The 72089-nt window shown below is 32.2% G+C and overlaps 5 protein-coding genes, 2 long non-coding RNA genes and 1 other non-coding gene across 13 annotated transcripts; 4 read left to right on the forward strand and 4 right to left on the reverse strand.

The window, feature by feature from the left end:
* The first annotated feature begins 3509 nt into the window (after positions 1–3509).
* Positions 3510–5243, forward strand: LOC118043248 (uncharacterized). 2 transcript variants are annotated; one of them, XM_035051147.2, is made up of 4 exons: positions 3510–3666; positions 3748–3818; positions 4050–4275; positions 5005–5243. In XM_035051147.2, the coding sequence occupies exons 2-4, from the start codon at positions 3767–3769 to the stop codon at positions 5060–5062; spliced, it is 336 nt and encodes a 111-aa protein (XP_034907038.1). In that variant the 5' UTR covers positions 3510–3666; positions 3748–3766; the 3' UTR covers positions 5063–5243. The 2 variants fall into 2 exon arrangements, with proteins under 2 accessions (XP_034907038.1, XP_073267999.1); XM_073411898.1 differs by lacking the exon at positions 3510–3666 and having other exon boundaries at positions 3673–3818.
* Positions 5244–13074: 7831 nt separating this feature from the next.
* LOC118043252 (protein TIFY 9) lies at positions 13075–16028 on the forward strand. The gene is made up of 6 exons (XM_035051160.2): positions 13075–13363; positions 13471–13660; positions 13750–13837; positions 13969–14077; positions 14184–14241; positions 15535–16028. The coding sequence occupies exons 1-6, from the start codon at positions 13258–13260 to the stop codon at positions 15569–15571; spliced, it is 588 nt and encodes a 195-aa protein (XP_034907051.1). The 5' UTR covers positions 13075–13257; the 3' UTR covers positions 15572–16028.
* A 1926-nt stretch (positions 16029–17954) lies between these two features.
* Positions 17955–18952, reverse strand: LOC118043258 (uncharacterized). The gene is made up of 2 exons (XR_004686613.2): positions 18788–18952; positions 17955–18539 (listed from the first exon to the last, which is right to left on the reverse strand). It is a non-coding gene; the product is annotated as an uncharacterized lncRNA (long non-coding RNA).
* Positions 18694–18777, reverse strand: LOC118043498 (small nucleolar RNA SNORD36). Its single transcript, XR_004686652.1, has one exon. It is a non-coding gene; the product is annotated as a small nucleolar RNA SNORD36 (small nucleolar RNA).
* A 3963-nt stretch (positions 18953–22915) lies between the features above and the next one.
* Positions 22916–25939, reverse strand: LOC140955188 (uncharacterized). The gene is made up of 5 exons (XM_073407088.1): positions 25631–25939; positions 25034–25528; positions 24520–24970; positions 23429–23644; positions 22916–23334 (listed from the first exon to the last, which is right to left on the reverse strand). Exons 1-5 carry the CDS (start codon positions 25937–25939, stop codon positions 22916–22918), a joined length of 1890 nt encoding a protein of 629 aa, XP_073263189.1.
* Positions 25940–28870: 2931 nt separating this feature from the next.
* On the forward strand, positions 28871–35743 carry LOC118043264 (uncharacterized). Its single transcript, XR_004686614.2, has 3 exons — positions 28871–31680; positions 32558–32618; positions 34959–35743. It is a non-coding gene; the product is annotated as an uncharacterized lncRNA (long non-coding RNA).
* A 20307-nt stretch (positions 35744–56050) lies between these two features.
* Positions 56051–65114, forward strand: LOC118043272 (uncharacterized). Of its 2 annotated transcripts, none has more exons than XM_035051185.2 (4): positions 56051–57288; positions 57460–57510; positions 57663–57735; positions 64858–65114. In XM_035051185.2, the coding sequence occupies exons 1-4, from the start codon at positions 56420–56422 to the stop codon at positions 65014–65016; spliced, it is 1152 nt and encodes a 383-aa protein (XP_034907076.1). In that variant the 5' UTR covers positions 56051–56419; the 3' UTR covers positions 65017–65114. The 2 variants fall into 2 exon arrangements, with proteins under 2 accessions (XP_034907076.1, XP_034907085.1); XM_035051194.2 differs by having other exon boundaries at positions 56052–57288; positions 64861–65114.
* Positions 65115–65267: 153 nt separating this feature from the next.
* LOC118043284 (uncharacterized) lies at positions 65268–70084 on the reverse strand. 4 transcript variants are annotated; one of them, XM_073405469.1, is made up of 3 exons: positions 69071–70083; positions 66019–66067; positions 65268–65825 (listed from the first exon to the last, which is right to left on the reverse strand). In XM_073405469.1, exons 1-3 carry the CDS (start codon positions 69991–69993, stop codon positions 65808–65810), a joined length of 990 nt encoding a protein of 329 aa, XP_073261570.1. In that variant the 5' UTR covers positions 69994–70083; the 3' UTR covers positions 65268–65807. The 4 variants fall into 4 exon arrangements, with proteins under 4 accessions (XP_073261570.1, XP_034907097.1, XP_034907112.1 ...); XM_035051206.2 differs by lacking the exon at positions 66019–66067 and having other exon boundaries at positions 69071–70084; XM_035051221.2 differs by lacking the exons at positions 65268–65825; positions 66019–66067 and adding an exon at positions 66083–66366.
* Between the last annotated feature and the right edge of the window lie 2005 nt (positions 70085–72089).

A 72089-nucleotide genomic window follows, 5' to 3' on the forward strand; every position in this document is an offset into this window, starting at 1 on the left:
TGCACATAGTCCATTATAAATACATAATGTCCAACAACTATGTGACAGGCACTAACATCTTTGGGGAGGCTACAGGACTGAGCCCTCTCGTTTTGTCCATATTTATTTAATTCAATCCACTAAATTTAAAATAGATTCCTAAAGTGTTTCTGTTCATTTGAATCGATACTTGATCATGTACGTATGGTCAAGTTCTAATTTTACCTTGTATTAAGCCTTCTCAATTACATTTGTTTTCCCTCTTGGGCTTATTTCCCTTCAATATGGGTTCCATGAGGCTTGAGCGATCTGCTGGGTGTTGACCAAAAGATGGGCCTAGTTTGGATATACCAAGCTCTTGGGTTGGACTAAAACAAAGAATTTCCAACTCTAAAATCAAGCTCTTAATCCAGACTCCAAATAACTGAATTTCCAATTTGTATGGGAAAGTTGGTCTGAGAAACTATCTTAATTTGGAAATGTCACAGTTAGATAATATTCATCTGACTGAAAAAAAATTACAACATATTTTGCAGATTGTCAATAAAATGAAACAATATTTCTAGAACTAAGAGGAGAAAAAGAGCTGAAAAATGAGAACTTTATGGAATGTATCATTGCTATCTTATTTTCATCCTTGCTCTAATCAATGTGAAAAATAAGTTCAGAAAATTATTCATTACTCTCTTTGATGGTAGTTCGATCTCTTCATACAAAAAAAGACCTTTTTTGTTCTCGAGAAGATATAATAAAGTGATTATTTGTGCTGAAGTATAGTATCTTAGTGCAATTGATGCATCAATGTATCTTGATAATTATTTAAGACTGGATATAGCCTTTTATGTTGGCTTGTTAACAAGATGTAAAACTCGTGTTAAATAGCAAATTCTTAAAAAAAAATTAAAAAGAAAATCTTTATGACAAGATGTGAGAAAATCCTCATATTTAAGGATTGAATTATATTGATTGTTAATGTTTAGTGATATTATGAATGTATGTATTGGAATGCTACAATGTGAAATAATTTGGTTGATTTTTTGTTGTGTAAATTGAATTCAGAAAATAAAAATATAGAAACTAGTAAAAGAATTGAGTTAGTGTCATGTGTTAAATGATATTTTATACTTAAAATTATTTAATGAGACGATAAAATGGTTTTTACATGGATGTGATTCATGTGAAAATATAATGTTTAGAATATTGGGTTATGTTTAAAATACAAATGTGGAGATATAAAAGTATAAAAATCTATAGATTGTGTAAGTATTTAGGACTATTAATGATGTTGTGATGTTACAAAATTAATTGGGATTGAGAAAAATTATATATGTAGTGTCTTTCTTGACAAGTGGTAGAATGGAAAATGAGAAAACATCTAGGTTAGATTCATAATGATAATTATGAATGGAAAATTTTACTAATAAAATATATACGTGAAAATATGGGACAAGGTGAAATTGTAACGAGATACAATAAATGGTTGGAAAAGAATAATGATATGCTTGATTAATTTGGAATAATGACTTAAAATGGTTCGAGATACTAATTAAAATATTTTTTTTTTGAAGTCAGGAAAGGCATTCAAGGTTGGATCGTAATCAACGAAGCACATTCATTTCTTTTTATTCTATTTATTTATCATATATAAAATACATTTATATGTAGATTTATTACTCATGTATCTTTTAACCATTAAATAGAGGTTATTTCAATTTAATTGGATAGAGAGATCTTTTGATTTTTTTTATTATGTTTTGTTTTCTCTATTTATTTGCCTATTAGTTATTTATTTTAGTTTATATTAGATTTCTTTTTTAAAATAATTTCTATATCACTATATATTTTTTTATTTTTATTTACCATGACTTCATAATAATATGTCAAACATTTACATAGAACTATCTTTTTCATTTTTTTTATGGACTGATCATAGAATTGATGTGGGCTGAACTATTCAACTCAAATGCAAAGCTCATGTATCACAATAACAATATCACAATAACAACATTGCCAATTTTTTAGGATGTTACTAGAATAGTGATCATTGCTATGCCACACATTGGACCAAACCATTTCTAACATAAAAAATTAATACTCAGGTGATGGTAGTGTTCATAAAAAAACATGAAAAATCTGAGAGTCATGCTATTTACTTGACCGGATCCAATAAATTTGATTAATTTAATAGTATGATAAAAAAAAAAGACAATGATAATAGATAAATAAAAAAAAACCTGAGATAATCTGAGTTAACTCGCTAAACTCATGATCCGACACGTGAAATTGGGATAGCTTTATAGAAAAAAAAAAAAACAATGAAACTCAATTTTTAAAAAACTAAATATTAAATGATGAAATTAAAAAAAAAAAAAAACCTCAGTTAACTCAAGCTAACTAGCCAAACTCACAACTCAGGTCCTAAGATCAGGATCGCCTTTTAGAAGGAAAAACCTAAAATAATCATGAAGTCAAATTTTCATCAACCAAATGTTAAGGCATGAAATCAAAAATGAAAACTTTAATAAAAAAAATTATCCAAAACAAAAAAAAAATAGCAATAAAAAAAATAAAGATCAGATTTAACATAAAAATTAAATTAAATTAAATATTGAGGGGTGAAATTAAAAATTAAATTCAATTAATAAAATTATTCAAAAAAAAATAAATACCAATTAAAAGAATGGGGATCAAATTATTATGGACCAAATATGACATATAAAAAAATTAGAAGGATGAAATTAAAAAAAATTCAATTTTACAAATTACTTTAAATAAAATAAATAGTAATCAAAAGAACATTGTCTAATTGTGAAGGAAAAACAAATTGGATGGATAATTTGAAAATTTAGAGAGTCAAACATGTAAATTAAAAAAAAAAAAAGAATAGAAAAAAAAAAAAGAGGCTATCGACACCAAATTAAAAGTCAATAAGCTAAATGTGTCGTCTAGGGAAGAGGGTCAGACTGATATGATTCTAACAACATCAAAAGAGGTCATCTTTAGTTGCAGCACGCGCTACCTAAAAACAACGGAGCAATGTATGCATCGCTCGTGCAATTCACATGTTAGCCAGTTTTGGTCTTATATTATATTTAATTTTTATTAAAATATCAAATCTCCTTCGGTCAATTTAATTATAACTAAAAATAATAATAAAAAGTAAAAAAAAAAAAAACCCTCTAAATACCAATTATATAAATTTTACTTCTAAAAATAATTTATTTATTTTACCGTGCTTTAAAAACTTAGAAAAACAAAATTGTCCCCAATTATTCTAAATGATAAGTAATAAACCTCGCCAAAAAATTATATTAACCTCAATAACTAGTCCATTGATATTTTTGTGAATAATTATACTATTTCATTCCGTAGTTCAATTAGTCTGTATCCATAGTAATTCACTATCCCTTTTGGTTTTTTTTTAATATATGAAAAAAAGAAAAGAAAAAAAAGGCGCTTTCCAGAATAAAGACGTGGTATAATTATTGTAAGACTATTAGGTAGAGCGCAATTAACAGAGGGAGAGGGTAGATAGAGCAACGTATTTTCTTGGATGGATTGGTATTTTGACTCTTGAATGTTAGTTGTGGTTGATGGGATGAAAGAGTGATCAAGGAGTACTTAAGACGTTAATAAGGCCATCAATCCATGATCAAATCAGTTTTTTAGCGGGAAAGTCCCTTCGAGGTAACCGCTACCCCCAGACTTTCTAAATGAGTATTTATTTTGTTTCATATTGGCCTACCCTCTCTGCATCCCTATCTGCAGTGTCAATACCTCAAGCGAAATGAGTGGCCGTCACCACCACCATCACAACGACCATTCACCACCGCCACCGGGTAAGTCTCCAAGAGTTTACCTTGTTTTAATGTTTACGTTTCATTCAATTTTCCTTTTTACAGAATTCATGTGTCTCTTAATGGTCTAATCATGATGGAACTTCTGTTATCCCTTTACTTGATATACTTTACAGAACTACTTAGCAATGCTTGTTTGACTTAGCTGTATATGGATTAAAGAAAATACGGCTGCATATGCAATTTTTTGTGATCATATTTTGTGAAATTCAGGGATTCCACCTCCACATCCTCCCCCAGATTTTCCGCCGCCGCCTCCTCTGCCGCCACCAGTGCCACCACCGCCTCCACCACCAGTGCCTCCACCGCCTCCACCTGGCTATCAAAGCTATTTCCATGAATACCCTGCACCCCAACCTCCTCCTCCACCCCCTCACACACACCTTGTCCATCATGATCATGATGACAGTAGTGGTTGCTGTTCATTCCTAAGAGGGTGGTACGTGTGATATCTGACGCTATTAATTTTTGGCTCCACATCTTTTAAAAGCATGATTATTCGATTTGTTTCTTGTTTTACAATTATCTGGAGTGCATCTCATTTGGGTTTCAGCTTCCATTGAAATTAATTTTCCCCGTGTTATTGAGCCCTTGGAATTTGTTACAGAAAGAAGTGATCATGTCTGAATTGGTGTTACTTCTTAGAGGGTCACTTGTTTTGTCTGATTAATATATTTTATCTGTCATTGACTTAATGCTACAATTGAAAACTGGTAATCTAGCTAGAACCTTTACTGGATCGAAATATGCATGTGTTTAATCTTTTGTAGAAGGCACTAAGCCAGCCTGTTAAAATTGACCAGCATGTACATATGGGGTTATGGCTTAGTGGTTAAAGGGACTTGTTTCTTTCCTCCATACCAGGATTCAAGCCCCACTTGTGTACGCCTGTCACCCTCGCGGTGTCTTACATGCTCACTAGGCTTGCAGGATGTTCAGTGAGCCTAGGAATTAGTTGTGGTTCTCGCAAGCTGACCTGGACACCCTGGATTAAAAAAAAAAAAAAAATTGACCAGCATGTAAAGCAAATGTGCAATTCAACCTAAATCCTCCTAGTGCTTGTTAGTTTCGATCTGTCCACATACAAGAAGATGATTGAAATTCTTTCTTAATGATTTGTAATCTCTAAATGTATCTTTACTTCTTTTCTTACCTCCGTACTTTGCAGTTTGGCTTGTCTTTGCTGCTGCTGTGTGTTGGAGGAGTGCTGTGGCTGCTGCTTTTAGGCCTTTTTATGTGTCTGGTCTTTTACATTCATGGCATTTGGTTACTATGTACTTTATAATCTGAGGACTTTCCTTAACATTATCCATTTAATGGAACATGAATCTTTAACTTATTGAATGAAATGTGCTAAGACTTTTTCAACCTTCAAAACTGGAGAGCTAGCATGCATATTTACCTTTATTTTCTGGTGTCTATTTTAACTATTATGTTTCAAAGTTGATTTTGCATATCATATTGTAGAGCAATGACTCCAATAATTCTACCCATCTATATTTCCTTACAGTGTAGTTAAGCTATTGGTAATGTTCCTGCGTTATAACAGCAAGTTCAGAATGTGTGGATTGTGTGGGTTTTGCACACTAGAATACATTGCTTACAAGTAATGGCAGCTGCCTGCATCTTTATGGGAATTTTTACACACGGATCGTCTCTTTCACATTTGTTTCGTGGATGAACATTTTAGAGTTTTTTTTTTTCTTGGATTTATTGATGTTCGAGACAGCCCTCCACAAAGCTCCTCCATTCTGATGATTGAGAATGAGTGAAAAAACTTGATCATTCAAGGAAGACGACGAATTGTTTGATACAATCGGTTCCATCTAATTGTCAGCTACAAGGCAGGGGCAGAGAATGCTAACCCTTTAACTAGTTATTTGACCATTAGATTTTTATTTTTTGGCTTGATCTTTTAGGTCATTCGAGGTGTAATGATGATGAAAATAATTATTGAAACTTCAAAAGAACACCCACTGAAAAACCGAAAGATTTTTTTATCAATTTCACTGTTTATGCCCAGGAAAAAACTGGGACTTCGATTATCGACTTAAAGCTGAAAAAACTGGTGATCTAGCCAGAATCTCTCGATAAGCTAAATGTGGAGAGGTAAATCAGACTAATTTAGTTCCGAAGCGCAGAGCTAAAGAGTCTCTCTGCTTGCTTGTTCTTTGTTAAGCTATTCCCGCTTGTAATTCATTTTGTTTATATATATATATATATATATATATATATATATATATATATAATATATATATATATATATAGATTATGACATGTATATATTTATTATCATTCTATTTAGCCTTTTTTTTAGTTTTTTTTTAAATATCAGTTATTTTCATAAAAAAAAACATGGATATATATTTGTTAAAATATTTTTAATATATTACATTTCATTGGTTATCTTATATTTAGAAAGTACAACAATGTAGTTTAATCAGGTATTATTTAATATTTTAAACATGTATAGCATAACATATTAATCAATTATCAAACATTGGTTTTACCTTTAAAAGACAATACCAACAACCTAGTACAACACGACAAATACCAAATAGACATGCATTTTGGATTCACATCTTAATATAAATAAATGCTAGCGTGTGATTATTTATTTAATTACCTCTAAAAGTCCACCCCAATCCCAGTTGAATTATAAATCTGGCAAACGTGAAATGGTAAGCTTTCAAAAATTGTTTTTAATAAGGTAAGAAGAAATTAAGATTCATAATTTGGGAAAACAAAGTCTGATTCCAGGAATCTATGAAATTCCAAAAAACTAGGAACGGATGGCACATTAAAACAATCAACGGTGACTAGACGTTGGTGACTTGATTAATCTCCCACTCTTCTACCGGAATATTAAACAGTACCAGATACCCCACCGGAATCCCTCTACTCTACTCTGACTGGAACCACAACCCCTTGAATACCCCCTCAAACTCATCTCTGAAACCTTAGAGGTGTGCTTGGCGCATGCAAATCTGATAAAGAAGGGTTTTACACAATAGCAATCTGGCTTCATGACAACAACCCTAATACTCTAGCCTGCAACGTTCCATCCACAGAAAATTTTGGTTATTTCAAGGATTTTCCTGAAACTCTTTTACCAGCTTTTAGAAGGATCTTCAAGAGTGAGACAATGGAAAGAGAACGAAGAAGAGAAATGTTGGGCCTAAAAAGTCTACATCATCAAGCCTAAGAGAGGGGCAAAGATGGAGAGAGAGAATGCAAGGATTGCCAAGAAAGCATAGCGAAGAAGGTTGTTGACATCTATAGCCATGACCTTGATTGTAGGTTCTTATACGAGGGTGTGTTATAAAGACTGATATGCAACACTTGAATTATAGACCGATATGCCTCTTTGTAAGGTTCTTCAGTTGCCTCAGGTGTATTGATGCTAGTAGATGGGATTATATCCTATACAACCAGGTTGCTTATTGAAGTTTATGTAGCTTGTTGTGAAACCTGCAACAATAATGGAGAATCAAATGATGAGGTCCTTTTAATCATGTAGTTAAGTAATTTCAATAAAAATAATATTTTAAAAAAAAATCAAGTTTAAGAATCTTGATCCAGAGAATTAATCTGTAACTAAAAACCATCATCATAACAAAGAACATGCTTACTGTAAGGCTAACTCATTTTAAGCAAAGGATTTTAGAACATTAATGAATCTTTACTACACTTGAAAATTATTTTACAGCCTATTAAAGATTCTTGTAGAACTTGAAAATTTCATATAACTTGTTCTGATCTATATCGCAAGGCTTTCCTAAACTTCGATTGACCTTGAATTTTACCCCAACATATAACAATATGTGGGAAAATTTGGGTAAATTGTTAGCGCAATCCAATTATCGAATTAAAAATTATGATTATTGTTATAAAACTGGATCGTATACACAATTATGCTAAAATCTAAATTTTCTTGTTCAAACCTTTCTTAGATCATATCATATTGTATAAGAGAGAAAACAAGAAAAACAAATAGATTTAATGTGATTCGACAATGTACCTACACCCACAAAAGTACGAAGCTTTTATTTCACTATCTGTCAAATTAGGATTACATAATGTGCATTTATAGTAAACTCTTCTTTTTCAATTTGTTCATTCCTTTCAGATTTCTTCAATCAAGTTCTTAATTGTTCATCAAATTTCAATATTTATGCAATTAAATCATTGATATGATCAAATTAACTCTTTAAAATTACAAATTGACCTCTAGACTTTAATTTCTTCCAATTAAAGTTTAAATTGACTTCAAATATAATATGTTCTTGTAATTAAGTCTCCAATAAAATTAATTAAGCCTTCTAAAATTCTTATTGAGTATTCACTTATCCAAATTTGTATTTCTTTACTCCAAATAAAAATATTTTCATCAAACGGGTCCTTTGTTAATTAAAACTAGGTTGTCAAATTTATCAATCTTATATATATTGTCCTCTAACTTTTTCACTTGTTATTTTGATCTTCAACCACTAACTTGGGCAATCTTCTAGGTTTTCTTTATGTATATCTTCTTGTATTTTGGATTTTGTTTTATATTTTTTGTTTTTGCTTTTCTTGATTTTTTTGTGGGGTCAAAAGTGGATAACAACAAGTGGTCATAGATAAAAACAAGTCAACCTCAATGCCAAACAGGCATTAAAAAATAATTGTTATATATAAAAATGCTAAATAAATAAAAATAAATCACTAGAAGGGCTATTAATGAAAATATAAATTTAAAAATTATTAAAAAAAACATATAAAAAGGTATTAACTAATAAAATAAAATAATAAGGTTGGGCACTGTTTGGCTTGGTAAACCAAGCTGAGCGTCTGGCCCATGAGATAAAGGTCGGTGTGGGGCTTTTATTTTTATTTTTAAGTTAATGTTGTTCGCCCTAAATTATTTTGGAAAAAAATGGACAATGCGTCATCTAGAACTTCCATGGTGGCCAAAAAAATAGGATCCCTATTTTTTCACCTAGAAAAATATTTTCAACTTATTTTTGACTTGAAACATTTATTTTTATGCACTTTCAAGGTAAATTGTTTTTTTTAAAAAAAAACCACATAATTTGAACCCGCTCATCATATCATTTGGGTTATCAAAATTGTTGTCAATGACAATTTTTTTCTCTACATCGGAATTTGAGGAGCCATTCTCTCCTCCATTAAAAAAAAATAAAAAATAAATAAAATAAAATTTAATACTAAAATCAAAATTTTTTAAATTAAAAGGATTGGTCACTTGATAACTAAAAAGGATGGGGAATTAAAATAAATTTTTTGAATAAATTTCAAATTTGTTATCTATGTTTATCCAATGTTTTCATCTCAGTCCTTTGTTTTTTAAATCAACTCTACCTCCAAAAACAATATGCAATTCAATTCCAATATGGATTCAAAATAGCTTAATTATGTAAAATAAAATTCCGATAAACAAATTGAATATTTTTTTAAAAAAAGTGTGAAGCAGTGAACATTAATTAATGCTACAATGAAAAGAGAATCTCTTTTAGTTTCTTTTAATATATATACAGACACACACACACATTAAATTGAAATAAACCATTTCAATTTAATACCAGCATGCCATACCTTCGGCCAATAAGGCTTTGTATTAATTATTACCTAGGATGCCAGTATTTCGCCGAATTGCTGGCATAGGTGGACCTACCGTTGCCGTCACGCTTAAAAAATTTTAGAGCCAACAATAATGAGATCGAGACCGGTGAATTTAAACACGTGGGTTAAATATCTCGAGAGACTCAGTCACGTGCCCCCTGTGTTTGTACTTGTTTGCGTTCACGTTACTTGATATCGCTGCCCATTGGGGTCAATCTTCTGACTAATTAGTTCAAAGTTCAAACCACCGAATTTTTTTTTTTGTATTTGTTTGATTGCATGATTGTATTTATTTTTTAAATAATTTTTTATGTTAATAATATTTTTTTATTTTTTAAAAATTATTTTTAATATTAATATATCAAAATAATTTAAAAATACTAAAAATATATTAATTTAAAATTAATAAAAAAATAAAAAAAATTAAATTTTTTTTAAAATATAAAAATAAACAGACCCTTCAAATATATTTTAGCGATCTTCTGCCGAATTTTCCTAGTAGCCTAGCCCATTGATTGGCCATTCAACGTGGATCATGATTTATTAATTCTCCATATCGTCAAATTTCAATTGCGTGGAAAGCTTAGCGTGTAGACTATTATTATCTGGAGACTACTTCAATATGTTGAGAAGAAGAGCAATGGATCGAAATTGGGAAGACATTATTGACTTGTAAGTATAATAATTATGGCTTTTTCTGTAAGCATGAAAAATATGGCATCCACCGGAATTCTAAATAGAAAAAAAAAAAATTCATCAACTTGCCCATTATGATGTCTCTAGTATCATGGTGCGGTGTTTTTTTTTTTAAAAAAAAAATATTTGAAAATAAGTTAAAAGGATTGTTTTTGGATTTTTAAAATTATAAATTAAAATCATTAAAAAATATTGATTTCATTTTGTTTAAAAGAACAAACATACTTTTAAAAAATACTAAAAAAACAAAAGTTGCCGCTATCTGAAACAGTATCTACTATCTAGATCTCCTTTAAAGCCACCCATGGTAAAATGTTTGCCTTGTTTTCAATGTTTTGGATTACTTTCGGTGGAATAATCCCTTTGTTTTGTTTTAAATAATTTTCTGACTTCATTAAAGGTATAGAAATTTGGTTCGGTGACAATTTTCTCCCACCGATATCTGAAACACGCGGTCTTAAATGCCCCCCCGCCAATTTCTCCTTCGTGTTGGAAAGTATTTTTCTCATATATATATATATATATATATATATATATATATAATTATGCAAATTATCTTTATTACATTAAATTATTATTATTATTAACAATCAACATTATTTGCTTTCTGCTTCCAAGAATAAAATCTTATGATGCTAAAAGAGTACATTTTATTAATTATTTTTTTGAACCCACTTTAAAAAAAGATAAATACAAGAATGAAAAATAAATTATAGTTAGTGATATTCTTATTATTTTTGTTGGGGTATAGATTTTATTTTATCTCTTTTTTTTTTGTATTTTTTAAAATAGACTTTCAGTAATAACTAAAACATACCCTGAATAATAACTAACTAGTTATATGCCACGCGCGATGCTGCAGGTCAATTATTTTTTGCATTTCAAAAATAGCCAAGATCTAAAAGTGTTAAGTTTTTTTGTAAAGTTATACATAAGAGTCTCAATTTTTGTTATATCGTCTGATCCAAGAGTAATGTTTATAATATTAATAATAACATTAAACTTGGGTTAACCCTTAGCATAAAAGTGTCTGGACTACAATACCAGATTCAATAGTATTGGACGTAGGTCTGGCTGCAAGGTTGTGTCATAAAAGTGTGAAAATTAAATAGATTAGTTAAAAAAAAACCAACAGGAAGAAAAAAACAAATGAATTAATTGGGTTAGCCCTTCAAACCAGGTTAACCCGTCATACCTTGAATTCGCATCATGAAAGTTTGATAATTAAAAAAAAAAACAAATTAATGGGTTAACCCAAAATTAACTAGGCTAACTCGTCAAACCAAGTTAACATGTCAAACCCGGAACCCGTGTAATGAAAGTTTAATAACTAAATAGAAAAAAAATTTAACATTAACAATTTAAATTAAATAAAAAAATAATTGAAAAAACAAAAGGCATCAGCCTTTTCATTGTGAACTGCACTGTGCAGTCCACAGTCAAATGCATAAAAATAATAAAAAAACAAAAAAAACTAAAGGCATCAGTCGAAAACTACTTAGAAAAAAATTTAATATTAATAAACTAAATTAATTAAATAAAATTAATTAAAAAGAAAAAAGAAAAAAAAACTAAATATAAAGAAATTTAACATTAACAAACTAAACTAAACGAAAAAAATAATTAAAAAAGAAAAAAAGTAAAAAAAAATTCAAGTTAACTTGTCAAACAAAGTTAACCCGGGATTCGTGTTATGAATGTCTGGTAACTAAATAAAAAAAAGTGAACATTAACAAACTAAACTAAACAAAAATTAATTAATTAAAAAGAAAAAAAATCCGGGTTAACTCGTTAAACCATGCTAACCCGTTAAACCCAGGATCTGTGTCATGAAAGTCTGATAACTAACAAAAAAAAATTTGAGTTAACCCGTTAAATCTGGAATGCGTGTTATAAAAGTTTGAGATATAAAAAAAATTTAACATTAACAAATTTTTTTTTAAACAATATCCATTAAAAAAAACAAATAAAAAATGAAGAAAAAGAAAAAAAAAAGAAAAAAAAATTTGAATTAATTGGGTTAACTCTTAAACCAAGTTAACTCGTCAAACCTGAGATTCGTGTCATGAAAGTTTGATAACTGCATAGAAAAAAAAATTAACGGGTTAACCCATAATTAATTTGGTTAACCTATGAAACACAGGTTAACCCATAATTAATTAAACAAAAAAATTAATTAAAAAAAAACCATAAAAAAAATATGGGTTAATCCGTTAAACCCGAAATACGTGTTATAAAATTTTAAGATACAAAAAAATTTAACATTAACAAAATTTTTTTTTAAAAAATATCCATTAAAAAAAACAAAGAAAAAAATAAAGAAAAAAAAGCAAAAAGCAAAAAAAAAAAAAACAGCAAGGATCAGTGTTTTTAATGTGGACTGTACAGTGCAATTCATACAGTAAAATACTAATTCCTTTTTAGCTATTTATAATAGAATTCCTTTAGTTTCCGGATAAGCCGCTCAAGGCTCCAATAAGAACAAAAAAGCCAATCCATTTAACAATGGCTGAAGTAACATCCTACCCAATCTACACACAGTAACGTCAGTCGGCAAAATAAAAATCAAGAGCCCAGTAAAAACCTAATTTGCACAGAGCAACGGCAGTTGGCAAAAGAAAAATCAAGAGCCAAAAAAAGAAAAGAAAAGGAAAACGACTTGTAGCGTCGGAAAATCGAAATCCAAAGAAGGGAATCAACGGCTAAGGTGGGTCATGCACAGGCTTGAATATGCCACCAAACGACAGCCTACACTTACGTATAATAGTTGGGAGCGGTACCCTTTATTGCTGGCACGGAAACCTCGTGGAAGATGTGTGCCTTTTTTCATGGGGCTGCCGACCCCACCATCCCCTCCCTCTCTAGAATTGTCTATGCTCTATACGACCACGCCTCTCTCTACCAAATCTCGTGCATTTTTCATTACCCTAAGACCTAACCAAAGCCACTTGACCTCTCTACTGGCCCCCCCTCCCCTCTCTCTCCCGCCCTTGCATTTAAGGTTCAAGACATTTACCAGCATTTCCCATTTTAAATACCAAACCTTTCGTCCCAGCGTGCTCCGGAGTATCTCAGCAGCTTAGAGAAGAGGAAAAAACAAATGTCGAGAGTAGCAGCTGTTGAACTCGATTTCTTTGCCATGGGTAAAGAGAACCAGTCGTCACCTTCCAAGTCCAAGTTTCTTAATCGCCAAAGAAGCTTTCGAGGTCCGTTTTCCGTTCCTTTGGGTTTTTTCTTTATTATGATTCCTCATTGCTGTTCTTCTGTTTATGGGTTAAAGCTGATTTTTGCTATTTCTTTTTGGGTTTTGTAGATATTCAGAGTGCCATTTCGAAAATAAACCCTGAGCTTTTAAAATCCGTGATTGCCTCTGGTTCTGCTGCCAACATGACTACTCCGGAAAATGGCAATCAGTTCTCAAACAAGTCATTCTCTGTGCCTTCCACTCCTAAACAGGAACAGCCTTCATTTCCTGTTCTCCCTCTCCATTCTCCTCTCCCAAGGTACTCAGCTATTTTGTCCACCGTGTGTACTCCTGGTGTTTAACGGTATTCCCGGCATGAAAATAATGTGTTGCTCTCTAATATTTTAGGCCTAATATGATGATCCCTACCGAAACCGTTCCCATGACTATTTTCTACAATGGAACCGTTTCCGTTTTCAATGTCCCTCGAGACAAGGTGTGTAGAATTATACTCTACTTAAACATTTGGATTCTTTAAACTCTGATATCAATGCACACCTGTTGTTTCTTGTTTATTTCTTTTATAAAGTGATGAATTTTTTTAAACGAGATTAAATTATTATTCAGGCGGAGAACATCTTGAAGCTTGCCGAGAAGGGAATTTCCAAGACCAGTGCTGAACCAATGACTGATCCAAAAACTGATCAACAACAGCTTTTTGATAGCCTTGATGGAGGTTGGTGCTCGCTGATTTTTTGTTACTGTGTATAATTTGCGTGGCGTATTTAATTTTTCTAATGGTTAATGCTGATAACGGATGCATTTACTGGTTTGCTGAGCAGATCTGCCAATTGCCAGGAGGAAATCACTGCAGAGGTTTTTGGAGAAAAGAAAGGGGAGGTAGATTCCTTTTTTTTTTTTTTTTTTCCCATAGCTTGATATTAAAATAAAAGTGGATTTTTTCTTTCTTTTGCACACATCTTAGTTTGCTTTCAATTTTGTTTTTAGATAAATTAATAAATGCTTGGGATGAAATGTATTTTATTATCTCTTGAATAAAGATATTTAGAATTTTAAATGTTTATAGCTAATGATGTTTGAGATGGTGGTAGATTTTATTTTTTAAATTGTTTTTTATTTTGAAATAATTTGTTTTTATATATTATCACATTAAAAAAATATAATAAATACAAAAAAATAATTAAAAAAAAAAACAAATTGATAAAACAGTGGCACAACTACAGCTAGAAACTATCTCTAAAACACAAATATGAACAAGTGTATTCGGTAATGTTATGCATGATATTTTTAAAAAATTAAAAATGTATAAAAATAATTTTTATTTTATTTTTAATATCAAAAACATCAAAATTATAAATAAAAAAATTAAAATTACATCAATTTAATATTAATGACCTTTTAAAAGGTTTAGCTATTAATGTTTTACATGTTTAACATCCTTGAACATATCATCCTCAAATGACCTTTTAAAAAGTTTAGCTATTAATGTGAAGTTAGTTGTACATCTATATATGTGATTATCTGGGTGTAAACAAAACAGTAGGCTTCTTTCAACAGGAATGATTTATCATTCAGTAATGATGGAGTATATTTTAATTAACATACAAAGCCACAAATATCGTATTTTATTAACCATGTAATTTTTATTTATTTTTTGCAATTTCTGAAATTTGTTATTGCATATCGTCCAGTCACTTAAATTATTGAATTGATACAATAGCTTAACAACCAAATAAATGAGAGTTTAGTGGCAAGGGGTGAATTTTGCACACATCTTGAATTTTGATCATGGATATTAAAATTAATTTTTTTTTTATTTTAATGTATTTTTAAATAAAAAATATCTTCAACAATCAATATTATTGTCTAAAGCATTTCTTAATCAATTATGAACAACCCAGCCATTAACCTTAATATCAAATTAAAGGATGTTTAAAAATATAATAATGATTGTTTTTTGCTTCAAAATATATTAAAATAATATTTTTTTATTTTTTTAAAATTATTTTTAATATTAACCTACCAAATTTTATTTTAATTTTTTAAAAATATAAAATACACGAAAAATGCAAGAAGACAAGGAAGGGTGAGATAGGAATGGGCAAAAGATGCTGTGCGCTTCTGTCAGAAAAGCAATATAATAAGTAGCACGCGGTTTTGATGTTTTGGCAGGTTGACTTCGGTGTCCCCATATGTTTGCAACACCTAAGGGGCGTTCTTAATGCCGGAAGACCATGAAGGGCTCCTACTGATTCTAGGCTAGGCCTCAAAGGCAACAAGAAAAGAAACGTTACCAGAATAAGTGTGTTTTCTCACCTTGTCTGCCTCTAATTGGCCTTCCTCTTTTGGCGGATGGCGATGAGATAGGTGGTACTAATCTACTGATAAATTATTATTATTATTATTATTATTATTATATGGGCTTAGTAGGGTCCATATTTGTTTTCCGGAGTCACGTTTTATTAATTGTCCTTGGCTATCAGGCAAAACACGCTCGTTGCTCACCACCTTCGTTGTAGTTTCCTATGGTCTTCGTGTCTTTTCGAGGCTATTTTTTTATTATTATATTTAAGAAGCTTGAAATCACATGTACACTACTACTGACTCTTTTATCGTTAGTGGGTTGTTTGATTTTCTTTTGTCTAAGAAGATTCAAATCACTTGAACACGTGTCTTCGTTAGTGGGTTGCTCATCACCTAGATTGCTTTTGACCGTGCATTATTTCTATGTTTGTTTGTTTATTGGATAAATTGTACAAAAGCATGTGTTTTTGCGTCCATTGTTTACTTTTGCTTTCATTGCACTTTAATTTATGTTTGAGCATTGCTTTTACATCACGTGGTTATCTGGTCAACTACCTCCGATTAAATAATTATTTGGCGATTTTTTAATATGAATAATTTTACGGTGCCGTGAGAAACTCTAGAGATTTCTTCATATTATTGATTTGTTTGGTAAAGAATCTTATGTTTATACGTTTTTTCCAAAGTGACCTAGAAAATAAGATTTTAAGAATTTCTTACAGACATCCTTAAAAAGGATAAGTTTTCAAATCTTGAAACTCGTGAAACTAACCTACTCCATGACAATTAAGTGTATGTTTAGTATTTTCGAATTTTCTTGGCTGTAATTTAAAAATAAAATTATAAATTATAGTTTTTTTATTAATTAAAATTTTAAGAGATTTTTTCATGAATTCATATAAAATTATAATTATAATGTATGTTTATAATCAAATATCTTCAAGTATAACACACAGCGCTATCAACAGCCTCTCCGGAACCAGTGTTTCTTGTCCTGTAATTTTCTTCTTCTTGGAAAGATCGGAGGGCCTGCATTGGTCAACATCAAGTCTTTTTTCGTGGACCGTGCAGGATAAAGGGAAATAAGAAAACCTGCATGTTAAATGCGCATCCCATCATACATTTTTATGTCTACATCTGCCGTGCGTTAGGACTTAGGTAAACAACATTGATGCCAAGCAAGCCTACTTCGTTTCTGGTTACCTAACTGGCAAAAGCAAGAGGTTGAGTGCCGACAGATACAAACGTGATTACTTTTGGACGAGGCTCCTAGTTTCTGTCACCGATCACCGACTCACCGTGATAGCTAACCGATACATCGGTAAGCTACACGTGCCATCATCTAGGAAGGGAGGGTTCACCGAGATGATTCCAGCCACGTTAATGTGACTATCTTTGACCGTCGTAATTAAGCGTACACCAACTCAAAATAATAAAGTATAGTGCGTGGCCTGTTATGTGAAATTCACGTCCAACCAATTTTATTTTTTTAAATTTTATTTTATATTTATTAAAATATTAAATTGCCCAAACCCAACTTTGATTAAAAACTAAAAATATGATGAAAAGTTCAAAATAAAAAACTATAGACACTAGTTAAATAGGTTTTGTTTTTAAGAATAATTTATTTGTTTTATTGCACTTAAAAAATCTAAAAAGTCAAAAAAGACTTCAAGCACTTGTTAAATAATTTTTATTATTAAGAATAATTTAGTTATTTTATCATGTTTTAAAAATATAAAAAAACTTTATTATTAGTTAATTTGATAATAATTAATAGACCTTACAAAATAAATGTATGAATTCAGTCCATTAAGAGGAATAAAATGATTATTATACCGTTTCAATTTATTGTGCAATGAGTCCTTGTTCATGATTCCTTGCAGGTTATTTTAATGCGGTTTCTAAGAAGATTGGTAAAATTGACTTATTAGATATGGGTTAAATTTGATAAAAATAAAAGATGATGGTGTTATTAAATGATGGATATTTCTTAAGAAATTAACCCTCTCAAATTTGATTATATATTTTTTTTTGTTAATAAAAAGTATTTTCCAATTGATAATATGTTTTTATTTTAATTTCATGGTTTCTATTTTATTAAATTCAATTCTTTATTTTTCCTCTTAACTTTTGAATGATAGTAAGATGCCTCGTAAATATTAGGAAGAAATTTAAATTTATATACAATTTCATTAACATTCCTGATATAAATAGACAGACGAGTGGGGGGATTGAAAAGCAAAAATAAAAGATGCAAGAACTGACACGAAACCAAAGATTTAAGGTGAAATTAAGAAATCATTTACTCCATTTAATTTTATTTTCTTTCAAAAATACCATTCTGCCTTGCAGAGGAATCTAGTAAAGCTACTACAATTCAACTCTTCCTTGTTCCAAACACAGGAACTTGTCACAAAATTGAAATTAATTCTCTTATAATTGTTTCCATCTCGTAGATGGATTTCCAGTTCTAAACCGATGATATCGAAGCTTATCAGAAGCCCAGCTCAGTGCCCATTGACATCAAGCCCAGTTCTGCTTCCATTGACATAACAACTAGCCACAAGACACAAACCTGTGACTTCACTTTTTAGTTATGAAAAATAGATTATTTTTACCGAGTTTCATGATAATTTCGACTCATCCATGAAAATAAATCCATGTTTGAACACAGATAGCCAGCCAGCGTTATGATCAATTTATCTATGGTTAAATTACAGAGCGAGATCCATCATGAGTCAAGCAGATTAAGATCCTTACTTTCAAAAGTATAGACAATCATCGGTAATTTACCGCAACCAAACTGGTCAGTGCATGGATTTAAAGCCTGTTTTCCATTAAACGAGCGCACACCCTGTCTTCTGTCGAACCTGGGATCAAATAATTAAATAAATGACAAGAAAAAAAGGCAAAAATACTGGAAAAAAGGGGTAGAAACAAGCAAGAAAACTAATTTGATTCCCTTTTTGGAGAGAGGGAGGGAGTGGGAGAAATAAACTCAAAACTGGAGTGAGGTTGATGAAAAGAGCATCAGTTTTAAAAAGCTCGAATTTTGAAGCGTCATGGATTAATCAGCATTCAAAGTATTAGAAATTTCATCATCTGCTCAGATCCTCACCTTCCCCATATTAAATCAAAACCTCGTAAAAGAGAGACAGGCAGCTGAATTACACAAGAAGGGATCAAATCAGATAAACAAACATAAAAGAAAGAAAAATATAGAACGAGATCTTGTTGACCCTGAGCATATTAGCCTACCAGGACGTGTGTAAGGTTGCCATAAGGTGCTTTATATAGAGTATAGACTAGGGAGGATCCAGAAACCCTAATCACCAAACCAAACTCAAAACCGACGCCGTTTGCTTTTACAACTTGAACGCCAGCTGTTTACAGGCGCCTCGACATGTCAGCTTGAGTAACCTGATTCTTAACTTTTTATCGTCTGAAGCCTTTTTTAAAAAAAAAATTAAAGTAGTGTTCCAATTTTTTTAAAAAAATTTATGTGAGGCGTTTGAGTTAACTTGTATGTATTTTAATTAATTTTTATAGAATTTAAAATTAATAAACCTATAATAATAATCAATATTAATAATTTCTAAACTTGAACTTGAAATTAAAAAAAAAACCAATAAAATTTTTAATTTCAAACTCTCGCTTATAACTTAGTAACTTAGTGTTCCAATATCTCCATTGAATCAGTCGAGCATAAAAAGTATGTCCGTCGATTGCCTCTTTAAGCTACATGTGATGGAAAAACCCTCGAAATCAGCCCTGCTTTTGTGTCATTTATTTATTTTTATCCTTGTATTTTAAATTTAGTCAATTAACTCTTGTGTTCCTTAAATTCATTTGATTAACTTTCATGTTCTTTGAATATGTTTGATAAATTCAATAAATAAATTTTATAAAATTCTTGTGTTAAATGTGCATGCTAACTGTGTGGCATTAAACACTTTCTATTATGAGATGGTTTTTATGTTTATGCGGAACCTATATTACCATATAAATTGTCTTAACAGTACTTTATTAATATATTAATTTATTTTTCTAAAATAACTTATTTGATAATATAGGCCTTATAAGAATATAAAAAAAGTTTATCTCATAAGTAAAAAATATTTAACAATATCTAATCCTAAAGTTGAGATTTGATATAAGTCGATTATTTAGGTTAATTCGTTGAATTCATAACTAATAAAAATTAATTGAATAAATTTAAAGAACACTAGGATTAATTGTCTATATTTAAAACAAATGAATGAAAATAAATAACTAACACAAATACATGGATATATTCAACGATTTTGCATTGCTGATCTCATAACATGGCAAGATGTCAAGTTATCATACCGATGAGATAATAATACTTCTGTAAGTTAAAATTATTAACAGTGAGAATGAATATTTAGTTTATATGCATATAATTTTATATATTATGGCAAGCTTATAATTAAAACTAAAAAATCATATAAAATTTATAATATACATATTAAATATATATCCAAACTTGCACAAGACACTAATATACAATCTTTAGCATGGATGTTAATCATGTAATATATAAAAAAATAAATTATATCAAATAAAGGTATATCCCCGTCAAATCACTAAAATATTATTAAGTTTTGTTGTTGTTAAATATTAATTCTTTATCTTTAAAGTTATATTCCTTCTTATTCAGTGCAAATATGATATTTGTAATAAACCTCTCAAAATTTCAATACCATCACTTGCTTAGTTGCATTTTTAAATAAAATCTAGAAATATAAGAAAATTGACTTAAATATATCTATATAAAAACTAAACCTAAACTCTAAATTAGAAGAAAAATAAAGTCTAAAAATTAGAAAGGAAAAACACTAAAAATTAAGGTGAAGAAGAGCCGTAAAATCTAGCAAAAAAGTGTATAAAACTCTTTCTTTAACCGGCCTCCTTTTATAGTAGATTTTGAAAAAAAAATTAATAAAAAAATAATTCCCTTTATTATTAGCTTTGATTATCCATCATAAAATCATAATTAATTTTGACAATTTTAGCTTTAATTTTGACATTTTCTAAGTTGAAAAAACTTCCCATAAACTGTTCAAGTCATTGAAAAAACTTATCAAACTTTGTTCTTGGACAAGAAATGCTAATGGATTGGCAAAAAAATAATTCATTATATGTTAAAAAATTATTTTTATAATAAATCTAAATCCAAGTCTAAATAGGTTAGTAAAAATCAAATCCAGACCTAGAACCTCGAGGTCTGGGGCTTGAGTCTTAATTAATATGAGTTCGTGTTTTGGGTTAAACCCATACTACCTTGTTAGAGTTCATTTGTGATTATTTAACTTTCTACTATATAAACTATAAGAAATCTCATATTTTTTTTAAGTGGAATATAGTGCTTTGGCATGGGTTTCATATAGACATGTTAATCAATGGTTCTTTTCAATCAATTTATTATTTATTTATAATTTATTTTAATTATGATAATATTTTATGTTTATGAAATTTTATTAGAGAACAATTTCCAATAAAATTTTAATCCTAGAAAGTTTTACATCAAATATGTCTATTAATTATGTTTCATTAAAACTAATTCCAACAACTTTTAAGCCTCAACACTTTAACTCTTACATTTTTTTTTAACATATAAGCTCTTGAAGTTATATGTTTATTAACTATTTTCACTTTTAAATAGGGTTCAATGGAGCATAGTTAGCTACTTTACTAACTTTTCTTAAATGAAAGAAATTATGTAATTCGAAGTGGCCATTGAAAAAAAGAAGAAGCAAGCTCTTGCATGATCTATGAGTCTGTGCGGGTACAAATACAATATATGGTTTGCGTATCGATGAGCTTTGCAGCGGGATGTTTATAAATATAGATCAAGTTTCTGTTATAATATCAAATATCTTGCACAATTTAACTATGAATAGTCAATTTATTCAATAGTGTTACTTTGGCTTAAATAACCATTACAACTTGGAATCATGGGAAAAACAAACCACATCTTCTTAGCCGAAGATTGTGGTAACAGAAAATCACAAAATCATAAAACAATGACTAAGTCATATTCAGCACTAACAAACTATCTTACTAGCTCCTAAAAGACAAGAGCTTTATTCTAACTAAAACAACTGGTTTCCAACATATCCTCCCCTAAACTGTACTTGCTAACAAGTCAATTTATATTCTTGATACTCTGCACTCCCAGCAGATTACATAGCCTTGTAAATGATTATAACTTTAAAGGTTTTGTCATGATGTCTGCTACTTGCTCACGAGTACCACAATGAATTAATTATACATCACCTTCCTTTACCAGATCACGTAAAAAATGAAATTTCATGTCTATGTGTTTTGTTCTTCCATGGAGAATTAGATTCTTTGATAACTTTATAGTGGAGTTGTTGTTGCAAAAAATCTTAACGCATTTACAAAAAGAGAAACCAAGACTGTTGAGCACTCTTTTCATCTAAATGCTATGGCATGCACATGCAGCAACAACTACATACTCTGCTTCAGTTGTGGAGAGTGTCACCACTGGTTGCTTTCTTGAGCTCTATGCAACTGCTCCTTTATTTAGAAAAAAAACATAACCAGACGTGCTTCTTCTGTCCTTTACATCGTCGGCATAGTCACTATCAGTGTAGACTTTGAGATCATCTTCAAAATTCTCTGCACTTCTTCTACAAAACACTCCTGAGTTGGTAGTTCCCTTCACATACTTGAGAACCCTTTTTGCTGCTGCCATATGTGAGGTTTTAGGATCAATCATGAATTTTCTTAACATGCATACAACAAAAGTAATGTCAGGTCTAGTCACTGATAGATACATTAAGCTGCCAATTATTTGCTTGAACAAGGTTGAATTCTCATTGTCTTCTCCATCATCTTTTATTAATTTCGTGCCTGGCACGATAGGATTTTTTATCGGATTGCAGCCTCCCATTCCAAATCTTTCTAAAATTTCCCCAGCATACTTCATTTGACATAAATATATTCCTTCACAGCTCTGTTGAACCTCTACTCCTAAGAAATACTTCATTTTTCCCAAACCACTCACGTCAAATTCTAGTTTCATTGATTCCTTGAATTTCTCTCATAGCTCCACATCATTTCCTATGTAGATTAAATCGTCCACATAAAGGCTAATAATTAAGCATTTACCTCCATCTGCATGTTTAAGAAATAGTGTGTGTTCATGACTGCATTTCTCAAAGCCTTCCTTCATGAAGAATCCTTCAATTCTATTATACTAGGCTCTTGAAGCCTGTTTCAAACCGTAGAGAGCTTTTTTAAGTTTCAAGACTTTATGCTCTTCTCCTTTGCGAACATAGCCTTCTGGTTGCTCCACATAGACAGCTTCCTTTAATTCCCCATGAAGAAATGCACTCTTGACCTCTAGCTGGAAAACTGTCCATCCTTTCTGTGCTGCTAGAGCCAAGATTAGTCTTATGGTGTCCCAATGAGCTATAGGTGTAAAAACTTCACTGTAGTCGATCCCATATTTTTTAGCATATCCTTTTACTATCAGGCGTGCTTTGCATTTATCTACCTCTCCTTTTTCATTCAGCTTGGTTCGAAAAATCCATTTTATACCAATTCTCTTTATCCCTTCTGGTGGAATTACTAGCTCACATGTCTTATTCTTTTCTATAGCTTTCATTTCCAAATCTATAGCTTTTTTTCATTTTTCCTGTTTTACTGCTTCATCAAAGTATACTAGATCATCATGTACTATAAAAAAACATTGAGTTGTTAGGAAAACCAGCTCCATGAACATAATCATCCATCCATCTAGGTGTTCGTTTAACTTTTCCTTTAGATGTAAAAGAATTATTTTCCTCTGCTTTATCATTTGCTGGCGCAGCAAGACCATTTGCCCTTGAAGTGTCACCATTTTCATTTTCCAGTACCTCAACATTCTCCCCTGATGCAGTATCATCATTTCCACCTTCTATTTCAATATCATTTTCAGCTCCCTCTGTACCCAAATCATCTCCTTATACTGATTTCTCATCATAATCACTAATTTCTCCATCATTATCTGTATCTTCCCATGTAAAAATATCACTTACATCATCATCACTCTTCTTCCAATTCTAGCCCTTATTCTCATCAAACATTACATCCCTACTAACAATCACCTTTTTAGTCTTAGGATCATAAAGTTGATAGGCTTTAGATTCTTCACTAACACCTATAAACACACAACTATAACTCTTCTAATCTAACTTTGTCCTCCCTTTGTCATGTATATGGCACATTTGCAATGCAGTTGAAAATTCTAAAGTACTCAACATTTGGTTTGTTTCCACTCCAACACTTTTTAGGAGTTTTTTCTTTGACATCCACAGTTAGACTCCCATTTAACACATGCATTCCCCATCGAACTGCTTCTGGCCAGAACAATTTAGGCATTTCCTTCTCTAACAGTAGGCATCGAACCATATTTAAGATAGTTTGATTTTTATGTTCTGCAACTCTATTCTGTTCGGGAGTGTAGCAGCAGTAAGTTGCCTCTTAATGCCATGATTAACGCAAAACACATTGAATTCGTTGGAAGTAAACTCTCCTCCCTTGTTTGTCCTCAAACAACTTATATCACATTCTGATTCCTTTTCCACAAACCTTTTAAATATTTTAAAATGGAAAAAGTTTCACTCTTTTCAGCTAAGAAATAAATCCAAGCCTTTCTACTGAAATCATCTATAAAGCACAATAAGTACCTTTTTAGACTGTTTAATGTTGGAGTGATTGGACCACATAAATTTGCATGCACTAGTTGAAGTCTTCTTGAAGCTCTTCATTGACTCTTCTTGGGAATGACTGTTCGATGTTGTTTGCATAATGATGCACCGTGCATGCTGTGTTTTTTTGCTTTGAGTTGAGGAAGGCCTTTGACAAGTTGCTTGCTCTCCAAGGTTTTGAGACTCTTGTTGTTCACATGGCCATAACGGTGATGCCACAGCTCTGATAAGTCATCCATACTTGTTATTAAACAGTTTGAAGGCTGAGTAATCATAGTGGCTAGTAAAACAAACATTCTATTTGCTGCCATAAGAGTTTGCATAATAAGGCCTTTCGTAGGATGATATATTTTACAAGCTTTATCCTTTATAACAATAGTAAGTCCCTTCTCTTGAAGCTGTTCAATGCTTAATAGGTTATTCTTAAGCTCAAGAATGAAAAACACATCTCTTACTACTTGAGTTAGTCTTGTAGTCACAAGTTTAACACTCCATTTACCCATCACCATTAGTTTTGCTCCATTGCCCAGCTTGACTGAGTGTCTGAACTGCTCATCCATCTATATTAACCAATCTTTATTTCTTGACATATGATTAGAACATCTTGAGTCTAGAAACCAGACCTTTTCTTTGCTTGTTTTCTTATCCTGAAAGTAAGCCATTAGCAGAAGTTCTTTCTCTTCATCCATCTCAGCATAATGTGCACTCTTTTCCCAATTAGGACACTCATTATGAAAATGTCCTAGTTTGTGACATTTATAGCATTCCACAATAGCTCTGTTGAAACTCTGTCTTCCTCTACCACGTCCACCTCTCCAAGCTCTTCGTCCCTTTCTTCCTGCTTTGTCTTCATTAGTAACCTTAAGAACTTGCTCTTCTTCTTCTTGACTCTTCATCCTTTGCTCATGCACCAGAAGACTGCTCTGAAGCTCATCTATAGTCATTGTAGTCATGTTGTTAGATTCTTCAATTGAACAGACCACATAGTTGAATTTGGAAATCATTGATTGAAGAATCTTTTCTGTGATCATTGTTTCATTTAGATTTTCACCATGAGCCTTCATTTTGTTGGCTATGGATAAAACTCTAGCAAAGTAGGCATTTACAGTTTCTCCTTCCTTCATGTGAAGAATTTCAAAATCACAGCGTAATGATTATAATTGTGCTCTTTTAACCCTTATTGAGCCTTGAAATTTTTGTTTCATGGAGTCCTAGATTGCCTTTGAAGAGCTTTTGTCATGAATGGTTTCAAGCATGTCTCTTTCAATTGCTTGATATAAAATTTTCTTTGGCTTCAAATCTTTTAACTTGTTTTCTTCATACTCCTTCCTTTGAACATCTGTGAGTGGACGACTTTCTGATACTACTAAGGAGAAAGACGGTGCTTCTCCTGTGAAATCCACCATGATGCCACGATCTACAACATTCCAATACTTTTTGGAACAAAACAGATTCTCCATCAGTTCAGCCCAATGATCATAGTGTCCCACAAACTTAGGCACATAGCCATTGCTGCTTCCTTCTGTCATTTTAAAGAAACACTCACTCAAATCTTTCTTTTCACTCTGGTATTCACAGTCAGCCCTTGTTAAGAGGCTCTGATACCAATTGTTATAATATCAAAGATCTTGCACAATTTAACTGTGAATAGTCAATTTATTCAGTAGTGTTACTTTGGCTTAAATAGCCATTACAACTTGGAATCATGGGAAAAACAAACCACATCTTCTTAGCCGAAGATTGTGGTAACAAAAAAATAGAAAATCACAAGACAATGACTAAGTCATATTCAGCACTAACAAACTATCTTACTGGCTTCTGAAAGACAGGAGCTTTTTTCTAACTAAAACAAACTGGTTTCCAACAGTTTCAGCGTTGACTCTTATTTTAAAAATAATCTTTTTCATTTCTATACATTTTAAATAAATAAAAAAATGATATATATCATGTTTAAAAAGTTTATCAATGTACAATTATTGGTGAGGAAACTTCGTTGGCAGATAATGCCTTTTAAGTAAGATGGCTAACGAGGAGGAGTTTAGTGCGTTTTGAGTAAAAATATATTTTAGATTTTTATATATTTTATTTTTTAAAAAATATTTTTATGTGTTTTTTCTTTATAAAATATTTTATAAGAAAAACTAGTCAATAAAAACTATTTTTAATTTAATCTTTAAACTTAGTTCATTTTATGAAAAATATTTTTAGCTAATGGAGTTTTGTAAAATATTTTTACAAATAGTAATTTACTTATAATATTATCTGACTTTTTCGGCCACCATCTTCATCTCATCACCACCATCTCCTTTTTTCACCTTCTTTTTTCTCACCATCATCATGACTAACTCCTTCACTATCACTGTTATCTCACCATAACCACCACCTCATTTTTCATCTTTTCACTACCATCTTCTTCATCAATATTATCATTATTTCACTACCATCATCATTATTAAAAATATATTACATGTAAAATATTTTACACAAACCGACCTAGAGGAAATGTAAACAATCTTTAACATAGAGTACTTAGATATGTAATACACTAACTGCATTAAAGGATTTTAGTGTGGAAAAGGCTTTTATAATGAAAAGCTATCGAGTTAAAATTAAGATAGGGTTTGCTTTTGTGGTCTATTTGTTTTTTAAAAATATTTTTAAAATTAATTTTTACTTGTAAAAGTATTAATTGATTTTTTAAAGTGTTTTTCAATGATTTTTGATATAAAAAATTAAACTAAAAAACATTATTTAAATATATTTTTAATTAAAAAACACTTTTAAAAAAGGATTTTCTGTCACATTACTGTTGGGATATTGTCACTTATGTGGCAACATCTATAACCCATCTTCTAGAAGAAGATGACTGCCATTGTCAAGGAAAGAAGGTTAGCTTGTAAGAGTCAAAGAGGGTTGTTGGTGCAGCAACCAAAAGTCACAAAGTAGGTAGAGGTTAGGTGGTCATTATTGTTGACAAATGAGTAAGAGGAGCTGCCATTGAAGCCTATAAATAGAGACATCACTTGGAGAGAAAAAGGTAAGAGTTGAGAGAGTGTGTGAAGAGAAGAGAGGAAGAGATAAAGAGGAGTGGCTGCCAAGAGGAGTAGCCCTGCTGCCACATGCAACAGTGTGTGAGAGCAATGAGAGTTGAGTTTGAGACAACAGTGTGTGAGAGCAATGAGAGTTGAGTTTGAGTGAAGTGATCCTCCTCCTCCATATGTGTTATAACCCTTTCTCTATTTATCTCTAATAATATTGGCTCTTCTCTCGTGGATGTAGGTTGTTTACTGAACCACATTAAATATTGTGTCAGTGTACTTAACCTCCAATGAGCAATGATCAGAACATCACTGGTCGAATTCCCTAATAATTACTTAATACTCTACAATACTGACAAATGAGTCAAAACTCTTAAATAAGATCATCGAGGTGGCATTTATAAAGTTAATGAGGTATCAGAATCAATGAAATTATGACATTTGACATTTAAAAATTTGGTTGTCACAACCAATGAAATTGTGATTTTTGCAATGATTTTGGTGTTTTAGGTTTGTAACAAGCATCTTGTAAAGAATTTTGTTTATAATCTCTTCGTCAAAGAAAGGTTAAGAACTTAATTTTAAAATCCTTGACGAATCTTGCATTGATCCTTCCAAGTCACACTCACTCTCACATCATACTCTCCATTGATCCTACCCTACATGCATCCGAAGCTCACAAATAAAGGTTGATTCCTCATGATTTCTTCAAGTAACAACAAGAGAGTTGGTTTAAAAGATAAGTTAGGAATGTGAAAAATTATCTCTTAGAGAGAAATAGAAAAAAACAAACACGAATAACATAAGAGAGGAGCAAAAATATTTACTCAAGATGCACACCTTCTCACTTTTGGAGCAGGCGCGCACCTACTAGTCTTTGGAGCAGATGCCCGCTTGCTCTCCCTTGAGCAAGACACACTCTCTTCTCTTTTATGTGAAAAACTTACGTTAATTCTCTTTTGATGATTTCTTTTTGGATATTTGCCATGAAATCTTTTTACGTGAACAAGCATTCAATCATGGAGAATGCTGAAAATATATATAGACAACTCTTACTTGGAAATAAATTTAGAAGAGTGTAAGTTGGTATAAAAAAGGAAAGAAACATGCACAGAAGGAAGGATACTGAACTCTGTGAGAAGGTAGGAAATAGATGTGCAAAGGCATGATTTTAGAGAGGAGGTGTGCCCTCTCTCAGTAAGGAAGCAGGATCGCACATGAGTTTTAAAAATATGTTTGGTATAAAAAATTATTAAATTAATATTTTTTAATATTTTATGATGATTTTAATGTAATGATATTAAAAATTAAAAAAATATTTATTTTAATATATTCTAAAGCAATTTTGTTTTTGTTAAATACACTATGTACTAATTAAAAAATTGCTCAGTAAACATCTTAATAAAATGAGGCAGTATAATGGAGGGGGCCGAAGAACGAGGTGGCCCAGCACGGCACAGACCACACAGTACGTTTTGCCAAATGGCATGACAAAACTAGGGGTCGGAACTCAGTCACCCGCATTCATTTCAAAACGCCGGGTATCTCTCCCTCCACCATAGCCGTTTAACAAAATGCTCTTCCTTCCATTTACCATTTTCAATTTTTTTGTTAACAAAAAAACAAAAGCGCATGATCACACTGCTTCGCTCTAAACACTACAATTTTCAATTCCAAATCAGTGTAAAACCAACACTTACAAATACGGTTCTTTACTTCAAAGCTGTATCCAATAGGGTGACGACACCACAGGAAAATCTCTCCACTGTGAGAATATAAAGAAGGGAAATTTCTTAGACTTGTGTGCGAACAACGTTCTTTTAATTTTGTATGTAAAATACGACTCATAGGCTGATGCAGCTATGCTGTTCGATGAAATGCCTGAGAGATATATGGTGTCGTTTGTTACTTTGATTCAAGGTTATAATCAGCGTTTTAGATCTTACGATGCTATCTGGTTGTTTTCTAGGTTTCATGGAGAGGGTCATGAGCTTAACCCTTTTGTTTTTAGTACTGTTTTGAAGTTGCTTGTTATTGCTGAGTGGACTGAATCGGGGTTTGGTGTCCATGCTTGTGTTTGTAAGCTTGCGCCTTTGTGGGTACTGCTTTGATTGATTGTTACTCTGTTTGTGGGTATGCTGAATGTGCAAGACAAGTTTCTGATGCGATTGAATGTAAGGATATGGTTTCTTGGACTGGGATGGTAGCTTGTTATGCGGAGAATGAGTGCTTTGAAGAGTCTTTGAAGCATTTTTTTTCTGCAGATGAGAATTGTTGGGTTTAAACCAAATAATTTTATTTTTGCGAGTATGTTGAAGGCTTGTGTTGGGTTGGAGGTGTTTGATGCTGGAAAGGCTGTACACGGACATGCTTTTAAAACATCTTATGTGGAAGAACTTTTTTTCGGTGCTGAATTGATGGACTTGTATATTAAGTCTGGAGATGTTGATGATGCTTTACGTGTGTTTGATGAGATGCCTAAAGGTGATGTGATTCCTTGGAGTTTTATGATTGCTCAGTATGCTCGAAGCGAGCATAGTGAAGAGACCATCGTGTTGTTCTGCAAGATGAGGCAAGGTTTGGTGCTTCCTAATCAGATTACGCTTGCTAGTTTGCTGCAAGCATTTGCGATCTTGGTGGATTTGCAATTCGGGAAGCAAATCCATTACCATATAGTTAAGGTTGGTCTAGATACAAATGTATTTGTATCCAAATGCTCTAATGGACATGCATGTAAAATGTGGAAGGGTGGAGAACTCAATGCAACTGTTTGTGGAATCACGAATTTGTACTGATGTGAATTGGTATAGGGTGATTGTTGGCTGTGTGCAGGCAGGCAATGGTAATAAGGCATTGAGTTTGTTTAAAGATATGCTTGAATGCCAAGTTCAGGGATCGGAAGTGACATACTCTAGTGTGCTCCAGGCATGTTCTGGTATTGCTGCCATGGAACCAGACAGACACAGTCATTCATTGCTAGTGATAACTATTTATGACAAGAACACTGGTTGGAATTGCTTTGATAGATATGTATGCCAAGTGTGGAAGCATTAGAGATGCATGTTTATCGTTTAACATGCTAAGGGAATGTAATCAAGTGTCATGGAGCGCTATGATCGCAGGATATTCAGTGCACGGGCTATGTAGGGAAGCTCTAAAAGCTTTTGAATTGATGCAGGAAACAGAGTGTAAACCAGACAAGGTAACTTTTGTTGGTATCCTGTCAGCATGTATCAATGCAGGACTTTTCGATAGAGGACAAGCTTATTTTAAATCTATCATAGAAGATTATGGTATTGAACCATGCGCAAAGCACTACACGTATGGTTTGGATTTTTGGGAGATTGGGTCATCTTGATAAGACTGCTAAGCTGGTCAAGGAAACCCCATTTGAGCCTAGTGTTATGGTGTGGCGGTCCTTACTCAGTGCTTGTGTCGTTCATATGATGTTGAACTTGGAAGAATCTCTGCTCGGCGTGTTCTTGAGATAGAACCAGAAGATGAGGCAACATATGCATTATTGTCAAACATATATGCTAATGCAAGGAAGTGGGGAAATGTGGCTTCCATTAGGAAAAGCATGAAAAGGAAAGGAGTCATGAAAGAACCGGGCCTAAGTTGGATTGTGAACGACGGCGGGGTTCATTATTTCTCTGCAGGACACATTTCACATTCTCACACAAAATGATTAAAGGGATGCTGAAGTGGTTGTACGTGAAAGCCAGGAATGAAGGTCACGTTCCTGATTGTAGTTCTGTTTTGCTTGACGTGGACGATGTTGATAAGGAACGGTGGTTGTGGGTCCACAGTGAAAGACTAGCTTTAGCATATGATCTAATTAGAACTCCATCCCTATGCCATGTTCACATTATAAAGAATCTCCGTATATGTGCTGGCAGTCATACTGCAATAAAATAAATGTCAAAGATTGTGCGCTGAGATATCATTATCAGAGATAGGAACCATTTCAATCATTTTCAGGAGGGGATTTACTCTTGTGTCGGCTATTGGTGATTGACCTGCAAATATAGATTTTGATTTTTTTGGAGCTAGAATTTACATCTCTTTGATAAAGTTCCTTATCATGGTGGTTCGCATATTAGAAGGAGGACTAAACTTTCTGCTTTATAGCCATGAAAGCAAATCCATAATAATTTATGTCCGTGCACTGCTAAACTCTGACCACTAAAATGCATTTGTGCATCAGCCATATGTCAGCTCAGCTGCAAAAGGTACAAAAATAGCGAAACAACCTCTTCTAACTTTTTATGATACAGTTTAGTTTGGGAGTTCGATCATAAGATTTAACTTCTAACAAACACACATGTTCCGAAATGCAAACAAATGTTGCGTGAATAATCTGTTTATTTTTGGTACCACATTCTTAAAATTGCTAATTGCTTTGTTGGATGATACTATTTTTGGCCTTTATACTTCTCTGTGGCCTCTAGCTCATATGCACAAAGTTAATTGTGTGTGGATTCAAGGAAAATGAGATCGATCAGAGAAATTAATGGTCAGTTAACTCTGCCAGTTAAATCCATGAAATAGCATAATTTGTTTTTTCTAGAAATATGTGGGAAGGACTTAATCTTGCACAGGGACTAGTTCTAGTGTATCTCAATGGATGTTTTTTCTATTAATTACAATGAACTGCGAATTTTGTGCACTGGCAATTTTGTGTGCTAATTTATGTTGTAAGAATTGGCAGCTCAACAAGATGCTCAAATTTGTGGAAAAGTTTTGACCTCTTATGCTTTCAATAGAATCATCTTAATCAACGAGAGTTAGGAGGTGATGTTTAATTGAGCAATTTGGTAGTCATGATATTTGGGTTTCAGGTAATGGTATTTTTGGAATGCAAAGGGCTTTACTTCTAATAAATTGAGAACTTCATTTATTATCTTAATTGGCTGACTGGATTCAAGCAGTATTTTTTGCATTATGATTGGAAATGTTATCTTTAATTTTGCTTATCATTTTCTGCACAAAAGTGTCAAAGTGTTGAATTTTCTGTTTTATTTTCTTAGAGCTCAACAAGAAAAAAAGATGTTAGAATCTGATATTGTTATTTGGAATGTTCATCATTGACCTCAAATATTCTTGCAGTTTCGGTATTCACAAAGGATGGATTCTCTCCCCTAGAAAATGAAGTGTGCGAGGTTTGGAGGTATGGCTCTATAAATACCCGTTAATATATTAATTGATCTTCTTGAAGTGGTGTTTTTTTAATTTGGTTTAGGATAGTTAGCAACTTCTGAACTCTGTATTGAGTGATTGATTTGATGCATCCCCAATTATTCACATCTGCTGGAGAAATTTTTTGCCTTTGAGAAGGATGTGGCTTTATAAAAGATGTGCGTGTCTAAGTGCCTGATGGATCCTCTTGGATTTTCTTGCTGATCATCCTATTTTGACTAGTCTAGCTGATGAAAGTGCCTCTCAGCTGTCTTTGCTGAGGGACTATATACTTACACAAACACCTTAAACTTGCACAAGGGTAAGAGAGTGAGCTGCCTCTTTTCTCTTGAAATATGCTTCAACTTTAGAATTTTGGTTTTGAAAGTGTTTATCTTGTTTGCTTTTTAAAGTTGTTATTGATCATCAGAACTTGTGAACTAACATTGAAGCTTGGTATTTTGATGCACTGCCTTGATATATGTATATGATGCATCTTCCAGGTTTCATTAGGGTAACTGTATCCACTTTCCTTGTTGACTTGATTTTGGGCCATAAAAATAAGAAGAAAAGGGAAGTATTATCACTAAGCAAGTTTCATGGATGGAGATATTTAATCATTCTGGTGGTTGGGATTTATATGTATACAATAATAAGTTTTTATTGAAGCTTTTGGACTCAGACTGCCTCTCATTTTTGTTCAAACATAATAAAGTTGGTTTCAAAGCACCGCCTTTGATGGTCTTTTCCAAAGCAGCTATGACGATTTGCAACTAGAGTTTTTTCTTCCAAACTTTTGTTACATAAATATGTTACCATGGATCGTCCATGTTTTATGTTGGTTAAATCATCAACTTTTGATTATTGAAGTTGCGCTGGAGAGACTTGGTTGAATTAAGTCATTATTTATTTTGTGCAATAAACAAAAATGAAGAAATTCCCCAGCACTGTATGTGTGCGGGCATATTTATGAATTAAACAGTTATGGCCCATATGAGTATTGAAGGGAAAAAGAAGAATAAGAATGTGAATAACTTTCTCTTATGCTATGGAATTTTACTGATTACGGTTTTTACTATATCTTTGATATTCTCTGTTTCTTGCACACTTCTTGCTTCTTCTTTTTTCCACTTTTCTAAAGAGGTTATCGCTACTCAGTTGGAAGAAATAGAAAGGGATGAGAAAGTCAGATTAAAAGGTTTAAAGGGGAGACCTGCGTGCTGTTAGAATCAAGAAAAGTAGAGAAGATGTCTGTAGAAATAGATTTTATTTTATTTTATTTTTTTTTTGGGGGGGGGGGGGGGCATGCTTAATGTTGATGGTAGTGATGAAGATGTAATGTCAATGGTAGCAATGAAGATGAGTGTGCAGTTAGAGGGAGGGAGGGAGGAAAATGAAAGAGAAGAGAAGAAAGATATAAATTTGTGAAAGTTAATAGCAAAATTCAAATTTATAGGATAATTACGAAGAATTTGAAGACACGGGAGCAGGATATAATTAGAAATGAAAAGGCTAATTGTCTTTTATTGTGGTGGCTGCAAAATAGTTATGTGTAGGTTGGAGAGAGATTAAGAAGTAATTAAGAACACAGCCAATTGCCATGCGTGTGATACTTTGTGGAGGCCCTGTAAGTACATTGTCCACATACCGTGTTTGCTCAAAATTTCATAATCATTGTTGCCAGTACAAGGAGTGACTAGAATACTACGTATTCCAAGTGATAATGTGCTATTGGCTTTTTCCGTTGTATGTTTGGATTTGTAATCATAGTTCTTGACAAGCATGCCATTCCCATGAATTTAGCATCATCTATCATTTTCATACTCTATTCAAAGTTGTGGGCAATGGGAAATCTTTATTTAAATCTAGTCACAAGTTAGATAATGTTTAGATTAAGCTGAGAATATGGTGCTCGTTGGCCACAACATTTGTCCTTGGGATCCTTGCTCATGCTTCATTCAGATCCTTCATTGTTTAAATTCATTATGGATGATATTCGTGATATGTCACTCTAGAGTGTGAATATTGGCAATTATTATTATATTGCAATTTGCATCTGAATGTTTCATGCTTCCACTCGTACATGATAGGAGGCATCATGTCACTTTGGAAAAGTTCTGGGTATTGGAATCCTCGGTGCACTGCTTTGCACTTCTGATTTGTTAGTCATGTCCCAAATAAATCTCTTGTCATTATTGATGTTTTGACTCTTGAGATCCCTTCTCATCTTTCAAATCATGTTATAGCACATAGAGAATGGTGAAAAAATGCCATGATAACAAGTTCATTACATCTCAATTTCTTACTTGATGAAATGGCTATGGTAATGCAGATGTTTCCACATTCCCATTCACAGTTTTGTGGTTGATTTTGGACTTGGAATTATCTCCCAAGAGAGCTATCTTTTGTAACTTGCCCCTGCCTCCATTGGTTGAACAGCTCAGTTCTGCTAGCATCATGTGGGTATATCTAGTGCTGCCATTTTTACCTTGTCCAGAACGGCTACTACCATTACTCGTGCATTTGTGTTCCTCTGCAAAAGCTAATGGTATCCGCTGTGCTTTGTTCTCTCATCATGAAGACAGACAGAGGGCTTTTCAAATATGTGCTTCACATTTAAAATTATAAAGGTTTCCATCGTTTGTCCCGTAGGCATCAAATTAGATTGGTGGATATCAATTCCAGAAATGTCAAGGCAGCTAGAATTTTATTTTTTTTGTTGAAAGCTTGTAATGAACTGGGTTTTCCTTTTTATTAATTTTAGAGCAAACTTCTAGCTCATTTTGCTTGACAAAGTCTCAAGAGAGCACTGGTTAAACTTACAGATTAGGGAAACCATGTTGGTGAATTTTGCTTCAGAATAGAATTGACAAACCAACTATAACGATTGGATGTTCCATTTCTCCCACTATCTCCTGGTTTAAACTAATCATGTCAATGGATACATGAATTACAACTTGACTTGGTTTCAATTTTGTCTTACTAACCATAATTTTTTAGTCTCATCTATCTCACAAGAGTGCGAAAGTGGAGTAAAGCTTAAATCACATTTATATCCATAACTTTGCAAGATTGAATAGAGCGTCCCTGTTTTGGACTAAATTTCTCGAGACATTTCTAAATGATAAAAAGTAGGAAGCTATCCTTGTTGGAGAGTTCGTGAAAACGACCTCACCTTGCTTTCAGAATTAGCAAGGACAGACACAAACTGACAAGTAATTAAGATTACCACCGAGTAAAATGATTCCTCGATGACTTCATATTAGTTATTTTAAAGCATATGATTGATAACCCAAGAATTTTAATTTCATCTGTTCCTTGATTGCTCTCAGTTTGACGTGTTTTTTCAGGAAATTGAAGTGACTCAGAGAGACCATATGTTATGGAGTGGAATATATCTCACTGCAAGATATTAATCTGGTCCTTCTCTTTCAGCTTGTGGTCTTGAGGGATGCTTTATAGTAAACGTCCTGCTCCCTGTGTCTCATGGCTAAAGCCGTCTGAGAGTCTCAAATATTGAATGGATAACAGCCTAATTATTATCCTCACAAGATTACTACTATAAATAACTAGCCATTCTGGCAAGCTTACCATCGGCCACCAGAATAATTAGAACATGGAAAAAGGATGCACCATTTCAGGAGCCATGTGCAGGCTGGTGGTCCTGTAAGCTGCCATTAACTAACAAGGCAAGCGGAGAAAACATTCACAGTTTCCCTGTTTGTTTCTCCTTTATGGAAACCTCTTTAACGCTAGCGTGGGCTATTGGTGAACTTATCTATTAGCCCACTCTATTTCTCTCACCGCTACACCATCAGTGTAACGAAGCTTCACAATGGCAACAGTATCTACATCATTTTTTGAGATGGCCCAAGGGTAAAATCTGACAATTCATGATATCCACACGAGGTCTCATACTTAACAGTTCCCAGCATTTGTTTTGCCTCTCCGGTGTGCGGAGGGTGGAGGGCTAGCCACACACCTTGAGACGGAAGTGTGTTCATTGAAGTACCAAGAATTGAGATGGTTCTTTCTCCGAGTAGCATTACCCTCGGAAGCCTGCTTTCACCTCAAAAACAGCACTTGCACAAGAGATTGTATATGTTTGTATGGGAATAACTTGAAGGAACTTCCTTCCTTCCTTGAAAACCACTTTTAATTAGCTCTTGACCATGCTCTGAAGTTACATTACATGGACGTAATCAAGGGAAGAAAAAAAGGGAACAATTGACAGATAACATCAACCCACTGGAGTTCTCTTGCTCGTATATTCTTCATAGACATAAATATAACTCTTGCATTGACTTGAAGTCACAAACGAAATCAAATGTTTTAAAATTGCAACCATCTAATATTTCTGCCTTGCACCATGTAAACGGCCAAGCCACTTGTGTAAGTTTTAACTATAAAAAATATAGTTCAACTGATTAAGTTTTAGTTTTGTTTTTTAAAGATTACCAATTCGAGTCCATTAACTTTAGGGTCACTGGAGACTTATATAGTCATTAACTTCAGAAATCATGGAATTAATCAAAATACACACAAGCTGACTTAGACATCTATATTAATAAAAAAAAATATACCACAAATTTTATTTCTCACACTAACATCTCATGCCATACAATTAAGATCTTAACCTTATAATCCAAGGAAGAATAATAAAAAAAAAGGGCGTGCTGACCTCTTACTTTTTCCTGAACGTTTGCACATTGTGTATTTTAATTATACGCAGTTGGATCATTGATTGACCATATCAAAGATGATCCATCTCATCAAAGAACCTATTATTATAGCTAGTGGGAGGCATACACGTACACCATGCTATGTCACAAGACAATGCTATGAGAAGGTTGTGCACCTCCAAAGTGCGGAGCCATCTTGGCAAAGACTCCCGCTGCCACACACAGAGACATTTTATTTTTCTTAGCTACTTGTAAGTTTTTATTTATTACATTTTGATGATAAATCAAACGTCGACGTGACTCAACCATGACAGATCCATTCATGTTCCAAAATCATTAATAAAGCCAAGATCATATTCCCTCCCCCACATGAACTAGGATATGCATGGGCCACCCTCTGCCCACAAAGTTCAAATATTGCACATAGAAACAAAATGTAATTTTGATATCTCGGCACTCTACTACCTAGTTTTTTTTTTTTTATTTAAAAAGAAAAACAAAGTACATGTATTTGATTAATTAACCTCGTAAGGTGTGTGCTCGAAATGAGGATCATTCATTAGTAAAAGAGGAGAAAAACAAAAAAAAAAACAAAAAAAAAAAAGGACGGTGGCATAATATATATACATATAAAAGCGGAGAAGAATACGTGTTGATTAAAGTGGGGACCACAATGGAGCCCCCATGAACTCCGGCTTTGCACGCGCAGTCAGGGATTTGGGACCCACATAGAAGCAGGCCCACGCACATCCATGCAAAAATAAAAAAATAAGAAAGTAATACTAGGAAAAAAATAAGAATTAAGAGCGTGGAATTTTATGGACCCTCATGGCTACTTACTCTGTTTTTTGCGTGGGGAAACCGAGGCTGCATGCTCCTTATCCTGAACCATCAGTCACCCTAGAATAATATATAAGAATCCCTTCTCTGGTAGTATTTTTATTTTTTTAAAGTAATAATTGTTTTTGAGGGTGGTGGTCATCATCATCATTGTTTGTTATAAACTTGGAAAGACGCAGAGCCCGAGCTTTCAAGACTGAGTTTTAACGGTGCGGAGCACTGAACCCAATACAAAAGGTATTTCTCTGAGAGCTTCCTCGCACAAGAACTGTACAATGGTTAATTAATCAGTTTGCATGTTTGATTCTTTTCAGGGACTGATTTCCTTTGTTTATTTATGAGAAATGACAGAGGAGGTGCATGGATATTTGCTCATTATGTAGAATATAATTAGCCTAAATCATCTAGGTTTTATACCTGTGTTATAGGCCTCTAATTACCCACTCCAATATCCAACAAGGGATGTCATCATGAATTCTACTTGCCTTGCTGGTTGTTGTTATGTGCATGGATGTTCATTAACGTAGAATTATACATATATTTATGTGGAAATTGATGATGTTAGAGGGGAAAAAGGTTAATTATGAATGCCTAGAGGTGCGTATGGTACATGCCTACATGGTTTTGATTCATGCTTGTAACTGAGACTATTTTATCAGCTCAGAACTCATGTGATTACAATCCACCGGTGAGTACTTTTGTGTAAAAAGATTGTTAGATCTCTTTAATTTACAAAAAAGGGTGAAATTTATATATATAGATAGATGATACTTATTATATTAGATGTCACTTTTATTTGAATGAGAGAACAATATATTATATGGAAATTGCTTTATAATTTTTTTCTTTATGCATATAGCTCGATAATGATGCTAGTCTCTAACTTCTAGATAGAAAAAGACAAATTGAAATAATGATATAATTGAACGATGATAATTAGTTTCCAATTGATTATCAAAAAGCTAGACAACCTTAGATGTTGTGATTTGATGTGATCTTTGGTTTTGTATGTAAAAATTGCAAAAATCACTCACATCTAACATATATAGATTCCTGAACATTTGCACATAAAAACATGTATTGTTGTTAGAAGAAGGGAAAAAAAATGATGTTCTACCTTTTTTATAATAGGAAAAAGGCCAATGGTTTTTTTAAGTCACTTGTTAAGAGAATAATTATCAATGGTTTCTGATGGTTTTTTATTATAATAATTAAACGACTTTGAAGTCATATATGTGTTTTATCTACTTAACATTACTTATGAATTAACTGTCATTGGATCTCTGACCCAACTACTATTAGCAATAGCTTTCTTGAATGTAATAGCTGATTATATATTGCCCAATTCATTTAATATTTGACTAACGTAAACGTTTATAATCTCTTCAAAAATAGCTTCCTGAGATATATATTAGAAAATAATATAAATTATATTATAGGATTTCAATTAATAGTTTAAATTATTGAGTGCTTTAGATGATTTTTTAGTATAGTATCATAGTGTTGTTGATTAAGTAGTTACAAATTCAAATCTCACCAACTCCACCACTATTTTATTTGATAGAATTTAAGCACAGGGTAGTGTGTGTATGTGTAATTTTTAAACACAAATAATTTTTAATTGAGGAGGTATATTAAAGAATAATATAAATTACATATTGGTTCTTCACTTGAAGGAGTTGAGATGGTTCTTTTACAACATGTTAAACAAGTCTTTTAGTTAGTTGGATCTTTTATGAAATAATAACCAATTAAAAAATAAAAAATTTTAAGCATAGTTTTTAGACCCGGTTCGGTCCAAGGGTCGGGTTTTGGGTTTTGACCAGGTCACCAGGTCGTCTAGGTCAATTTTTTTTTTAAAATCAAAATGACGTTGTTTTAGTAAAATTAAAAAAAAAAAAACAAAAGTCAACGAGTTGCAACTGGATTTTTGACTGGGTCTTACTAGTTCAACCGGGTCATTGAGTCATACCAGGTTTTTCTTCTCCTGTTTTTTTTCAACCCGACCCAGTTCCAACCCTAAGTCTCGGATTGACTCGCTGGGCCAAGCTGAGTTTTAAAACTATAATTTTAAGTGTCAAGTTATGGTTCAACTAACACCGAAGTTCTTTAAGGATTCAAGTTCAAACACTTTTATTGTAAAAAAGAAATTTAAAACTTTTAGCAGAAACATTCCTCTTATTAAGTAAGGATTTTACTTAATCTTATATAAATTTCCCGAGCTCTAATCTAATAAAAAAAAAAAAGTGTATTGGTCTCATATTTAATTACGTTTTTCCTACTTCACTGTAATTTACTTGCTTGTAATATTTTTTTTTTCTATTTTGTTTACAAAGCTGGAATATCCATTTCAAAGTGGGATACGGAGACACCCACTTTGATATATATGGATTGATTTGACATAAGAACATCAAATGTGGATTCTATCCCCAAGAAAACATCCTATGCAGGAAAAAGAAAATAAAAAGGAAATTGCAGTAGAAGTAGTGGCATCTGAAGACAAATGATTATATAGTACTTTTCCTTTTTGTCCGAAATTGGTGCGATCGAGCTGGGAGCTATTGCCATCATATTGTGCTTAGTTTGTCACTCAGATGAAGTGACTAATAGGGATACGATGCTATTAATTATCATATCATTGATCCAGGGGGAACAAGAACAACCATCCATTAATAGGAAAAAAAAAAAAAATCTTGTTTTATGAGTTTGAGAAAAGTCTGCACCAACCATTCAAATTGAAGGTGAAATGATGTGAACAAACACAAATGTTTTATGAAAAAAAAATATAGGTCGCATTCAGGGAGAAAAATAACTCTGTTATCTAAAAATATTCCAATAAAAATAAAATTTTATGTTTGAATATGATTTTTTCTATTTACAAAAACTAAAAAACATGTGTTTTGAATTGTTTAACTTATATTTAGGAGTTGGTGTAAAAAAACATCCATAAAAAATATATTTATTTACAAAATAATATCTTTATATTTCAAATAATAACTAAGAAGCCCATTCTTTTCAAAACACAATCCCATATAAACAAAATTAAAAAAATATAATAAAAAAGAGAAAAATCAGAAAACCTAGCCTTCATTATTTTCCATCTTATTAGATTCCCCTCTCTCTCTCTCTTACATGGTCGCCAACCACTTTAACCCAGCTCTCCTCACAATGACAACCATAGTTACCGAAGGCCGATCACCACTTATAAATCTCTCCTTCCAATTGAAGCACACGAAAACACAACTTTTCTTCATGCTGATAAGCCCTTTATCTTTCTCTTTTATGTTTACGTTTCAAATGTGAAGACGGAGCTTTGTTACGTGCCCAAATCCCATGTTACTATCCCAAGTCTTAATAGTTTATATCTCCTAGCTATAAATCGCGATAAGTGATATATCATGAAAACAAACACGAATCAACTTATCTTAAATAAAATATTTTAAAATAATAATAATTATTGTTTTAATATAATGAATTTGTTATCCATAAATATCTAAAAACCCAGTTAGTACATAAAATTAGGTTGCATCTCGTTTTCTTTTCTATTCTTACCTGTTTTACATGTTCGTCATCTTGATGACCTGTACGATAGTAATGTTAATGCTAAGAGAGGAGGAAAACCAAACTTAAAACACTATAAGGCAAAAGATGAATCTAACTATCACAGTAAAAGTGAGGGGGTTAACTTATCACTTTTTGCATGTAATATAAACGACCTCAATTCTAAGAAAATATTAAATATTGAGCTCCTGATCTCTAAGTAAAAATCAAGAAGTCACTTTCAATGCACACACGAGTACTAAATTTGAGAGAAAAAATTGTCATAATTGGACTACTCCAAAACTTGGATCATATAACTCTTTTATAAAGTAAGTTCCTGTTTATTTTTGTATTTTAAAAACGTTTTTAAAAAAATTTAAAATTTTTAATTTTTTTCTTTGTTTTAAATTAATTTTTTTGATATTTTTATATCATTTTAATATGCTAATGTTAAAAATAATTTTTTAAAAATAAAAAAATTATTCTAATACATTTTAGAGTAAAATATACTTTAAAAAACAATCATACACATTCTCAAACATATTTTAAATTATTTCGCCAGCAATTCATTGGCTTCATTGAAATCCATATTGAGATTAGCATTATTGATATTTTCTTGTTTAATAAATATTATCATTTATTATATGTTTAATTTAGTTTTTGGTAAAATTTATTGAAAAATTTCCTTGGGAAAATTTATAGTTGTAATGGTGACACGCAGGAGCTCAGCAAGAGAAATTTAGAGTTCTGAAACGGAAAGAGGGCGTCGGTTCTGTAGGGGCTGAAGAAGAAATTTAGAGCTCAGCAAGAGAAAGTGGGAAAGAAAAGGAGGTGGAAAAGGTGATCCGCAAGTCAATCGTAGTGTAATTGCAAGTACCCTTTTCGTCATTATCAAAGATGGACGTAAACAATGATGACAGGGAAGAAAGAAAGTGGTTGATGTTGAAAAAAAGAAGGAAATAAGCAAATCTCTGAACCAGCCCGCCAAGAAAAAGAGACACACATGCACATGACTATCATAGTGTTTGCGCAGCCGTGGAATATTTTTCGAAACTTATTCTTATTTAATTATATAAAAACTAAAATCGATATTTATAAAGAAAGTTAAGATTCTTGAAAAAAGAATATTTTTCAGTCAAAATTGAATTCTCTCGTTCATGTATTTCTCTTTTGTTTTAACAGTAACATGTATTTCTCATTAGTAGCATGATTTATTAAATAAAGATTAATAGAAAAAAATTTATTTATCAAAGTTCTAATGAATTGAATTATAGAGAAACAAATGCCTCTTTTTAATAAAAACTTATTCCAATCTCATTGATCTAATATAGTCGTGGAATTTGACAGGTTAATTAAGATTATTTTTAATTATTAATTTTTTTTTTCAATCTTATCATTTAATATTGAGTTAAATAGAAATTGGGTTTTATAATTTATTTTAATTTATTTTTTATGAGATTATTTCAGTCTCATAATTTAGATCATGTATGTATATTAGTTTTCTATGAATTTCAAATACAGTTAAGATAAAAATTCCCTACATACAATGCTACAAAAGAAATCCAAAGCAACAGGCTTAATTATGGTTAAAATTAGGAATTAAAGTTCTCCTATACTTCTCTCCAAAAGCGCCATCAATAACGTCATATATATAGTGGCCAGCTGTTTCAAGTTGCCAAACACTTTCTAATTAAGCCATGATAATATTTTATTATAATCTCTTGATTAATTTAGTAATGCAATACAATTATAATTAAACAACAATGTAATTCATATTTTAAAATCCTATTTGAATTAAAATAATTATCTATGATACCAGAATATTAATAAATGAACAATTATGAATTTAAATTTTATATTTTAATTAAATTTATTTAATAGCACAAATTAGTGTGATTAGTTTGTGCATTAAAAATATATATTAAAAACAAGGTTATAAATCATGTATTGAAACTTCATTTAATATAACCTTTTTTTTTTTAATGATTGTTCGATAATTACAACCTTTAAAAGATAAAAATTAAATGTCTAATACTGCAAAGAAGTCATATTTATAACACGTATACCTTTTCTACCAGTGATTTTTACCTTCATACCTTTTCTACCACTACAAGAAAAACACGTATTACGTACTGATATAAAATCATTTTGTAATTTAAGAAATTTTTTTTGATAAATTGGTTATTCATGAAATTCAATCCATTGATAATAATATATCTATCTGTAATGTTTCTTCTTTTTCTGCCTCCATTAACTGACAACATCAGTTCCATTAGTTCAATTGAAAATTCATCTCTCTGCCATGATTTGGAGGGAAACAAAAGTATCAATAGATTTTCATTAAGAATTTCAATTTATAATTAAAAAAAAAAACTGAAGAATAGCAATCATAAAAATATTAAAAAAAAAAACATTTTTGTTACTAATTGTCAATAAGTCAAATTTCAAAAGCTAAAAAAATATTTATGATTGTTGACAAATTTTCAAAGAATGTGATACCCATAGGTGCTGTTTGTATATGTAATTGAAAGTATTTCCATTAAAAACACTCGGAAATAGGTTTCAACAATTTCTGCTGATGTTTAAGAAAAACTTATGGCGGCAATTAGTATACCAATAGAATCATTGATGGAAACATGTTGTTGCCAAGATGCTTGGCAGGGATATGCATTTCATCGATGATTCTATCAATAACTTTTTTTTTTAATGGTATTTCTAATGGAATATTTAGGTAAAAAATATTGTAACCCATTTTTTATTGATAACTCCGTCAGATCCTTATTTGTTGATGAAATATTTCATCGTATATCCCATCGAAAATGCAATATAATTGCCAATATAATATTCTATCGCCGATTTCATTGCCTATTTCATCGAAATGTGAGTGACTAATTTTAACGAAATCACTATTAGAAGATTTTGTTGGCATTTTCATTGAAAATTCCAAAATCTTTCGTAATTTTCTAATGAAATATAACCTAAATTTGTTGATGGAAATGTCAACGAAATAAACTATTATGTTGGTGATTCCGCCAAATTATCACACTTTTTAAATTCTGTTATAATCCCAAAATGCATTTGTGATTATAATCCTTGAAACTCAAAACAATAACATTAATATGAATCTTGTTCGGCAATAATTATATTAAAATGATTTCTATAAACAAAAGTTATATTAAAATGAATTCCATAAAAAAAAAATCCAAACAGATTAAAATCTTTAAAAAGATGATAGGGAAGGAAAATATTCTAAACCTGAAGCACTGGGAGGGGGAGGAAAACATAAAGCGAAATATGCACGTATTTCCTCCCATTTTCTATCATTTTCTTGTTCGACTTATGCTCTTATTTCTTCTTTTATTTGTGTCCTCACTTTAGTCATTTGTTTCTAAACTCTATCTCGGACCATCTCATCAATGACCAATGATGTCTAGCTTGCACTAAATTGTTGTGTACCTACCGTTGAAATAGTATAATCCACCCTTATATCTCGTGTCGATGCCATAAGTATAACATAAACCTGATTTCTATCGGGTCCACTAGTTGTTCCAGCCTCCAACATTTTAATATTATCACTTAAAAAAAAATTTCCACAAATTTCCAACTTGAGAATAAAATTGAAAAAATCCAATTGATACCCATTAAATAACTCATCACTTATGAAACCTATATAGAATATTGATGATGATAGTTATTAATAATATAACTAGCAATTCAAAACTCAACTAAAAGTGAATTCATAATCCAATAACTAATTATTATTTCTATATTAATTCATTTTTGCATCAAAATGTGAACTAAATAATAAAATTAAGAGCAAATAATCATCACCTAACCAATTATCTATTATTTGTTCAATTCAAGATTATGCAACCTAAATTAAATACATTTTAATATTATCAATTCCATAAAAAATTAATTTCCGTAAATTTCCAACTTGAGAATAAAATTGAAAAAATTTAATTAATATCTGTTAAATAACCCATTATTTCTTCAAAAAATTGATCATTATAACCCCACACTTGCATTTATAAAGGGTATCTTTAAGGAAAGATAATGGGGTAAACTGACTAAAGGAGTATTTGTTCTATATATTGAAGTAGTTATTGAGTTTTATGACAATTATAAGTTTGTCAATTTTGATGACCACTTCATTACTTTCATTGTTTAAGGTCAAACCCTTGAGCTATCTCCTACTGTCATTGAAAAGTTATATGAGTTACCTGAAATCATATATCCTAGCTTTATCTATAAGGGAATAAGAGCCCCTTCCAAGACTCGAATGAGTGATATGTTTGTTGGCTCTATATGATCAAAATGGTTTGTCAAAATAAACTGCTTATACACATTATGTCACCTCCTTACCTATTATTAGCAAAAATTATGCCAACAAACCTGTAACCTATTGCAAGACATACTAAGTTAACAATTGAAAAAACTCAGTTCATGCATGCTATTGCTATAAATGTTCTTATTGATGAAGCTACAACTGAGAAAGAAGTGGGCATGCCTTTTAAAGGGTTGATAATTAGGATAGAAGTCATGGACAAAGTACCCATTACATGACAGTAAGCCAATAATCAAGATGTATGGAAAGATCTTAGTTCTAACTCTTGTGAAATTTGAAGTTGTGGGAAGTGAAAAGAGGTCACATCTTAGAGAGTTTACCTTCTATCTTCCCAAAACTCCTCAAGCCAACCCCTACTCCTCCTTACAATAGAACAATTACAAGTATTATTAAATATGTTTAAAAGTTTTACTAGGAAGTGGGAACATAGGATTGATGTAGTTGATAAGTTGCTAATAGATATGAACCAAGATATTGTGTATGTTAATAACAGACTTATTCAACTCAACTTGGACATCGAACAAGTGCATCAGTTGTTATTAGTGATGATGAATATGATAGGTGCCAAACCAAGAGGGAGACAAAGATGCATGCAAGGAAGAGAAAGCAAGCCAGCTAGCTGTCAAATTTGTATTTTTATTGTTCTGTAATTTTTTTGATTTTTTAATTAGCAATTAATATTGAATATTGAATATTCTAGTCTATAACAGCTAGGATATTTTTTTTTTTTTTGTAGCATAGAAACCTGTATGTTGAATACTTGATACGCTTTGAAGTTGATGCATGTAGTTGTATAGCAATAGATGATGCATGATAGTTGCACTTTGAACATATTATAAACTATTAGGATGCAACATGCTACATGGAGTATTATTTGAATATGTTATGAGCTGATTGCATGAAACAGGTTAGGAACTATTAGGATGTTGTTGTATAAATATTAATAATTGCTCTCATACTATATACCACTGTTTCAATTGTACTTGCATGAATACTTTAAAGAAGTATTTTTTTATGATCAAACTATCTAAACTACTTGCATGATAATTCATCTTTATTATGTTTTGTCATAAATCAACCAAAAAGGGTGATTGTAGATGTCAAAATGATTGGCTTTGATTGCTAAATGATTATTTGCATTGCTAAAGATGAATTTGTTTAGATTGTTAATTTATCTAAAATTAGATAAGGAATGAGTCAAGCTTATCTTTTAGGATATAACATGATTATTTATGTAATTACTTAATTTGTTTGGATAAATTATATAAGAAGTTCAGATAGAAGATAAATACAAGTTATTTGAAAAGAACTATTAGACAAGTGTTTTTATGAAACTCAAATAACAGTATTGTTATAACTCATTTTTGAGTTATTCCCTAACTCACATTTTTTTTTGTTCAAAAAAACAAATCCAAAAAAATATTATCAAAAAAAAATTTGATAGTGAAAAAGGATGTCAAAATGCTTAAAAAATGGTCAAAAATTGGTCGAAGAGGTTTAAAAATACAAAAATTAAAATTTGACAGTATTTTATTGATTGATGATAGCCTTGTTGACAAAAAAAATTCAATTTGAGGAAGAAAAATCTAAAATCAAATGTTTATGGACTCAATTAAATTTTATTGAAGGTTTAATTGAATTTATGGAGATTTTGATTGCAAGAAAAATTTATTTTGAAGTTAGTTTGGGCTTTAATTGGAAGAAATTAAAGTTTTGTGGTCAAATTATAATTTTTTAGAGTTAATCTGGTCAATTCAGAGGCTTAATTGTATAAATATTGAAGTTTGATGGCCAATTAGAAACTTAATTGAAGAAATTCGAAACCAATGACCAAACTGGTCACACTATTATAGTGTGAAGAAGAATCTCAAGGAGAATTGTTCACTGAATAGTTGAAGAGCTTGTAGACTCCTAGATGGAGTTTCTATATTAACTGTTAGGAACTAAATGTTCCGGTTAGAATGAAAATAGTTTAGAGATTATCGGGTATTTTTGCAAGTTACTACTAGACAAAATAGAGTGTTTGTATTAACAAGTAAGGTAATATAGTTATAAATAATTTGTAGTTAAAAATATTTCTCTTGTAATTTTCTAAACCAGTAAAAGTTGTATATTTTAGATTCGGCGCTCAAGAGGGTTTTTTTTTAATCTTTGGAAGAGTTCTTCAAAAGATTTTCTGTTTATAATCAAATAATTTTGTTATACTTATATTTATTGAATTACTGATGAGTTTTACAAAGAATTAACAAATTGCTTCTTAACATTCATAGAACAGAAACAGGACTGCAATCCTACAAAAGGATAGGAATGTCTATTCACTTAAAAGAGCACCCGTTCATGAAAGAAGGGACCCCAAAAGGTCCATGTAAAAAAGGTGCTTGCGATCAGAGGGGGCATGCAACGCGAAGTGGTAATCCAAAAAGGAGGGTTTATGGAAAGCTGCCTCCCTTTTCCCTTTGGAATGATCAGCCGACAACCCACTATGGAGTATGGAGAGGCCGTGCCGAAACTATCCGGCAAGCCTACAAAAGGGATCTCTTCTCTCATTTTTTCCCTTTTTTTTTTATCCACCATCAGAGTAGACAAAAACTCTACCCTTTTATTCAAGACCTGTCCCTATCAAAAGATTGCGAAAGGAAGCACGTTGAGTGTTCTTGTTTCTGAAACGGGTTCAGAGAGGGAGAGAGTGGGGGATTTCATTGCATCTTTGTCGCACCTTGACCTTTTATTTTTCTCACCATCGCCTTATCTCAGCGGTCGATTCAGTTTAGCTTTATTGTGCTATGTGAATTTCTATATCTTGATAAATTAGAAACGAAGTCATTTTGTTACGTTTTTCCGAAGTTAGCTCCATATAAATTATTTTTAATCTTTTTACAGTATAATTTAAAATAAAACAAATAAATTCATAAAACAAAATTAATTGATATATATATATAAAGTAGTAGTAGCCTAAATACCCGTTCCCTGTCTTAAAAAAACACTGTAGCCTTAAAATATCTTTTTTATTTAAAAATAAAAATAAAAACCAAACGTTCTAGAAGGAGATGTGCAATTGTGATTATCAATTTTTTAAGAATTCAAATTGATTAGCTAAGTGTATTCAAGTTATTTCATTCTTTTTATAAGCAAAATATGGAGGAATTTATCAAAATGTTTAATGGAAAAGTAACAAGAGGACTTGATTTCAAATATATCAAAATGCATGGAGATTAGATTTGAAATTGAGAATATAAAAAATAATTCTGGAAGGTTTGAGTAAATACTTAGATATGTGGACTCGTGTTGTGCTGGGAATTAAATCATTTTTTCTTTTGCATAAAACAATGATGTTCAGACATCACAAGCATGTTTTAAAATAGAAAAACAAATATGCAATTCAAATTAGAGACCCGATTGATTCAAATAAGTTGATTTTATTTTAATTAAATGATAAAAAATAGACAACAAGATCAAAGGGATCAAATTAAAAAAAAAGTTACGATAACATGGAAAAAAAATCATTTTTCAAAGGGAGAAAAAAAAATATAGCTCAATTCCCAACCAACTAAATACAAAATAATAAATTTGACAAAAACAAATCGACCCGAGTTAGCATGATAAAGTTGTAACTTCGGTAATAAGAGCATGATAACCTAATAGAAAATAAATGAAAAAACAATCACAAAGCCTAATTTTCAACAAAGTAAATATTGAAGGGTGAGATACAAAAAATCAACAAACAAAAAGGACTTAAAAAACAAATCAAAACCATGTAAGACGACCAAACCCCGCGACCCGAACCATGTTAATAGAATAACCCAAAACAGGGAAAAAATGAAGATTAATTTCAACGAGAACAAAAATTTGAAAAACAAAACTAAAAAAATATTAATTTTTTTTTTCAAAAAACAATCCAATAAAAAGGCTTGCACCAACCCTGGTTAACCCTTTAAATTTACAATATAAGTTATGAGATCAAGATAACTTAATAGAAAAGAAAACAAAGAAAATCATAAAACCTATTAAAAAAGAAAACAAGTCGAAAATAATAATGTCAACCTTTATTAACTTTTTAAACTTGTGACCTGTATTATTAGACTGAAAGTACCTTATCTAGAAAAACTACAAAGCCCATTTCCCAACCAATCAAATATTAAAGGATAAAACCATAAATAAAAATGAATTATAAAAAGGATTCCAAAAAATAACAATTAAAAGGATAAGGATCAAGATTTAAATAATAAATAAATTAGTGGACAACAAATAATTTTTGATTGAAGGATAAAATTGAAAAGTAAAATAAATTTAACTAAAGGACAAAAAAAACAATCAAAATTATAAGCATCAAATTAGAAAAAATTAACATATCATAAATTTAGATTCAAGAATGAAATTGAAAATAAATTGCAATTTTACAAAAGGGCTAAGAACAAAAATTAAAAATTAAAAGAATAAAGACTAAAGTTAAAATCTCAATAAAAAAAAAAACAACTCTAAAATTTTGAATGACTAAGGCAAATTTTGAAGAGATGAGAGAGAAAAAAAAAACATTGCCGATAACAAACTGTCTCACACCCGCTACTACATGTCTCCATAAAAGGAAGAAGATGCAATGATGTTTTTAACACCTCTGTGAAAAGCAGAGTTTGATTGTCATATAATATCTTGTGTATCATCTAAAGACAACAGAAGCCTTCCAAACATGAGTGCATACATTGCATGCTATAGCCATAGTGTAATGCATGTTTACCCTAATCTTTATATATATGTTGTATTTTAAAATTTTGATCCTTTTAAAAAAAATCATATTGAAAGAAAGAAAAAAAATTGAGGGATCAAAATAGAAAAAATCAAAGAAAAAAGAGAGATTGAAAACACTATAATAATCCAAATGTTTTCTCTCTTGTACTCCATTACTTTTTCCACATCACATCGTTTTTTTCTTAATCTTAATTAATACTTACTAGCACATATATAATGTACATGTATCTGAAGCAAAGCAGATGATTGGCTGTGTAAACCGTGGCGGGGTCGGTTTGTAAGGTCTATACACAAACACACACACACACACACACACACACACACTATACACTTGAGATTTTGACGATAAGTGACCATGGATCAGGTTTCTGCTGCAAAGTAGAAGGGAAGTACGCACATGCATTCAAAGCCAGAAAATAAGACTTTTCTCCTCTGTGCTCGATAACCTGACAATTCTCCCGCCATACGCCATGCATACTCTCTCTCTCTCTCTTGATAACCCCCCACTTCAATTACCCCTAGCTTCACTCACATGCATGGACTGACATGGGCACTCATTTTTCCACATGCACATGCAGACATAACTCTTCTCTCTCCCTCTCTCCGACCAAATACAAAAACAGAGCTAATGTATTGCCTAGGTAGCTACCTAGTTGTATTTGTGGTTAGTGTATTGTGTTTTGAGTAGAGGAGTGTATGATGATGATGGTATTGATGATGGCATGATGACGAGATTAAAAGCAGAATTACTTTTATTATACCTCAATTACTCCATCTCCATCTACTTAAGTAGTGGGAGAGAAGAGAAGGGAACAACCGACCCCACTCTTCTCTAATGGGAGCATACATTAACATATGGGAAAAGCTATTATTTACCGGTCCCCGCTTTGTACGAAAACTTGAAATAATTTTCGTGGACTCTGATACATGAAATCATCTCTCTTTTGGGTCTCCAAAGTCATGAGAGAGAAGTCTCATGCATATTATTACGTATACACCAAGACATGCTTTGATATTTTTTCCTTTCCTTTCTAAAGACAAAGTTTGAAGTTTTTGTTTTCTTTGTGTATTCTTTTGTTGGGCTTTAGTTTTGTTCACTGATGAGGTAGTCAGACCCAAATTAAACAACATATCCTTCCTATCTTTTGCTCAAATAATTAATTAACCTCCTTTACTGTTTTTTTTCCTCCTCCTTTACTGTTAGTTTATATACAGCTAGCTTTGCTATTATACCGTACATATTAAGAGGAGTACTGGGCTCACTGCTTTCAATTCTCTCATCAAAAGAAAAGAGGGGAGAGGGGATTCTTCTCTTTGCTAAGACAACAAAACGGTTAATGGAGAGTTTTATGACATTGCAACAGATATCCAGGATTTATGTCTATCCCAACTCCTTTGAGCATTAATTAATGGTTATTTTACTTTTATTTTTCTTACGGATATCTTCACTTCTTCATCTTGTGCATACCGAATTAAATTTCTATATCTCAAGCAAAGCTTGCGAAACAAGATTTATAGCCTGCGATTCGTAGCCATTAGAAAAAAAGAGTCGAACTAGATATCATATAAAAAATATATATACCTCTCGACTCCATCAACTTTGCCAACTTAACAACCGATGCCATCAGTATTAATGGTAATTTCATATACATATGTAGTGTTTGCAAAAGTAGCTAGTTTAAGTCCCACTTGAGCTATGAATTATTATGTCCATTTAGGTCAGTAGCAAACCTTGTCCAGAAACAATTAAAGTTTAGCTTAGAAGTTGCTTAGCGCATCCTCATTGACAAAAACGGTATATATGAGAGCCAAACGTATGTTATGTGTTTTATTAAGGGGCCCTGATGATTATTGGTTAGTGAATGACAGAATTCCTCCATGATCACTAAATACTTGCTGGCCCATATGAAATTGGAGAATGCCGTGTGACTTGTGACAATTGACCTATATGAAATTCGCTATGATGTATAAGATTTGGGATTTTTTCCCTAGCATATACTAAATTTGTTGGAAAGCATTGCTTGATTTCTCTAATTCCCACATAACCTTAAAATCCCATCCTCTTCGAATTCAAAGGAATTTTAACTTAAAATTTTCAAATAAAAAAATATTAGTTGGGTTCTGATTGGGAAATAATTAGGTTTCTCTTCTGCTTGAGAATCTCAGTAGGTATTATCATTATTGCTAAGTGTGCAGATGCAATTTACTTTCTGTGGTTCACCTATACATAAAAACCACATATTCTCTATACAAGAATAAATATTTTGAAATAGAAATCTTGGGGGTGCTTATCATTACCGCTCCACATTCTGGAATCTTGGGGGTGAATTTTAGGTAGAAAGATATCACTATCATTGCCCTTAGCTTTCATGCTTTTGTTCCAAGGTTAAGTCATTCCATGCCCATGCACTGTCACCAGAGGTCACCCTCTGATCTTTTACCTCTCCTTTATTGGAATGCATTTATTTATAGTCCCCATTGGATTACGAAGTAGTTAAAATTTGAAACCTTCAACCAAAAGATCTTTAATTAATCTTATTTGGTGAGAGTGAAAATCTCAGGATCTATTAAAAAAAAAAAAACGGGTGTTGTTATACTAAGATATTTTAATTTCTCAATTTCTTTACTTTTTGGTTCAAATTTGTTTGAGGTAACATTTCTCAATCATTTCTTTTAGGTTACATTTAGTACGAGATGTATGTAATTCCTTTAAATATTATAGCAATAAGAATGTGAGCCTTGTTATAGTCGATTGGTGAGCATTCATTTGACAATAAAGGAATCGCATTATCCCCGCAATGACCAATGTGGATGCATTTTGCACAACTACTCGAAATCTTAGCACTTCCCCACATGTGTTCCAAGCGCTCGGCATCCTCCAGTTAGTTTATGGGTATTTAGATAAAAAATCTAATTAAAAACAAGTTATCCATGAAACAATTAAAGAGTTTGCGAGAAATTATTTCATGGCTTGATATCATGAAGCTGACTGTTGCAAGTTTGAAGCAGAAAATATAATCTAACTTAAATGCTATTATAATGTTAAAAAACACAGCTAGTCTTAACAACATTCCTTCTATGCACAAAAGAAATTGCGTTTCTGATCTAGGAGTTTGATATACATAGGTGGAATTGTCTCATCAATATGAAGATACATGTACGTAGCGGCATTCCAGAACTATACGAAAATATTGGGCACGCAGAGTCTGGTTTTCAAATGCTCGCATGTCAATAAATACTCGTGATCCCATATGGAGTGTATATATATATTCAGAGTTTCAACTTTCAACTAGAGAATTCGTTGATTGACCTTTCTTTGAAAAGTGCCTTTGTTTGTTTGTTTTGGAAAACAAAAGAAAAGGAATTGTTATTACTTTTAGAGAGAGAGATGAGAAAAGACCATGTTTGATGGGCTGGAAAGAGAAGTTGCAGCTTTTCAGGAGTGAAGAGGCGAGGCTGCTGCCAAGAGCTCCTTGCAGAAAACCACACTGCTCCATTTAAAATATCACTTAATTCGTTCTAACAGCTATACTTTATACATGCATCAGCCATAGGAGGATATATATATATATACAAGGCATGGGTGTGACACCAATATCCGAGAGAGAGAGAGAGAGAGAGATTATTTGAGAAATAAGAGTCCCGGAAGTACAGTTGTTGCAGGGAGGGTGGGAAGCACATGCTTATGCAAGGAATGTCCTACAAAGCCCACGTAGTCGTGTGCTTTTCGATTCTCGGGTTGTGGGAAACACCATCATGCATGCCAAAGTCTCCAATTAATGCTATTTCTTTTTAATAATTACCTCTTAATTAAAAACATACAAACTCTTAATTCCATCTTTATTTACTCCTTTAATTATTAATTATTCTCTTTGTCCCAATAAAAGCCGTACTATACTTTTTCACACCAGATTAAAAAATACAATAAATATTATGTTAATCTATACATTTGTGTTGTATTTATTTCATTAAAAGTAATTGAACAATAATCTCTTATAAAAAACGATAAAATAGTAAAAAAAAAATTAAAAATTAAATAAAAGCAATATGTTTTGAGATATAAAAAAAATAATAAAAAAGAATTTTTTTATGAGACGGGGGGGGGGGTTATTAGTTACTACTAATATCAAATGTTTACATTGACTGATAATGTCATTATGCCATTCCATTCATATTTGAATGCATCTGGGAATTTAATTGCCAAAGAGAAGTACTACTTTTATATTAAACTATTTTAGTGTATAGGTTTTGCATATATATATTGCTTGGTTACTCTGCTTATTCCATATTAAGCAAGTCTCCTTTTAAATATAAGAGAGCTTTCTTGCACTTGTGTATGAAAAATAAGGTAGCATTAATTTTTTATTTTTTTTTCAAACCCGGTTGCTAATTAAACCACACATTGAAGTTGTTTCCAACTATTTATTAATTCAAGTGGCTTTTTGTCTCTTGGAGCTGGCGTGCCATCTATTTTTCAGGTGGCTTAGAAAGAAAGAAAGAGAAAAACCTAAATTCAATACATGTGCTAACTAGTTTAGAAGGTATAAAATAGCCTAACAATTTGGAATTTAATTACATCAACGGGAGCCCTATTTCGTGTTATGTGATTCAAAACTCCAAAAGAAACTGCCTTTTTTAGTAGGGAAAATAAATAAGTATGTATGTATGTAAAAAGCCTTCGGGAATATTATTAATTAATTAATTATTTATTTATGAGACAAAGAGGATGGATGGAATAGAACGTACCATCAGCATATGTATTTGAAAAGGGGCAAGACGCGTGGAATCTTTCAAGCTGCAAATGGGACCAAAATGAATAAAATCAGCTTGTTTTTTTTAGCTGTCTGATTTCCGCAATAATCCTGTAGGTTAGCTGTGCTATAAATTAAGAGTCTCGATATTTATAATCCTCCTGCTCCTGCAATTGTGGCTAAAAGGGACCTTTTTCGTGATATTCTAAAAAGAATGAGCCTTTTTAGTCATTTTCTCCTTGGAACATACCCTAAAGCCTAAAGGTGTTAATTAGCTGGATGACCCTTTAGCATTTCTCTCTTTTTATTGAAATTATTATTATTATTATTCCTATTCCCTTTTCCTCGATAGAAAACAGGTGGAACATAATATAATAATATTTCGTCTGTCTTAATTAACAAAGTCAAAAAAAATATTACCCTTCTAAGGAATATAGTATAATTATTATTTATTATCGTGGAGTAGTATTAATATTATTTAACATAACTGACTGACTGTCTGACCACCATCTCTCTTTATTTTCTTTTTTCTTTCTCTCTCTTCTGCAACTATTTCATCACCTCACAAGCTTCCAAACAAAGAGAATTAATGGAAAGTGAGATTTGCAAGTTTTATTCTCCTCGTTGTCCTTGGGTATGTTTACGATGAAACATCAAATAAAAACCCTTACCTGGTTAATGGGTGTCTCTCTCTCAATTGATTCCATTATTTTAGCACATGCCCATGGCAACATCAACTATAGATCTCTCTTCCCAATATTGTCCTAGTAACACTTACAGTCAGTTTCGCAGCCGTCTTCATATCCATGGCTTGCTTTGAGATCACGAACAAGAAGCATCATCTTCATCATCGATATACGCGGTTCGGGGTCCCAGCTTCTCCTTGGATATGACCATGGTTCCTGCTCGAAGTCTTTCTAAACAGCAACAGCAACAGCAACAGCATCAACTTTGTTATGGTAGTTATTCTGGTGGAGGTACTGGTGCTTATAATGAGAGTTTTGGTCTTATGAGCCGATTAGAAGGTTATGACTCTTGTGTTAGTGAAGCTTGCTTATTAGGATCTGATCTAGTGGTGGCTAATATTCCCATGGCTGAAGATGAATCAAGAACTAATAGTGTTAATAATGAAGCTGGCTCAAGCTCAAAAGATGTTCAAGAAGAGAGAGATGAAGGGTGGCTCCAATTGAGTATAGGGGGTCAAACAACAGCGACAACAACACCAACAAGCCATGAGAGCAAGCACTATCATCATCATCATCAACAACAACAACAACAACTAGTACTTGATCCTACAACTATAAGAGGAGGGTTGATTGAGCTTGATCTACTACCAGGTAGCATTAGTAGTATTTCACATCAAGCAAGACCTTTGAGTACTCCTATGTTTCATGTTCCTGATTTTAGAACTCCTCCAAGGCCGGTCATGAACATTGCTGCAAGCCATGCCACTAATTTTGGCACTACATCTTTATTCTTTCAACACCATCCAGCAGCAACTAGCTCAGCCTATCCTCTTCATCAAGAGATAAACTGGCCATTTAGGCCTATGTTGCATAATATAGCGACCGCCTCATCTTCATCTTCTCCGTCGTCCTCTTCTTCTTCTTTGATGCCATTGGGGCCCTATTTTTCGCGTCCGTTCCAAGTAAATAGTGGCATGGATGTTGCAGGACCGAGTTCCGACTTTAGAGTAATCGATCCTCCAAGAAGACCCCATTCTGGCATTTGGTTTTTGCTACAAGCGTCTCAAAATCAGTAAGTGCAAGAGAAAAAAAAAAAGGGTAGACAAACGAAGAAGCACATAGAAAGATTAGCCCCTCCATTTTGTTTTTGTTTTCATCTTTTGTTTGCTTAATTTCATTTAAAAATATTTTTTACATCCAATTAGCTGCTTTGTAATGTTTTGTTTTTCATGTCTAAATGCAGAACGAAAGAACCCTTCTTGCCTCAAATATCCAAGAGCTACCTGAGAATCAAGTAACATATTTTATCTTCTCTCGTTTTTTTTGTTTAATTTTTTTTTTTAGGGGGGGGGGGTTAATAAAGTTTAATATATTAATGGAATTGAAGAATCCTTTTTGTTCTGAGACTTAATTATTTTGCTTTTCTTTCGATATCTGAAACCTTAGGGATGGAAGGATGACAGTTCGGTTATTAATGAAGTATCTGGTTAACAAGCTTGGACTGGATAGCGAATCAGAGGTATTTAAAACCATCATTACATTTGTTTTTCTATTCCAATCAATGCATAAAAAGAAGTAGTTGATTGTACTGTTCTTCCTACCTTATTTTACACAACTCACTTCCTGAAGATTGGAAAATCACAGACAAATAGAAGAACCAGAAATAGGGAACGACCCTATCTTTCCAAATTACTAGTTTTAATTGCCCGAAAATGGACAAAGGTGGTGTTAGAGACATGACAGAAACAGCAGAACTAGATGCGTTTCTCTAGCGGTAAATATTGTGCCTGATAACTTGATATTTAGGTGAGAAGTATATTTCTAGGTAGCCAACTTCTCTTTTTGTATCATTAGGCCATAATCTATTCTTGCAATGATGGTCTAAGAACATAAATGTTTGTCTAAACTGGGTATTGAGTCTTCTAAACTGGTCATCAATTTGAAGTTTAGTTAGTTATAAATGTTTTCATTGACAAGATTAAATTAGAGGTGTAGGGTTTAAGTGCATTACTTTGGAGATAATGTAGACCTGCCACCTTCTTTCACATGACCCCCAAAATAAATTGAAATGAGTAGCCTTTCATCCTTCACAAATGGGTTTACTGTTTTAGACCATAACATTTAAGAAAGTAACGTCTCAATGATCCAGCATAAATAATGCATCCAACAATAAGAGAAAGCACAAACATGCATAAAGTGAAGTAAAGCACTAAAGCGCGCATACATACATATAAGCAGCTGGTGGGATGGGTTAAAATGCAAAACCTTGGAGAAGAAACCTAAGCCACTACTTTTCTCGCTGTTTTACTTCTTTCCTCCCCGTTTTAAGATAACTGGCTGTTGATACAAGTATTGCTAGGGAGGTCCGTATTTTTCTCGGGACATTAGACATAAACAAGGGTTAGTCTTGATTATCTCTAAGAATTGAGTATCGTAGAGGATTTGTCTTGATTATCTCTATTGATAATTAATGATATTCGTTTAAGGAAACTCTGATTGTGCTAGGTTGCCCTATTTGGAATAGGACTATTGATAGACATCTGATACTTATCTTATGAATTATAATATATATAGAAATTAAATTTTCCATCGTGCAACTAATTAAGAAAACTGCAATAGAAATGCGTTACTGTGCGTGCGTGCGTGCGTGTGTGTATATCAAGAATCATCAGTTAGTATATATATGTAGGAAGAGACATGCTCTAATATATAGAGTCTGGATTTCCTACTGTGTGTTTATCACAGAAATTAGAAAGAAAAAGAAAACAGATCATATTCTTGCTACACTGCAAATCGAATTTATTAATTATAACAGTAATCATAGGCTGCGTTCTGAAACACAGGATTAATATAGTTTTATTTAGGTTTTTCCCCTAATTTCCTGCACTCAATGACCTCCTACAAACAACTTTACCTTCTATTCGTCCATAGGCGATTGAACTTCAGCCTCAAAAAGCTGTTGTCTTTCAAACTGATTTAAAAAGAAATTCTGAAAACCATCTATTTTTGGATTATAATAAGATCATTATACTTTTCTATTTAATATTAATCCTAGTATAGACACTATTTATTTTCTTTAACATGCACGGCATTGTTAAGAAACGATCTGCTTCTATCATCATGCATGTGTACATCATAATTCACGTGCATTGTCTGTGGAATAATTATATACACATAGAAAGGTGTATGAGGTCTTGGAAGGATGCAGATAACGGACGTATCAAAGTGATGGACAATAGATTAACTTTGTATTTTGTCATTATTAGGGGCTACGCTGTTATATACAATATATATAATCCATGCAAGAGATGAATTTGATATCAGATTCAGTGCATGCGCAATTGTGTGTCCATCATTTACACAACGCTTCTCATGCACACTTCATCGAATACCCACTAGCTAGCTATATCCTTCGTTATTGTTATTACCATAATTAAAATAAAGTCCCTTATAAGATAGTAATTGAGTGCTCTCTATTTTTATGATTATTATCAATCGAGTATTGCTATGAAAAATATTCAGACTCGAGTTTTAATTAATTGCTTGAAATTCAGGTTTCCTGATCTCTAAGATATAATTAGTAAAATATTTTTTACTGCATCAAAAACACTTGAAGCTTTCTTGAATCATATATATAGATAATGAATCGACTAACTCACTTTAGGTCTTTTTAAAAGAGGGAAAATTCAGAAACCAGAAAAGATGCATATTCATATTTGTACATGGTGCATATATATATATATATGGCCACGGCTTGGGGGGGAGGAGAGTGTCCTTAGCGTATAAAAGGAGGGATTGTTGATTTATAAAGTGCCTATTTTCGTATGCAAATTTAGGGATTTAACACAGGCTTGCAGAATTATGTCCATGGACTAAATATTCTCTCCTTAACTCTCTCAGTGTGAGATGAACCTGTGGTCTTATTGTTTCTTATTATCCCTTCTGATTCTTTGGAAAATCATCAACTTCCATTGTGCACTGCAATAATATTGTGTGAAAACTTTTTCTAGAGCACAAAATGACACCCATATTGTTAGAGACAAGCACCATGCGTACTGATAAACCATTGAAAGATTTTAATATTAATTAGGGTTCAAAGTTAGTACAAAAGAAAAGCAACCGAAAGAAATCCTTATGCAGATCATTACAGCAAATGAAGTTAAAAAAAAAAAAAATTCGAATCAATGAGTTATTTTTAGGGAGCACTATGTTTTTTCATTTATATGAAAGCAAAAGGCTTTTTTTTTTTTTTTTTTATCACACAATTTTATTTTAGTATGATGTGCATCATATTGAACAAAACTAAAAATCTAAATGGCAATAGATCGTGATGCTTTAGGATGTAATAAATAGCTACTAATTAAAGCTGTAGCTTTGGCCATTTTTTTTCTTCTTTTTCTAGTTTATAGTTTCTACTCTTTAATTAGGTTATTTGAGTTTTCTAGACAAGTGATGTATATCACTATGGTGCTTACATGTCTTTTGTGGCTAACGGGGGAAAAAAAAATCACTGTACGCATGCCTATATGCTTTCACCACGTAGCACCTGCTCACTACTCATGAGTGTTCCATATAATTTAAGTAAAGAAAAACTAAAAAAAAAACTCTAATTCATAATCGAAAACATTTAGTCATAGAACTTGTCTTGTGCCAGTATTTTCTCAATCATATAGTAAAACCAACAAATTGAATTTAAGTAGAGTTCATGAGGGTCAGTTAGTGTTCCTTGTTCTATTAAAAGCGTGTGTATGTGTAGAGTAGGTCGTCCATTAGGCATGAAGAAACAGCACGCAAATTCTTTCTCTGAAAATTTTTCCCAGTTTGTATTATAGATGCAAATATTTTCATCTCATACCATTTCTTTTTTCTTTCTTTTTGATTGAAGACGATTAAAATAAAAGGCCAGTACATGATTACTTGATCTAGAGCCATCCATTGTCCCTTGTCTTCTACGGCAAGCAATGCTTAGGTTTGTTTGTAGGGTGACAAACAAGAAAGAGAAGAGAATGCCAAGACAGCGTATCATTAAAAAACTCGAACTCAGACCTGGAAATATATATATATATATATATATATATATATATATATATATATATATATATATATATATATATATATATATGAACCACGCAGTGTCAGTTGATTTCGCCATATTCCTTGTCCTAGGCGGTTACTACGTATAGCTTGTCTCTGTTGTCTTCGCTACCTACAACACACAAATATATATTAACACTCGTATATTTTGGGCTTGTTAGGTTGTAACATGACATGCTCAACATTCCATCTTGTTTTAAAATAATTTAGTTTTTGCGTATAAGTTTGTAATTAGGTCAACCCTTATAGGATGATTAATTTGGATTATTTCTGTTGCTGTCTTGCACTTCATGCCATGCCATGAAGTAAGGAGATATGCCGTTAACACAATATCCTATTTTATCAATCATGCCCAATCACAAACCCAACAACCAAAAACCGTCCGAACTCTTCTGTCTTTTTCCACTCTTGAAGCAGATTAAAAAGAAATTAAATAGCTTACAATATATATCTGTTTTATTTTCTTACCTAAACTAAACACATGTAATCACTAAACAATCATCCATGGCATAAACTATTGTAGTTATCTAGCAGATACGAGGACAAATTCAATGTTCTTCTTTGCTTTCATATACTATAATTAGCTAGCACATTTCGTGTTATACCATATTAGTTGTTATATACACATAGGCTGCAGGTCAACTTAATTATGCCATTGATTTGACAATTTCTTATTGGATTTGGTGTTGGATCCACCGCCAAGTGATTTTTATAAAACTTGTTTCATAAAGTTTCTTCTAGGAAGTAATTGGTTAATGCCGTCCAGAATATGCAAGACATCTTTAAAACAATGCATACAACTAAGTACCCAATGATTAAAAACTTCTTAAGTAGGCGCGAAAGACGAGGTCGAAGTTATAATTGCTTCTGAGGAGAATAATGAGGCCTAGCTAGCTAATAAGTTTTAGCTTAATTCAAGGAATATGTCCTCAAATCAATTTATTATTAAAAGTAAATCATAAAAACTCTTCAAAAATATCATAAAATTACAATAACCATCTAAAAATTTAGAGATATTACTCAATATAAGTAGATATTACAAAAACCTTGTTTATATCTTAAATAATATACCCTTTATAATCTTTAATCACTCATTTAATATATATTAAGAGCGTTTTGTTGAGTATAAAATGAGGTTTTTGTAATATTTTTAAATCTTGAATGATCGTTATAATTTTATAATATCTCAAAGGTTATTGTAATTTACCATATTATCTATAAGAATCTAGTTATGTACTCAGTCTTTTCATATATTATAGTATATATTTTTGTAATGATTTCCCATAATCTAATGGCTGGAAATTTCATTTAAGAAGGACGTATGTGCAAGCAATAGTCGAGGAGGGTAATAATCAATATATATGTAAGAAAGCCAAAAGGATGCCTTCATGTTGGGAAGGCTTCCTTCCTTTCTGAGTTTTTTTTATTTCTTAGCTAGCATTGACTTTAAGATATGTATAAGAACATCATCAACTTGGATGTGGATTGTCTTGGCATAGTTGACACTTGAATATTATTACTAACATAAGAAAAGGAAAAAGAAAAGCAGATACTAAAACATCAAAGGAAATCATATCGTAGGGCCTAAAAAATCACACGTGGACCATGTCATTATCGACCTCACCATCTCCAATCTGCATGCGTTATCTCTCCCTTTGGCCACGCTCTCGATCCCTTCTCTCAGCTCAGCTTTTACCCTTAGGTTCCTCTCTTTTTCATTAGGGATTGTTGTGCTTAAAAAGATCCCATCATCAAAAACACCTCAAGTGGTGCACTTTGATAGAAATATTAAACCCCATCTTCATCAACATCAACATCATCATCATCATCATCATCTACACCATCATCTCTCTCTAGCCAACCACAAAAAAAAGAACTCCACTAATAAAGAAAATCATAAGAAACCCACCCATATATCTAACGTTGGGGGAAAGCAATGCATGATCGAATAATCCACAGCAAAATTATTCCAAGTTGTTGAAAAAGAACAAAAACAAAAGGCATTAAAAGACAGATAAGCCTCCTCCACGAAAATGAATTCTGTATAGTTAGCTGGATGTGCATGCAAAATAAAATAAATAGATATATAATCCTTCATGATTAACATAATTAAGCTTTGTGTATTTGAAAAACTACCCAACAAATTATTAAAGGGTTTGGCCAGATTTTATCTATCTACACACACACACACACCAAGGATTGATAAAAAAATATCAAACACTATATATATATATATATACTTGGTGGAAGAATATTGGCCTTGTTACATGTAATGTATCAATAATAGGTCGACTAAGCAACGTGAGGTAGACGTGCATGACATGAGATTGATGAATAGTTAGGTTCTGTAGTTTATTTTGCCGTGGTTTCCGGATCCATTACTAATTTTCTTTTTAGAGTATGGTTACTGGTTAGATTATAAAATCTTTGATGCTACTGTATATTATTATTATTATAATAATAATAATAATAAAATAAAGTCTATGGGCTCATGATTTTGCCTTACGAGCAAAGACTAGGTGGGTCCCGTAATGATTAAACCCGGGCAGTTTTCGAGATCGTGGGTGAAGGGACGGGCAGCCCCAGAGGGTGGATTGTCATGGCTGACCGCTGACCGTAGTAGTTTTTGTTGCGCCTTGGAATTTTATGGGTAAAGTAGACGTTACAGGGATATATATACATTATGGGACTATGGGGAAGACGTAAGCTAGAGACAAAGCATGACTTCAAATACATTTTTTTGTTTTTTTTATATGAATATCAAAAAACAAAAGCTTCAACTTCAAATTTCAAATACATCATTTTTTTTTATTAATAGTATATTATTCCATGTTTATTTTTTTAAAGTTTTTTTTGATTAATTTTTTAAAATATTTTTGGATGATTTTAATATCTTAATATTACAAATTTAAAAATATTTATTTTTATATATTTTTAATAAAAAAATATTTTAAAGATTATTACCCACCACAAATCTAAAAACACACTAAATCACCACTAAACTCTATTAAAAAGGAAAGGGAAAAAAATAAAATGAAGTCACCACTTGCTAGCTTGCTTGCATGAGTTGCATCTATACTTGGATGCTCGCATCTTTCGTTACTTCCAAGTGAAACTTGGTGTTACGCACCTAGCTAAATGCTTACAAAAGGGTTTTTAAAAAATTAACTTAGAAATCGAGATGAGTAATTTCTAGCTAGCTAGACCAATCGGGGATTAGCATAGTCATGATGCTCTCCCTCATCAGACAAGGAGAGAATTAGAGGAACTGGCGTCTTCCTGTTTTGTCTACTTAGTATTTGAAAGTAAAAATAAAAAGAGGTGAGCAAGGATGTAGATGGGTTTTTCTTTTGGATCGTTCTTCTTTCGACTATTTAATACCTTAAAAAAAAAAAAAAAAAACAATACATTTGATGTAGATATGGTTTAAGGTTTCAGCTATTAATTCGAAGTGATGACTGGATATTCTTATAATATTTACTTTTCATGCTAACTTTTTTTTGTTTTTGTTTTTGTTTTTTTGTTGACGATTGTGATTTGATAAAAGCAGATAGAGATAACCTGTAGAGGGCAACAGCTTGTACCTTTCTTGACGTTGCAGCATGTAAGGGATAACATATGGAGCCCAAGAGATGCACTCACTTTGCTTCCAGAATCCTCAACCACAGATCATGTCATGGTGCTGCACTATGGTAGAAGTGCTTAAAAGCCCCCAAACATTTCTCATTATTTAATTCTCACCTGTATCATTGTTAAGCTATCATGCACTCGTTTCTTCCTCTTTTTTTCTTTTATTTTTTCGGCTTTTAGGCTCTGTTATTTATTTTTCCTTTTCTTTTCTAATTCACTTCTCTAATTGGAGAAAATAGTTTGGAATACCCGTGAGATGAGGTTTACAATTTCGGAGCAAATAACATGACCCAAAGTGTATTCCCAGGCTATGCCGCTTGATCGATATTTAATTATTTTGAGAATGAGATTATTATTTTTTCTATGAGATATATTTGACATTAAAAAAATATTTCAGAACAGAATAATCCTATTAAAATTTTTGAAGTCTAGCACTAAAAAAATGACATGGCTGCCTTATTGACATCAGGCATGTTTGTCAGACTGTTAATTAAGCACCGTGATCCGTCAGCATTCCGATGAAGCGCCGGGCTTTCGTATCCATATGCCAGGCATCAAGGGCTGTGAACTCATACTCGTGTAAAAATTACAAGGATTTGAAAGAGGCAAGAGGATGGTCTGAAAGCCGGAGAACCACCTCCCTAATCAAGCAATCCTCCACGCCATTGCCCCCCAAATAAATTCTTCCCAGGGCATCCAGTTTTAAAGTTAATTGCATTAATCAAACTCATGCATAACCATAAACTTTTTTATGCCTACACAGAACAATTCAACGTACAATCGACAACTCCCAACAGATAGCAGTGAACGCCCACAAGAGCATAGCAAGGAGGCAACTTGTTTGAAAAACCTGAGCAAATCCATGACCTACGCACACATGTAATCCTGCAAGGAGCACATACATTTTAAGATTTGTTTATCTTGGGGATTAAGATTATCACAGGTTCGGGACACAAATGCAATCCTCTTAATTGTTATTTTGAAATAATGTAATTAGACAGCTAGAATTGAAAACAATTAAACCAAAGAGAACACATCGCAAAGAAAGCGAAGCGAAGCAAAGGCATATATGCTCTACCAGAACTTCAGTAGCATCCCCCAGAAATATTGCAAACGTCAGTGTCAAACTGTAAACAATACATGTAAAAACCATGTCAAAGAACATTAAAGCCAGAAGTCCACAGCTCCAATTAGGTTCTGCATTCCTCGTGTTCGATATTCATTCCCGCATTATATACACAGAACTGCTACTCAGCTCTTCCACATCATTTAGATCACGTGTTACAGAGGCAAGTCTTGAATATTGCAGAAATCTTCGTAGTTCACTAGTTCATCACTTGCTTCATTCTTTAAACTCTAATATTCCACCAATCAGACATTCTTCAGAACTACATATCCACTTTGGCTACTTATTACAAACCTTGAACTTCAAATCAATGTACAATGTTCAGAAAAGCCAAAGGACTGCTTACAGTTTAAGCCAAATACACCAAAAATAGCATTGCAGAATGAAATGAAAGCGCGATTAATTTGAACTATGCACAAATTTCTTTAAGAGGGTTAATGCTTCAGCGGTTGAACCCTTCATCATTTAAGAAAAGGACATGATCTGTACCGCCCACTATCAACATATAACAAGCAGGGACCTTAGAATCTTTAGCATGCTGTTCTAGTGAGAGCAAAAGGACAAGAGCCAGACCCCCACAAGATAAGATGCATGAAAGGAAATCCATCCAATATAACATTTAACCAAACTACAGAAGCAATATGTGCAATTATTAGAAAACTTATAATACCGACAGAACAAGGGAAGAAAGCCACTAAAACCTTATTAAACTTGAGAAACGAACCAATAAAAAAGAATGGAAAACTTGCTACGGCTTGATCAAGTTGAAATTTAAGATTGAAAGTACTTCAATCTTAAGGTAGGTTTATGATAGGTAGACCCAAATTATAGATGGATCAGCACAAGCAATTAGCACCTTAAGATAGAATAAAAGGTTTCTTATTTTAGCACTCACATACAAAGAATAGTCGATTACAGCATGCTGTTTCCAGCAATGGGTAGCAATAATTCTATCTAACATCAAAGATCAGTTCAAGAAGGAACTATCATTCCAGAAGAGGGCAAAAACAACACATTTATGTGTGCAATGCATGGAGTTCTTCATTCAGAACCGATTCTTAACTTCCCATACCACAAGCCAGCACATTATGTATTAGGAGTCCATTTGGCATGACTTTTACAAATTGAATTAAGTTGCTGTTGACTTTTGACTCAAAGAAAAGTCACAATTATGTTTGCTCAAAAATAACTTCAATAACAAAAATTTCTTATAAATTTGAGTCAAGATTTTGCTTTATCAAAAGTTAAACTTTGTAACCTTCAACTTTTTGATTCTACGTTTTGCCATCACCATTATTCAAAGAAATTGCTTTGTGTTTCGAAAAAACATACTTCTATCTTGAATTATTTGTATCACAAGTATTCTACAAAGAAGATAAACTTATGAGAAGATATTGTCCCAGTACCATTCTACCTTGTCAAGACCACACCAAACCTTGAGCTGTTCATTAACTGAAGTGTAACTCATGAAAGAGAGTTAACAATTGAGGCATAACTATTGACTTAAGAAAGACATAGACAAATAGTTTTATCCTAAAATGTTCTTGCAAACCCATGAGTTGTCTCAAACATGAGATGGCAGTTTTACTTCTCTAAGACAAATTATATTGGATCAACAATAGATTCATCCTACATGACATAAACAAGGTACAATCAATCCTATTGCTCAGATAAAAGTGGCAGTAGATTCAGAAATTTGTTAAATTAAAAATTTCCTTAAGCAAGAGGATCATCCCAACACCAGAATAATGTTTCAACAGAACAGAAAAATTGGCTAACTGGTCAACATGTATGACATGTGCCAAAGCAGAATGCAGTACAAACATGATCAGGATGCACCATCATTCTGGACTTAAACTAGAAAACGAGCCAATGAAGCCAAAGCGGTAGATAAAAAAGAGATGTCAGCCCCTCACAGTGAACAGGGTAAATACTCGGCATAAATGACAAATCCAAACAGATTCCAGACCCTGATTCCTATTACGGTTTCGGACAAGAAAGAGGCTTGGCATCAGTGTGCTTAAGTTTTGAGAGAGCAAAGACATAAGTGTTAAAGGGGGAGGGGGTGGGAAAGAGATGAGAGTGAATACGCAGATTATTTGGAAATTTGCAGCCACTCAAGAATCATGAATTCACCCAATGAGAGAGACGGTGTCCAGTTTCAAGAATCACATGACTATGCTACTATAGTCCAGTTTCAAGAATCACAAGACTATGATACTATTCATGCTAGTACTTGGCTTTATCTACCTCATCTTAAGCCCTAAACTTTATGCTTATGTGTGGTTGACATGAAGAAGCTGCCATCAAAGTGCAGCAGAGTTGATCAGTGATAGCAACAAAGCATACAAAAGTTTAACCTTAGTGACAGAGGACCAGTATGGTAAGTGACACAAACGCACAACCTTAATAACAAAAAAATTTACCACTCAAACACAAGCATTATGTCAAGAAAATAAATAGCAACCAATCAACTCAATCTCCAAACGAAGAAAGGTATAGTTATTAATATTTAAACCAACTCCACCACAAATAGACAGTGAAACTATTCGGCAATAACTATATCAGGAAAGTATATCATGTAGAAAGGCAAGCTACATGACATTGCTAAGAAAGAAATATCTTGAAATATGAGCAACATGTACTCGTCCAACATGTATAATATTAGTCAATAAACATTATCTTTCCATCTTTGTAATCTAATAAACATTAACCTGAATGGATTTTGAAATGACAAATACTATCAAACATGTCAAATTGCAAGATTAAAGAAATGGGAACATCACAAGCAAGAAATCAATAACAAGAAACCGCCAATTGATACCCAGACTATATCATCGTTATTATTAGTCAAAAAAGATAGCTCAAACCATCTCAGGCATGCATTTTTATCTATTATCACAATTCATCCATGACCGAGGTTTTTTTACTCAAAAAAGAAAGTTACATCAATTACTCTAAAAGATATAAACCAAAAAAAAAAAAGAGAGAGTTCAAAACTCACTGAAACCCCTTTCTAAGCTTCTGAATCGCGGAGTACAGTTTCCTTCTCGAACCAACTGCATTTATTCCCATATCTTTCAAATCCTCTAATGTCAATAACGGCAACACTTGATCATCCACTTCATGTATCTCAAAAACAGGGGCGTATCGACTTAACCCTAACTCAATCAACCAAGTCCTCACGCCTTCCCATTTTCGCTCCGAATTATCATCATTCTCCATTTCTATTCCTTCATTTTCCCTACTCTCTGTAACCCTAACTCGACCAGAACCCGTGCCTGTTCTCCGATTCCCTTGCCAGAAATCTAAAGCAACATTTTCAACAGAATGCACCGGACTTTGATCTTTTAAAGGACTATCAGAATCAAGATCGAATTCCCGAACAAACCCTTCCTCTCCATTTGAATTCTCCAAATTAGTATCTCCTTCATCGATTCTAGAATTCGATGAAATCCAATTCGATCTCATTCTCTTCGTTGGACCTCTCTTCGCTTTCCTTCTATGACCGAATTCGACAAGATTTAGCTCTCCGTTTTGATTATTGTTAGGGAGCTCGTGTTCTTCAATTTCGTTGCTGTTTCCGTTAACGAGATGGGTTAAAGAACGAGCTTTGATTGATTTTGAGGAGTCTTTAGGGATGCGCCACGTGTGGTGTTGCTGCAGCTGCTTTGTTGACCGTCGCACGTGCGTTTCATGTGCTGTTTGGTGATGGTGGTCCCCGATCTCACCGAGACGGACGCTTGGTCGACGTTGCCGTTTTGTTATTGGTGGTGGTGGCCCATGGTTTTCTGATTCAGCTAGGGCTAGAGCTGTTGTTGTTGCAGTTGTGGTGGGGTCTATGGCGGCGGATGCTGTGGTGGTGGTGGTGGTGGCGGAGGCGGCGGCGGTGATTGGGCCATCCGGTGGAAGTAACTCGGCGGCCATTTTTTTTATGAGAGAGAAGATAGAGAGTGTAAGCCTGTCTGGACGGAAGTGCGCGTAGGATAAGGGTTTGGATAGGGGAATCTGGTGGTTTCAGGAGTATGGTGTGTTTGTATTCTGGACCGTTCGATGAGGTTTATTGTGAACTGTTGCTTCCTGACAAATGCTAAGGCCCATCTTGACGTTCATATAGGAAGTTGCTTCGCTAGGCCCATCTTGACGTTCATATAGGAAGTTGCTTCGCTAGGCCCATCTTGACGTTCTTTCAAAGATTTTATATTTAATTATGATTCTCATATTATTCCCTTGATATATCTAAAAATTAGTGGATTTTAGTTTCTCTTAGTTTCTTAAAACAACCTTTCATCTTAATTTTTTGAGTGTAAGTTTTCCCATCTAGTCTATAATTGTAATTTATTTTATACTACTATAATTGTAAATCATGACTGAATTTAAATGAAATTACAATCGTAGTAATTGTAAATCTTTTTTTAAAAAATAATTTTACTATAATCATTAACGTAATGAGATGCTCTAAACCTTTGCTAAAAATTATAGCAATTAATAAAAATAAAAATTATATCATAATAACTCTTTAATTTAAGAAAAAATATTTTAGGCAAAAAAAAACTTCAAATAATATAAGTTATAAGAGTTACATAATAAAACTTGTTGTAAAGTTGTTTTATAAGAAGAAAATAATAAATAACAAATTCTCAAATGTATTGTTAGGATATTATAAGAAAATATGATAAAATACAAACTTGAAAAAAAAAATTAAAAACTCAACATCTTGATATAACAAAAAATATCATATAATTTATCTGCACTACTCTTTCAACTATTTTCTGCAAACCAAGCGCTCGTATGGCGCACCAGAAAGTGGAAGGGCGTGGTAAGGTTTTATCAACTATTTACACGCGGCTTGCAGCCACTAGGCTCGTCTAGCTCAGTTGGTAGAGCACAAGGCTCTTAACCTTGTGGCCTTTTTTTTTTTTTCCCATTCATTCCCATGCTTCCGATTCCAAGGGCGCCAAAGATAGTTCAAATATTAGAATGGTATGGCGATTAAAATCATGTTTCGTAATTTTTAAAAAATATATATTTAAAATTAATTTTTTTAGTGTTTTCGAATAGTTTTAATATAATAATATCAAAAATAATTTGTTAAATATATATATATATATATATATTATTATTTTCATGTATTTTTAAACCAAAAATACTTTAAAAAAACAATTGTTACTACACTTTAAAACATTATCTAAAAGAAGTTAGTTTCAGTTCTTTTTATTTATTTATTTTTCAAATTGAATCATTTTTAGCTTTTTTTTTCTCTCAGTTACATCCGTTAATATTAATGGAATTTTGAATTGATATTTAAAATTTATTTTAGTTTATTTTCTATAAAAATATTATAATCTCAAACAAACATCCTAGTATTTAGTTGATACTAAATTTTATGAATATCTATTTTTTTTATCATATCATTAAATAAAAAATAAATAAACAAATAACCAAATAAAGTTGTTAAACTTATTGGAGTTCATGATTTGAATCATAGGTTTAGCAAGTTAAGTCCAAAGCCCGAGTCGATACAATATATCACTATCTCAATATTAACAAAAAAATCAACTTTATTTTTTTAAAAAAACCAAACTATATTTTTTTATTGGTCGTTCGAGTTGCCTTTAAACCTGTAAGTCGACTTGTTCATGTTGAGGCAACTCCTATATATTTTAATTTTAAACCTAAACTAAGCAAGAAGTTAGGTCAAGAGATTTCAAGGTTGATGCACTAGGTTGAATCTTTTTTATTTTTTTACTTTTTTTTTTAAATTCCATCCTCCAAATTCTTTTCTTACTTTTGAATCTTTTTTTTTTAATTATCCTTCAATATTTAATTGATTTTAAATAAGTTTTCATAATTTGTTTCAGTTTGCTTTTTTATAAAGTTATTAAAATCTCAAACAAATATTCTAGTATTTGATTTGCATTTAATTTTATGAGTGTTTATTTTTATTATCATATTATTAAGTAAAAAAAATATTTTTTTAAAAAAATCAAGTTGTTAAACCTAGTAGGGTTCATGATCTATAA

This window comes from Populus alba, chromosome 1 (genome assembly GCF_005239225.2).
Source record: "Populus alba chromosome 1, ASM523922v2, whole genome shotgun sequence".
Classification (NCBI taxonomy): Eukaryota; Viridiplantae; Streptophyta; class Magnoliopsida; order Malpighiales; family Salicaceae; genus Populus; species Populus alba.

Coding starts and splice junctions, on each gene's coding strand:
- LOC118043248 (XM_035051147.2), top strand. CDS start 3,767: ATGAGTGGCCGTCACCACCACCATCACAACGACCATTCACCACCGCCA. Junction 3,819..4,049: donor CCATTCACCACCGCCACCGG/GTAAGTCTCCAA, acceptor TGTGAAATTCAG/GGATTCCACCTCCACATCCT. Junction 4,276..5,004: donor TGTTCATTCCTAAGAGGGTG/GTACGTGTGATA, acceptor CGTACTTTGCAG/TTTGGCTTGTCTTTGCTGCT.
- LOC118043252 (XM_035051160.2), top strand. CDS start 13,258: ATGTCGAGAGTAGCAGCTGTTGAACTCGATTTCTTTGCCATGGGTAAA. Junction 14,078..14,183: donor TTTTGATAGCCTTGATGGAG/GTTGGTGCTCGC, acceptor TTTGCTGAGCAG/ATCTGCCAATTGCCAGGAGG. Junction 14,242..15,534: donor TTGGAGAAAAGAAAGGGGAG/GTAGATTCCTTT, acceptor ATGTTTTGGCAG/GTTGACTTCGGTGTCCCCAT.
- LOC140955188 (XM_073407088.1), bottom strand. CDS start 25,939: ATGACAGAAGGAAGCAGCAATGGCTATGTGCCTAAGTTTGTGGGACAC. Junction 25,529..25,630: donor ATGACAAAAGCTCTTCAAAG/GCAATCTAGGAC, acceptor CTTCACATGAAG/GAAGGAGAAACTGTAAATGC. Junction 24,971..25,033: donor AGAAAACAAGCAAAGAAAAG/GTCTGGTTTCTA, acceptor TGGTTAATATAG/ATGGATGAGCAGTTCAGACA.
- LOC118043272 (XM_035051185.2), top strand. CDS start 56,420: ATGACCATGGTTCCTGCTCGAAGTCTTTCTAAACAGCAACAGCAACAG. Junction 57,289..57,459: donor CTACAAGCGTCTCAAAATCA/GTAAGTGCAAGA, acceptor GTCTAAATGCAG/AACGAAAGAACCCTTCTTGC. Junction 57,511..57,662: donor AAGAGCTACCTGAGAATCAA/GTAACATATTTT, acceptor CTGAAACCTTAG/GGATGGAAGGATGACAGTTC.
- LOC118043284 (XM_035051206.2), bottom strand. CDS start 69,993: ATGGCCGCCGAGTTACTTCCACCGGATGGCCCAATCACCGCCGCCGCC. Junction 65,826..69,070: donor AAGCTTAGAAAGGGGTTTCA/GTGAGTTTTGAA, acceptor TGCTCCTTGCAG/GATTACATGTGTGCGTAGGT.